Raw genomic sequence first — 64,730 nt, 5'->3', positions numbered from 1 at the left:
AGGGAGGCCTGGTATGCTTCAGTCCATAGGGTCACAAAGAGTCGGACACGACTGAAGCGACAGCAGCAGCAGCAGAGCAACTGAACTGAATTGAACCCGTGTTTACTGAAGGGATGAACGAATGAGTGTAAATTTCACTTGCCTGATGAAAGTGCAGTCCCAGAAATGCTATGTTGGTCACAGTAGAGACCTCAGATGCTTCCACTTTGCCTGCCTCTGTCTCAGTTTCTTCGCTTGACAAGGGGACCCCTGTACCTGACCCCTGGCAACATCTGACCCCAACCCAGCCCTTTCTCTACAAAGCTGAGGTGGTGCCCGAGGTGCTTACTTGAGTTCCCTTCCACTCCAACTTGCACTTGTCCTTTGGATAATGTCCCACCCCCCCCAGGCAGGTGCTCCCAAGTTTTCTTAGGGAAGAGAATCTTTCCAGTTCCTTCCAGCATGGCAATTGTCTGAGTTCGTGGTTTCAGATAGCATTTTTAAATGACTGCCTATGCATCTGTTACCTTTCCAATAAAGACTCTGGTCACTGGCTCTAACCCACAGCCTGGACTTTAGGGTTAGAGCAGTGTTGTTCAGTTGTTAAGTCATGTCTGATTCTTTGCAACCCCTTGGACTGCAGCACGCCAGGCTTCCCTGTCCTTTGCAGTCTCCCAGAGCTTGTTCAAATTCATTTCCATTGAGTCAGTGATGCTACCCAACAATCTTATCCTCTGTCACCCCCTTCTCTTCTTGCCCTCAATCTTTCCCAGCATCAGGGTCTTTTCCAATGAGCTGGCTCTTTGCATCAGGTGGCCAAAGGATTGGAGCTTCAACTTCAGCATCAGTCCTTCCAATGAATATTCAGGGCTGATTTCCTTTAGGATTGACTGGTTTGATCTCTTGCAGTCCAAGGGACTCTCAAGAGTCATCAACACCATAATTCAAAAGCTGCAGTTCTTTAGCCCTCAGCCCTTGTTATGGGCCAACTGTCACATCCATACCTGACTACAGAAAAAACTATAGCTTTGACTATATGGAACTTTGTGGGCAAAGTGATGTCTCTGCTTTTTAATATGCTGTCTAGGATTGTCATAGATTTGAGCAGTACCAGCTTCAAAGTTCCCCCTCTGCCTGTTATAAGCTGCGAGACCTAGGACAAGTCACTTATCTGAGTCTGCATCTTCTGGGCGCAGCACAGAACCAAGACTTACAACACGATGACCAGGGTCATTATCATCATTTCTGTTACCTCTCACATCAGGATGAAGTAGATGCTAGGCAGCCTAGGTTTCTCTTTTTTCACCTAGAATCCCAGGGCCTCGTGTGGGTGAGGGATTGCCTGTTACTTTTTAATACAAAGCCACCAATACCTATCTCACAACTGGAGTGGCAACCTCTGCCTCAACCCTCTTTTCCTTCTCAGCTGGAGAGAGAGCTTCAGGGCACCCTCTTCTGGTCGACAGCTCAATTCACCTGACCCTTGAGGGCAAAGAGACCGCAAAGAGGGTTGGTTTGTTTTTGGTGGGAAAACCAGGCTTCTCCTCGCTTGCTCCTGGCTTGAATCCCTGTGTTTCTAAAACAGGATTTCTGCCATCAGCCACTTGTCCTGAGATACCAAGGGAGAATGTTGGGAAACTGGGATGGGAAGCCAAGCTCCAGCCTCGTCTGCCTTGAGAAGATACTTCACCCGGTTGAGGACAAGCCACTACTAGAATACTTTCTATGGCAACGTCTGACTTCCAGTCCTAAGTCTGGCTTCTTCCCACCTCCTCCCAGGTAGGCACCTGCCTCCATCTCTGGCTTCGGGATGATGCTGAGGGCCCTGCCAGGGGCTACCTGTGCTGGCTCTCCTGTAGGAGACGAGGGATGGGTGCAGGGGGCAGTTCTCCAAGGCTGGTACCAAGAAAAGCCCCATCCCCTAAATCCATCCACAGCCACATCCTATGGCTCTACTCTTGCCAAACATCTGCCCAGGTTTGGAGAGGGAACAGTTGCTAGGGTTCTGAGCTCTTGAAATGGTGTTGCTTCCAGTTGACTCTAAAAAATAGAAACTCTTGGGTGGAAAAATCACCACCGGCTCCATTAGCAATTAAGCAAATGAGAAGAGTATGACTCAGTGCCTCAGGTAACATCACATGCTGTCTGGAAGAGCAAATGGCTGTCAGGAAACCTGGCCCAGGGCAGGGAAGGCAGGTACCCGGTCACGTGGGTTTAGTTCATTTTACACATGAAACTGGAGGCCAAGGATACACATGAGAACTCTTAATTATCAAATCACAAAACATTAAATCTTGAAGAGTGATCATTTTGTCCAAATTTATTTTATAGATGCGGGCATAAGCCCAGAGGCAAGTGACTTACCCAGAGCCATGAAGGTGGCAGTGACAGAGACCAGCTGGGTTGCCCAGTTCCTAAATGCAGTGCCCTAAACTTGAGTTATTTCATAGGCTGGAGCAGAGTTTGTTATTTAAGGTGGTTCAGTGGAAAGCCCAGTATAAAATCATTCCTAAACTCTTCTTGCCTCTTCCATTTTTATTTTTGGTAGATCCAGATTCTCAAATCTTAGTTTTGGACTTCAGAGGCCATTTGGGTTCAATCCCTGGGTTGGGAAGATTCCCTGGAGAAAGAAATGGCAACCCACTCCAGTATTCTTGCCTGGAAAATTCCATGGACAGAGGAGACTGGGGGGCTACAATCCATGGGGTTGCAAAGAGTCAGACAGGACTGAGCGACTGCGCACATCAGGGACCACATTCACAGTTACCTGTGAGACACAGTCTACACAATATTTGGCTGCATGGGATAAGAGCCACTTTTCCTATTTTAATATGGAAATAAAAATCCTGGCTGTCATTAAAATATAACAAATATATATAATACAAAATAAGGAATTACATGTACAGACTTGGAAAGTGAAGCCTTTCTTTATGGCTCATTTATCCTTTTTAAGACGGCTTCCCAGGAGGCGCTAGTGGTAAAGAATATGCCTGCCAATGCCGGAGGTGCAAGAGACGTGGATTCCATCCCTGGGCCAGGAAGATCCCCTGGAGTAGAAAGTGGCAACCTGCTTTAGTACTCTTGCCTGGAAAATTCCATGGTCGGAGGAGCCTGGCAGGCTACAGTCTATGGGGCCACAGAGAGTCGGACACAACCGAGTGATTAAGCAGCAGCATCCTTTTTCAGAGCCTTTGGTTTTAATTCCACGTAACCCACCTGATTTCCCACTGACCTGAAAATTCAGGCTCTTCCCCTGCCTTAATGCCTGAGCCTGTTCCTCCTGAAGGCAGGGCTGCAGCAGCCACGAGGAGGCCCTGAGATGACAGGACTCTGTAAGTTCCCTTGTCCCTGCCCGCCACCTGGAGCACAGGTGAGCGCTCTGCCACTGCCCTGACTCTTCAGTGATGGGGGTATTTCTTTGGGGTTATGTTAGAGAAACAGTTTCCATCTTTCCTTCTCAAGAATAAAGTTCAAGCCCCAAGAGGCCTTGCCTGAGAACGTCCACAGCAGCAGCTCCTCCAACATAAAAAAAAAAGAGAGAAATATCTAAACATATGTCAGTAGGGGAATGGGATTGTGGCATATCCATGCAATGGAAAATAACAGAGCAGCAAAAAATAAAGGAGCTAGAGCTACATAAATCTGCATGGATAAAACTCAAAATTTTAACGTGGAGCAAAACTAATGTGATACAATTTAAAATTAAAAACACAAAATACTCTATGAGGTTTGCACATACATGTAGTAAAAAGAGAAAGAAACCCCAAGTTCAGGATGGTGGTGTCCTGAATGAGAGGCTAAGGGGATTTCAACTGTACTTGTCAAGTTTTATAAAACTTGGCAGGAGTTCACGTGTGTTTATCAGATTATTTTTCTGCATTGCATATGTCTAAAATTTTTTTTTATATTTATTTTTTTTTAATTTTTATTTTTTTTTCCATTTATTTTTATTAGTTGGAGGCTAATTACTTTACATCATTACAGTAGTTTTTGTCATACATTGAAATGAATTAGCCATGGATTTACATGTATTCCCCATCCCGGTCCCCCCTCCCACCTCCCTCTCCACCCGATCCCTCTGGGTTTTTTTTGTTTGTTTTTTATGCTTCATCGTTTAAAAAACATTTGTTTGTTCACTTATGGCTGCACTGGGTCTTCACTGCTATGCAGAGGCTTTCTCTAGTTGCGTGGATTCTCATTGCTCTGCAGGGCTTCTCACTGTGCTGACTTCTCTTGTTGTGGAGCACGGGTTCTAGGTGTTCAGGCTTCAGTAGTTGTGGTGCGTGGGGTCATTAGGAAGTAGATTCATAACCACTGGACTACCAGGGAAATCCATGTCCAAAGTATTAAGAAACAGGAACTTAAACACACACACACACACACACACACACACACACACACACGCACTAGGCAGCTGACCCTGTTAGAAGTTATTTATTTACCACTGCAAGGTTTTTGCTCCAAAGTATGACACCAGACATATGAGTACAATATCCCATGCGTCTTTTTGTGCTTCGGTTCATGACTGCAAAATAGACACAGCATTGACAACAGGAAACACAGGCAGCAAAAACAAATCACAAGGACTAGGTCTTTTTTTTTTATGGTTCTCACCTCCGTTTGGCGTAGGCTGCAGTCTCCTGCTGCCCAGGACTTCTTTATATCCCAAAGGAGCTGCCCCAAAGGACTGCTCTCCCATCTAACTCTCTCTACACAGTATCGACTGGGGGAGATTCATCACTCAATCTACACCAAGAGTCATATCTCAGATTGAAATGTGCAGACGTGTGTAAGGTCTTGATCAGTAGGAACTCAACAAACATATTCTGACTTGATGTAAGAAGTGAGTCGCAAGATGAACGAGATTAGACTCCCAGTTTTCCATCCCCATCACCGTATCTGTGACAAAGCCAGGTCACCTCGTGGGCAACAGCCCAATTGGAGATGGTTTCTCCCTTTATTTTCACCTCTGCTTCATGCACTTAGAAAACGCTCCCTAGCAAAGGACAAAGCGTTTCTTTTAAAGAAAAGATCAGATGTATTCACACAGACCCAATTACTCTAATCTGGTAGTCAATTGCAAAAGTATCTGGTACAAGGTAAGTGGATGCAAAGATTACTGAAGTTTTTTCATCTGCCAGTCTGATATCTCTGGGTAATTTAAAATTCACTGAGATGGTGTTTTGGTGGGAAACACAGCTTTTATGTTCTCATCTATATATCCTCATCCTTATAGCTCACTGTGTTAATTATTTACATGAAGTAAAAGTAAAGGGAAAATTACTCAGCCGTGTCTTTGGTGGGAAACACAGCTTTTATGTTCTCATCTATATATCCTCATCCTTATAGCTCACTGTGTTAATTATTTACATGAAGTAAAAGCAAAGGGAAAATCACTCAGCCGTGTCTGACTCTTTGCAACCCCATGGACTGCAGTCCACCAGGTTCCACTGTCCATGGGATTCTCCAGTCAAGAATACTGGAGTGGATTGCCATTCCCTTCTCCAGGGGATCTTCCCAACCCAGGGATTGAACCTGGTCTCCGTCACTGCAGTCAGATTCTTTACCATCTGAGCCACCAGGGAAGCCCAATTATTTACATAGTGAGCTATAAGTTGTCATTAGGTGAATGGTAATACTCAACATTATGAATTTCTAGGCCAGCTGCTGAGGTTTCTGATGAACTTACCTTTAAGAACTCAACTAGGACTCTGATGTGCATTCAAGTTAGATAAAAATGTATATTCTACTTCCTACTCCCCTACCCATCCTTCATTCACTAATTCATTCAACACATTTTTATTAAGGGTCGATGAGTCAACTCTATTCTAGGTGCTTGGAATACACCAGTGCACACAACAGGCAAAACCACCTGCAAAAGCTGTCTTATTTCTGTTCAGTGAGATGAAGGCTGACACCTAAGATGTCAAGCAGAGACATTTGACTCCTTTTAAGGGCACCCTTTTCATTTGGATTCTGGAAAATGAAACCTTTGACGCCAAAGAAATTCATGCCTCATGACAGATGGCCGTGGGTGGGGCTGATATTCTGGCATCAGGGGCCCCGAGAGCTCACTGCAAACATCCTTTGGTGTGACTGTACAGCAGGCGCATGGACTTGGAAGGAAGTGGAACCCACCTTTCCTGATTTTAAGTCTAGGATCCAGACTCCTCTGGATTAGAGCAGCAGTTGGCACCAAGAACTGAGTACTGGTCAGCTAGCGCAGGGGATGCTTTGCTGTTTTGGAATGCCAACCAAAAAAGGGAGACCAGGGTGGTGAGAGGGCTCTTAAGGATGTGCTGTGGGAAGTCAGTGACCCGTGACTTGCCTAAAAAAAACTTGGCAGGAGGTGGCCAGACTTAATGGGAGAAATGTCCAATTATGTGAAAGATCTTCTCATTAATGAGGGATGAGATGTTGTTTCTGTTTTATCGGGGGATCGGCAGAAGTTATCTCTAAATGCTTTCCTACTGCTGTCCAGAAAGGAAAAATGATGACAAAAGATGACACGTCTCTGCTCAAATTCTCAGGCAGAGACCAAGAATGACTTGACTTGTTACAGGACTGAAGGAAAGGAATTCTTTTCTAGATCAGGGACCCAGTGTGACCTCTAAAGGCCCAGAGTTTAGCTGTCAGTATTAAAAAGTCCAGAAGCAGAGTCCGTGGTCCTAGAAATGTCTGGCACTTGCCGGGGATGGTCAGCTGCCAACATGAAACTTAAAAATGATCTGCTGGTGGCCTCGGAGTTTGTTACTAGCGAGGGGTGCCTATGGCATGGGAGCACAATTGCATCTATTGCATCATTCACAGAGACCAAGCTGCCACATCATTAGGCTGCTTTTACAGATGGTCAGCAACAGAACCCAGAAATACTGGTACTCAGGCAAATATTACATCCACTCGAGCAAGGATTGTAATATTATAATTAAATGTGGACAGCTATTTGGAATAATCAGGTAGCGATGTGAAACCTAGCTGCTGATTATTTACTAATTAAAGTGATAGATCCTAAACACAGCGACAGAGGCACACTTGAAAAGATCTCATAGCCTCCTCCCCTTCCACAGACCTGGACTAAATTAATGTGTGCCCCAGATGGAATTCATCCTCACGTGGCTGGTAGGCTGAGAAGGAAGGAGTCTGACTCAGAGGGTCACTTTGGTGACGCTGGTGGACATGACAACTAATGCCCAATAACTAATGGGGGAATCCCACCTACTCCTGGTCAGGGAAGGGCTCCCCAAGTATAATATACACTGATTTTGAGATGAAACAATACAGTTATTCAATAGAAAGCACAAAATTCAGTCCAAAAGCAAGATCCAAAAAAGCACAAACGAGAACATTAAGAATTCAAATGACTAAAATTAAAAACGGAGGCTCCTAAATTTCACACCGTGGTTGAAATGTCCAGCCATGGCACTGGCTGCCCCAGGGAGTTGGGGGCCCGATGAGGACTGTGGAACTGAGTTGGGGATTTTGTGAAAGGGATTTCTCCAAGTGCAGTGCTCCAGCCTCTTCATCCAAACCACTGTGTGCTTGTTAAAAACGCAGGCTGCTGGGGTCCAGCCAGGATGATGGATTTGGAATGTCTAAAGCAGGGTTCGGGAATCTGCTGGTGATTCTTCACACACTGTTTGGGAACTGCTGGGTTAGTGTCTTGGGTCAGTAGAACGATTTCATGCTGGCTGAGTTTCCATCCCACCCTGATCATCTCTAATTCTTTTGAGATGATCCAGGATACAGCATTTCCGTCATCCTTTTTTGATACACTTATTTTTAAAAAGCCACATTCTTTGCATCCGTGATTTCCCCAATTCAGCTTTCTCTGCATCTGGCCTGACACCCACTGCAAAACCTGCACACAGACCGCATTTGATAAGCGTCTCTTTCAATAACACAGATCAGCAAAACGCGTTCCTTCTGACCCACATGTCCTGTCTCCATCCTTGCTCATTCTTAAGAAACAGGAGTGTGATGGGAGAGGAAGAGGGTCCTGGTCTCTGCACACACGTCTGTCTTCTGGTGTCAGAATACGGATGGGGCACAAGAGGAGGGGGCAGAGGGCAGTGGGGTGGGGGAGGGAGACTATGCCCCCAGAGGGCAGCGGCTCGAGTGGCTGCCTAGAGGTGCAGCTGATGCCACATGGCGATCTGCCGGCGCGGGTTCTTCAGCATCTCCTCCCAGTGGCTGCGCTCGGAGCCCGAGGCGTGCAGGCCCAGGCTGCAGTGGCCGAGCATGCAGCTCTGACCCTCGGCGCCCAGGCCCAGCACGTCCAGCTCCACGCTGGAGGCCCGCAGCAGGTCATCCGGCAGCTCGAACATGATCATCTCGTTCCACACAGGGTTGATCTTGTGCTTGGCTCGTTTTGTCTGCTTCTTCTTCAGCTTCCGAGCTTGGTGCTTTAAGGTCACCTTGACAGAGACATCTGGGGAGGGACGGGGGACAGAGACAGAGGAAGGGACCCGGAGTGAGCTTCTGGGGTCTGGGGTGGGGGGAGCTGGGGTGATGCTGCCTCTTGGGGATGGAGAGACAGGGTCTCTGGCTCTAGATCCTCACTGAGGCTTCTGCTCCACCATCCCTTCCCCCACCTCACGGGCCATGTATTTCTTCAACAGTAATTCAATGCCCACCTTATGGCAGGTGTCGGTCTGAACATGGGGATACAGCAAAAGCTCCTGCCTGGAGTATGGAAAACAGATCAGAGCACAGTACATGGGTCACATGGCCCATGACAGGGTCACACTTGATGTCCCATATCAAACCAGGCCCAGCATGAGGTTCAGATGTCTTGCAGCTTGATTTTAAACTCAGACCAGGAACACTACGCCATCCCTATGTCTTCATCCCCTCAAGTTCTCCATCTAAGCATTTTTGTCTCTTCCTAAGATAGCAGGTCTCCTGTTGGTTGACTGAGTTTTTCTCTTCTGTTCTTTTGCAAGTTTTACGGGAGGATCTCACCCCACATGGAGGGTGAGGGCAGCCTGCCTGGACCCCAATAGAGCTGCCTGGCTCCCAACCCCCGACCCCGGAAATCAGGCAGCAGGTCACTAGACAAGCTTTCATATAGCATCTCGAGCTCTGGACTGGGATTGTGTTTTCATCAGTCAAGGTTTCCAAAGCTAATGTGAAAATAATTGTTACTCTGTATTTATTGCTATAATTATCACCCCCAGGTGGTTAGTTTGTTATTTCAACAGAGATATTTGAGAGATAAAGTGTTGAGCTGTAATTGTCCTGACAGGAGCTATAAAAATTAAAAAAAAAAAAAAAAGAGCAGGAGGCAAAGAACTATCTAGAGGGGATGAGGCAAAGGCATTGAGTTCTGACCTCTGGCTCAGGGATCTGTCAGCCAGACCAACTTGGGTGATTTTTCATTCGTCAAAAATCTCTTGCCCAAAGGTCCTGACTGCAGAGGCAGTTCTTTATTTGCTTCCTGCTATAAATATCGATGTATTTATATCCTGCTCTGAGCACTTGGCTCCAGGTCCAGGTGTCTCACGGCTGACCAATGCTGCTTTCTTTCCTGCTCTGACCAGAGAGGCTGTTTGGTCCTTAAGCTTGGGGTCTGTGCTGGGGTATCCCGAGGGAATAGCCAAGGCTTTCAGGGCATTGAGGAGATGTTTATTTGGGTATATGGGACAGAGACACCTCCTCAGCCTGAGAGCCCACACGCCTTCTGCCGTCACCCACACCCAGCTGGTGTGGAGATGGCAGGTCGACAAAGGCTGGGAAGAGACAGGAGTCTAGGGTGGGTGTGGGGAGCAGAGTGGTGGCTAGCTGAGACTGGAGAAGGGAAAACCCACCACCTGCCCAGAAGATGCGTCCAGCCAGGTCTGGGTGACAAAGGTGGGGCCAAGCTTCCCCTACTGCCCAGATTCTCCACTCCCTGGCTACAGTCTGATCCTAGGCTTCCTGTGACCCAGGGATCAGGCTGTTCTTCTCACGATAGATCTGCAAGGTGGGAGCCCTAGGAAGTTGACACCTGGGCCCTAATGGGTAGGAATGGCCCAGGAGTTAATGGACAAGACTTTAGGGAAGAGAGTGTGTCCTTCAGAACTGGTTTGTGAGCTTGGGGTGGAGGACACAGCTGAGGCTGACTCTACAAATGTACTCATGTTCCAGGTCCCTGCTCACCCGTCCCCACTGCCTCCCAGGTGCCACATCGTCTGTGCACACACCTAGAGGGGTCCTGGCTCCCCTCTCACACCCCACTCACCCTTCCCCAGGAGCTCCTTGGACTGGTTAGAGTGGAGGTTCTTGGCCTTAATCAGCACGACTAGTAGGCGGTTGGCAGCCGGGAGGTAGCTGATGGAGAGAAGAACCTCTCCAGTCCCCGCAGACGGCTCCTGAAACAGAAGAAGGGATGCAGGAGGGAAGCCTCATTTAGGGATGCCCTCTGGCCCCGTCACTATCACTGAGGCTAGGGTCGCCCTGGAGCTGTATCCAGGAGGCATCCTAGAAATCACTTACCCATCAGGGCTGCTTTCTCCAGGCTTGCAGAAAGGAGGAGGGCACAGAGGGCTCCTATGCCAGCATGTGTTTCAATATGAGTTTGTTTCATTTGCCACAAACGTTATTTTCCAAACAGCTCATATTCAAACCCAACATACCAAACAGATCAAAGAGATGCCATTCAAGATGCGGCCAGGACAGAGGGCCAGGACTTCCTTTCACTTTATCACCGGTGCCCCGCTCAGGCATCTTCGCACAGAACCCGAGGGTTCTAGTTTGAAAACCACTGCATTGACTGATCAGGTTCCTGGAGCAGCGGGATGTTGCAAGGCATTACTCTGCTTGGAAAAAGAATCCCTTCCAGCCCCTGCAGGGCTGAGAGAGTCGATAATGTGATGCACTAATGCTGAGCAGGTCCTGGCTTGGCCTACAGAATGACCAACCATGTCAACAAAGGCCAGGCATACGATGGGAGCTAACGCACCACAGACACTCACAGGAACTGCATTTTGCTGATGCCTTCAAGAAGCATCCAGCATGTCTATCCCCCCGTCTGCGGCTTTACAGAGTCTCTCCATTGAGATTCCTGCAAGAGTTTGTTTGGAATTTCAACAAATCCAATGAGGGACAAAGATGAGCGAGAGACCCCAGAGGAGGCAGGTCGCAGTCTAAGGGTAGAGAGAAGCGTATGGACTCTAGAATCTGACCATCTGGATCTCAACTCCGATCTCACCATTTACTAGCCACATGATCTTGGGCAAGTTATTTCACTTTCTGAAACCTTCATTTCCTCATCTGTAAGATGGGAACCATAATATCTCCACCCAGTAGGGTGGTAAACATTAAATGAGGAATTATTTAATGGCTTAGAACTGCACCTGCTGCACATGACAGCATCTTTACCCTTGCTTTGATGATTATCATTAGTTATCAAGAAAGGATAATCACTACTTCTTGAGAATATTAATTGAGAACATTGTTTCTGGGTGAAAGGGAGACAGGGTTTGGGGAGTAAAGCTGGATGGAGGAGCTGGCCAGCCCTCTGATTGGGTCACACCTTTCATTCAGGAAACATGTCTTCAATACGACCGCAACAATTCAACTAGCCCTAAGTGGCTAGTCGTGTGATGGAATGTTTCCGGGAGCTGCCAGGAACTTTGGTGATGGCATTAAGGGTAGCAGCTAACAAAACACACTCTGTGCTAGGTGCATTTATAATATCTATCCACTGAGGCTGTCATCCTCACAAAGCTATTCCCAGCACCCAGTACACAGCTGACACGTAATACATATTGTGAGAAGGAAGGGTGAGACATCCTGTTTAATCTTGACGACAAGGGTAAGAGGGATACTGACCTGGCTCCCGTTTAAGCCTGAGTCCCTGATGCTCAGAGCGTGAACTTCACTGCCTGAGCTCATGTAACCAGTGTGTGTGGGGGGGTGCGTTTTAGTCACTCAGTGGTATCCTACTCTTTAGGACCCCATGGACTGTGGCCCACCAGCCTCCCCTGTCCATGGAATTCTCCAGGCAAGAATACTGGAGTGGGTAGCCATAGCCTTCTCCAGGGGATCTTCCCGACCCACAGAATGAACCCACATCTCCTGCACTGCAGGCAGATTCTTAATGGTCTAAGCCACCAGGAAGCCCTATGTAGCCTGTTCAGTAGTGAAACTGAGCCTCGAATGGGGGGCCTGGTCTGATAGCGAAGCCCAAGTCCTAAACCTGTGGCCCTCCAGCATCCTCGACAGACAGACCTATCCTTTCACGGTGAATTCAACAGCACTTCTTGGAGGTCCACCCACAGGTGTTGGCCTGGGCTGTGGCCACATGGTGCCCAAGTGAGAGGGGCCTGGACCCGGCAGCCTGTGAAGGGCTCCGCAGCTCTGTGCAGGGTGCCCAAAGCCCCAGACCAGCCCAGCTGGCGACACCACAGCCATCTGCCCCATCAGCTCTCTTTCTTTGGCCATCATCTCCCTGTCTTTTCCTGCTCCCTGTCTTTCTCTCGGGCTCTCAGGGAATCACTCCAGCTGTCCTTGGAGTGGGTCACTCTGTGGTCCCCGGGGATGCACATGCCGCTTTTGGCTGACCATCTTCCGGTGAGAACTGGGGCATGGCCAGCGCTTCCTTTAACCCATTCCAACCAAGAGAAGACAAACACGTGGACTACAGCAGCTGATGGCTCCACCCGCTTTGTTCAAATCAGCCCGCAGGATCTGCTCTGGCGGGTCAGGCAGAGGGCTCGCTAGCCTGGCCATGGGGCTCTCCCTTAGCACTTACACAGAGAGCACTGCCTCTGACTTCTGACTCCACGCTGCCCTCTGACATTGCGCTTATCCGTAGCAAACAGGCCAGGGGTCCAAGTGGAGGCGGGGGTGTGCTTGTGGGACAGTGACGGCTACAATGAGTGCAATGATTAGGAGTCACGAGGGCAGGACTGTGTCCTCATCTCCTGCGCCCTCGGCTTCGGGCACACCGCCCCGCACATGGTGGAAGCCGGACAAGACCTTTGTGGAATGAATGAGTAAGTTTTCTTCTAGGGGAGAGGGTAGAAGCAGGTTAGGTGCCTGAGACTTCTACCTGTTGGACTGCCACCCTTTGTGGGCAGCGCCAAACACTCCAAAGACCTGGAGGGGGAGCCCCTCCATCTCCCGAGGAAGCTGGATTACCAGCTGAATAAACCCACGTGTTGGGCACCTCTCCCCAGGGGCCTCGGCTGTAATTCCAAACAAGTCCCAAATTGCACAGTAGAGAACGTACTGGGAAACAGCCTGGCTCCAGCTGAGAGTGGCTGTCAATGTTTATCAATTTTCTGAGCCAGGGAAAGAGAGGAAAATGAGGCCAAGAAGAGATTGTAGTAGGTGGGGAGCGAAAGTGTACTCTCTCCTTCCGCGGTGCCCATCAGGAAAGGCGCCTGCTGACCACGGCTTCTGTACTACCCGGCACTTATGTCCCACGGCGCCGGCAGGACAACGCGGGCTTTACAAGCAGACTGACCTGGCCTCAAGGCCGAGCGTGCCAGCTCCCAGCTGGCAACCCCACGCTGGTTACTGAGCTTCTCCAACCCACACTTCTCTTGCCTATCAATGCTTACTCCTGTCATCAGTCCTGCTTTGTTCATTAGGGCCAGAACTTAGGTAAAGTTCCAAGCATAGCAACTGATAGATGGTAAGTGCTCAAAAATTACTACTTTTCTTCCTATTTTTATTACTCATGGGAGTCGGCAAACTTTTTCTATAAAGGGCCAGATTGTAACTATTTTAGGCTATGCAGGCTATATAGCCTCCAGAGGAGGCACTGGCCAGCTGGTTGAGAGACTGGCCATCCAGAAGGGTCCCTCAAGGCACCATCATAGCAGGCCCTTGGATGAGGGCCTAAATAACCACACACTGTCCCACAGCCCTGACCCTCCTTGACCCACTCGCTGCCCTGGCTTGTGGGGATTGGTGGCTGGCTCTCCAAGGAACCTCTCTGAACAGCGCGACATCTCAGCAGACGCTTGTTTTCCACTCACAGCTTCGGTAGCTGGGGGGGGTGGGGAGACCCAACCTGGGCCTCCAGCAGTGGTCACTCCTTCAAAGGTCAGCACAAACACCACTGCACACCAGGCCTTCTAGAACTCTCTGTCCCAGAGCACTGCAGTTAGGCCCCTCTTAGATGTCTTAAGTCAGATATCATCAGCATCACAGCCACCACCATCATCATCGTCATTTGTTCCGGTTTCTCCCTCCGGCTTGTACTCTCTGCGAGCTGAGGTGCCCCTCTCCCCTGCAGTGCCTGGCACACAGTGGACGCAACAGGGAGGATGAATGGTTCTAGATGGGGATAAACATCGTCAGCACCAGGGTCAGGGCGCTCACATGATGCACCCTGATGGTGAGGCCAGGGGTAGAGGTGTCTGTGCCTGGCAAGCTAGAAGCAAGACTAGACCCCAGGAGTCCCCAAAGCCTGGGCCATTGGTCTCCTCTAACCAACCCCCTCCCACCCTATTCAAGACTCCACCTTACTTTTACACCCCGCCTCCCTTCCCAGACTCCCATCCCCAGGCTGGGAAGGTCTCCAAGCTCGTTTCATGAGCACTGGCCCAGTCCTGCCCTGCCACCCCCGGGAGAGGCAACCTTACCTTCACTGAAGTCTTCAGCTCACCCCACTGGGCGGTCCCCAGGGGCACGGACACCCCATCCAGGCCGAGGCACAGCTCCCCGACCACGCTGTGGCGGGAGAAGCGGTCGCAGGTCCTCAGGGTCAGAGTCAGGGTGGCTGCAGGGAGCTCCTCCTCCGCCAAGGGGAGCGCCAGGCCTTCCTCCCACGCGGTGCGCAGCTCGCGCTTCTTGAGGGCCGTCTGGGCCTCCACGGAGCCCATGCTGTTGGCCACGCTGCCCTGGACGTAGCAGTCACAGCCTCCATCATGGTCGCTGGTCACAGCTGCAGCCAGGGAGAAACCGGCACAGACGCGGGGGGCTCGTCAGCGACAAGGGGAGGCAAGAAGAATGGCCCTGCTGTGAGCTGCAGGATCTGCCTTAGCGGCCGTGACCCTGGGGGTCTGAAAGAGACCCCAATGGGGCTGGCTGACCACCCTGGCTTTGTGAGATCGCCTTTCAGGAAGTCGTTTGGAAATAGGAGATCCTTCTCATTATTCCGAGGCCTCCCCAAGGCACCAGGGCCCACAAATCGCTGATGATTTTTATTAGGGTTGCTGTGGATACCGTAATTCATTTGTTCTCTATTTTAAATATTTATCACATAACCACTTATGATGTGAATCGCTGGGCCACAACCTCATGAGTGTTGCTTTGTGTTCTGAACCTCGGTGTTCTTAATGCTTTCCCACTGGATCTTTCCAGTTTGCACCTGGGGAGCTTTCATGACTGGTTCCTCAATGACAATGTGCAAAGTGGTATCTCGTGTTACTCAGAAGGAGAAGATAAAGAACGGAGGCCATGTGTCCTAAAAGAAAGAAACCTGAACTGAGCTTCAGGGGAACTGGCCTCGTCCCGACTCTGGCACCAAATAGCCGGAGTGATCTTAGACAAGTCACTTGATGTTGCTAGACTTTAGTTTTCAAACCTGTAAAATGGGACTATTGTTAAGACCAAATGTAAGAAAGTCTATGAAACACTTAAAAAAAAAAATCATAAAAGAAAGCTAAAAGGATAAATACTCCCTCAAAAAAGCAAAATTAAACACAAAACTCCAGCTTTTCCTTCCCAGCTTCTAGTTTCCAGGCAACACAGAGGAGCCCATTTTTAGCCCCATGTCCTTTGCAAAGTCTTAACTTTGTTTGCCGATGGTAAAATGAATTATCAGAGTAGGGAGACCAGGCACAATCTGATCCCATAGGAAAGACTGCTTGGTTCTAGGACTACAGAAGCTTTGCTGACCATTCAGAACACCCTCTGTGTCCAGCACAAAGCCCTGTTCAATGTTAAAAACATCTATAACAGAGATGATTACCATTCACCAAAACAAAAAAAACCCCATTCTTTTAACTGGGGACCTGGTAAGCCACATTTCCCAGCCTTCTTTATAGTCAGTGGTCCTGCTACTTAGTTTCAGCCAATGGGAAGTAAGCGTGTGTAGGTCACAGTTTCTAAGGGACAGTTGCGCCCTCTCCCTATTCTCCCCATCTTTCCACCTGCTATGCACAGGCCACAAGGAGGCCTCAGAGAGGAGGGGTCTGGTCCCTGAATCACTATTTGGAGGAAGGATGGCCGCCAAGCAGGAATCCCCAGTTTGGACTGGTATACGAGAGAGAGGAAAAACCCCCGTGTATCTGAGGATCACACGTCTCAGGGTCTTGTTTGTTGTAGAGTGCTCATATAGCCCCCAGTGTTCCCCCAATCACAGATGCTCAGGCAGGCAGACACACAGAAGGCCGTGAAAGTCAGCTAAGAGCATACCTTCCAGACGAGTCACAAATAGTTCAGCCTTCTGCCTGTCATAGTCCAGGCAGTAGTGAAGTTTGGGAGCCTGATTCCAACTGGCGGCCTTCTCTGGGTTCCAGGTCTCCATTACACAGACATCCTCCACCACACCTGTCAAGAAGGTAAAGTCATTACTGCTACCTGCACTGGGATCCTGTTTTCCAGCCCATGACTTTTCCATCTCTGCCAGCTAGGCCACGAACCCAAACCAAAAGCTTCCTAACTGGGTGCAAAAGCATGGTGGCACCCCCTGTGGTCCTGGGCATCACCTTTCAAGAGACCATCACAGCCCAGTGGGCAAGACCTGGGCTCTGGGGTCAGACCTGAGCTGCTACATAACAGTTATGTGACCCTGGACAAGTTACTTGACTTCTTTGAACCTCAGTTTCCTCATCTTTAGAATGGGAGTGACAGTGGTTCCTTCTTCCTGGAAGTACTGTGAGCATTAAAAGAAATAAAGTGAGAAAAGCACTTAGCCCAGGGCCTGACCCCTGGTGAGTTTTCAGCAGGGGAAACTGTCACCTCGTATGTGGCTCTAGTCACCCTGTGTCAGGCAAACTTTCCCCGAGCCCATCTCCAGCTCCAACTCTTTACAGAGTCTAATCCATGCTCCCCAGGAGTTCATGGCTGAAAATAAATGTCAAACAATGAGTCAAGGTTAGGGAGAGTAGAGTGGACTTTAGTGCGTGTTCAGTGATTCCTTGCTGAATAAATGAATGACCTTATCTTTAATTCAGTTACTAAAACTACAGTTATCACTCACTCTTCCCCTCACTTGGATTGCAGCCAAACATCTGGAAGATTCTCATTCGTCAGGCATAATTCAAGAATAAAAGGATTCAGCTGCAAACTTCACTTGAAATAAATTGAAATTAATTTTTTTTTAATTTTCAGAATTCATTTAAAGGGTAGAAACACAGAGGAGTATTTAATTTCCAAAATGGTTCATTATCGGGTTCCTGCAAGTAGTGAAGAATCTCCCTGGTGTGTCTAAGCAAGGAATAGATTGACCAGGATGTGAACAGTCAAGTGGAAAGCCAGACATACAAGCACTTGAGACCCAGGTGGCTTAGACAACTGCAGCGGGGTCAGTGCCAGATGGGGCTTGCCTGGCACCCTGAGCTGTCAGCTCTCAGACTGCCTCAGCCTTCAAAATCCAAACCAAACCAAGACCAAACCAAAGCCAGCACCCTGGGAAATGTGGGAGTGGATGCAACTTCAAGAATCAGGACCCTGAGCCCGACAAAGGGCCAGTGAGGATTTTTGCTTGTGGGAGCGGACTGATCTCGGCACATCATGGGGACATGATCCAGCGAATGCAGGGCATGATCCAGTGAACGCTGGACTGATCCAGCGTTCTCCTCCCTTGCACCGCCTCGCTACTGGTCGGTACTTGCTGAGCCAACTGGCTCTTGCTAGATTGGAATCAGAATTGGAATCGGAATTCTACTGACTGGAATCAGTGGAGTCAGAACTTGGTTGTTGCCTTCTGCAGTGGAGAAAGGAATGAGGAACCGGGAAGGGAAGACAAATGTGCTCTGAATCCTTTAGTTTCAGACTCTGAAGAGCTCGGCTGCTGTCCTTGGCGGGCAGTGCCCACGCCTGGCTTCATCCCAGTTTTGAGAAATCTGGTTTGTGTGTGTTAGTCGCTCAGCACATCCGACTCTTTGCGAGCCCATGGACTGCAGCCCGCCAGGTCCCCTGTCCATGGGACTCTCCAGGCAGGAACCCTGGGGCTCCCAAGACAACGGAGCCATCCTGAGTCTGATTCTGATAACCACTCCCGAGGGTCCTCCTGCAAATTGTTCCCCACCCACTTTGAGAGCTCAGCTTAGCTCTCAAGTCCTCAGTGGGTCTATTTTAATTTAAAATGTGGGCTGGCAAACCTGGAGGCTAAAAGCCAACCAGGATTCCTTCCTGCCTCAGGTTCCACCTGAATTTGTTCTTGAAGAAATGCGGGGGTAATCACTGTGGTCCTGGGCCAGGTCGGAGGAGGGGCCACCTGTCCACTGGCTGGCACGTGGGTGCTGGCCCCGGACCAAGAGCTGCCTTAGCAGTCGGGTCAGCGTCAGAGCCGGTTATGCTGCTCTGTGCCCACCATCTCCCTCTCTAACCACACAGAACAAAACCCCAAACCACATAACAATCCATTCTCCTGGCTCGATTTTTTTTTTGTCTCCTTATAAAAGTCTGTGAGCTCTGCTCCTTTGGGTTAGGGACTGTCTCTGTTTCCATATCTCCCCCCAGGGCCCAGCAAAGTGCCTTACATGAAAAGGTGTTCTATTCTTGATGTTGATGAGAAGGAGAATAGAAATAATAACGATGCTTTGATTAGATCCTTGTGCCAGGCTCTTATCTAAACACTTCATATGCATTGTTATATTTACATTTTACAACAACCTTACTGGGCAGGTGATCGTGTCATCTTATTTTATACCCAGGGAAACTGAGGCCCAGAGAGATGATCGATATGACCAGGGTCACACAATGCATACATAAAAGCAGAGAGAATGAAATCCATGACTCTGAATGAAGCCCATAGTTTAACCACGACTCTTTCTCCCCTCTCTATAGTTGTATACACAGCTTGGAAGGGACTCTCCATTTCCCAGTGGAAAGCTGGAGGCCTCGGGAAGACACAATGTGGGAACACGCGGGGAATATGGAGTGTAATTCCAAAGCCTGGTGCCCACTGCTTGACCAGTGTCCCATGCCGTGGACACGGGCTGGCCACGCCCATCAGCTAGAGATGCTTTCAAACCCTACTGGGTATCGTCCACAGAAGGGTGAGGGGCAGGAGAGCCCTACCGTTCTGGGGAAGGACGAACAGCTCCTCCGTGACCTGCCTCTTGAGGCGGCTGTCATTGGGGGCCTGGGGGCTGGCCGGTGGAGCGGGCTCTGATGTGGTCTTGAGCGTGTAGTCGGCATAGTTGATGACCTCCGGGGCCGTCACGGCTGGCCTGGGTCCATAGATGTCTGGGAACTTCAGAAGGGCTCGGGGCTGGACGGGCTCTGTGGACTTTTTGACATTAAACTGCAAACACAAATCACTCCGATTAGTCCACAAGAGGTCCTCCTGCCTGTTTCCACCCACAGAAGGGAGAAAAGATGACCTGAGCTTTCAGGGGAGGCAGAGGAAGGAGTTCCTTTCTGCTCCAAGGAACATGACCTGGGTAGGCAAAATATCATTGCCAAGTGCAGCAGAATCTCTACCATCATGAATCACACTGGGGCCCGCCGAAAATGTCAGCCCTGTCAATCCAGCCCCTGGGCATCCGTGGCCCGGGCGCCCCACTGCTGTGTCCACAGGCGTTCCCCAGGCCTGTCGTGGCTACCCTCCCCCCACCGCTCTCATCTGTACACCTGCCTTTGTTTTCTCTTCTCCTTGCCTTCCTCTCTTATTCCTTCTCCCCTTCCCCTTCAGAAATGAAATGAATGTGGTCCCATCACACTTAGAACCAAATCTAAACTCCCTGAAGTGACCCGTAAGTGCTTCCCCAGCCTGGCTGTGTTCACCTTTCTGACATTACCCCCAAACCCCTCTCTAGCCACTGAGCAACCTGCTTGTCAAACAGGCTGAACTCTTTCTGGGTCTGGCTTCTGGCCCCCAACTCTTCCCCCCAAAACCACCCACCTCCACCTCCACAGGCTCTCAATTAAGTCCCTCCTCCAAGTCTGTCCCCTCCTACCGCCTCATCCTGCACTTTGCTTTAGAGCATGGCTTTCACACTGTACTGTTTCCGTACTTGCCTGGCCTGTTTGGTCAGTCTCTCCCATTAGTGTACAGTCTCCATAAGCACAGGGATTTTGTCTTGTCCCGCTCCTGCAGCGTCTGCTCACGGGGAGCACGCAATACATACCTGTGGCTAGGATTCCCGTGTTCAGCTATGTGGTTTGTGCACTGTGCAAAGATGCCCAGATAAGGACCAAAATGCGGTTTGTGCTCCACTTGCCTGGCTATGAGCCCTGGGGTAGGGCTTAGTTCCACCTGGAGGAAAGGGCATCTTTCCTTTACCCACCTGCTTGTCAAGCCTTAAGGAAGCAAAGCTCCCTCATACAGGAGTGGAATCTTCTACCTTTGCCTCCACTGGGGACTGAGATTTCTCTTATTTGACAGATTCAAAGTTATATAACATGCAGCAATACTGGGGACCTGCCCAGTGCCCAGGAAACAGGAAATGATAACCAGATCTAGAGCTTGAAATGCTGGCACAGTGGGTGGGCTGCCCACAGAACAACCCTCACACTGGGGCGGGTACTAACCCCCCGCAGAACCCCCAAGCAGCTGCCTGCCCTCCAGGCGGGTCCTCCTGCCCCTCCGCTCTCTGTGGCTGTTGGAAGTGCTGGCCAGGGGTCAAGGTGGCTCTGCCCAGCGGCAGGAGTGACTCAGAGATTGGGAATCTGTGCAGTCCTGGAGGGGCGCGGAGGTTACGCTGTTTCAAAGCTCAGGTTTAGTGTTTGCCCTCCGGACATTTCATTACCCCAGGACGACTCCTGGGCACTCTGACCTGGTTGGAAGTCTGTCCCCAGATATTCCTGGGGGAGGCTGGAACTTGATGATGGGAGGCATTCCTAGCTATCCACATTGATTGGCCAATGGACGGAGTCCAGGAGAAGGTGCTAGAGAGACAAGAGGCCAACACCCACTTCCTGCAGATGCCTGAGGGCTGCTGTCCCCACACTGCATCACACATCCATCAGAACTCCCAAGGGGCTCAGAGGGGATAAAACTCCTCATCCTCCCTTGGGAACACTGCCCAATAGGCTGTAATACAGCCCAAACACATCTACCCTGATTTCCGCTAAGTGCATCTAACACACGTGAGCTGAGGAAGCACTTCCTGACTTCCATGGACCAAGGTCGCCCAGGGCCAGATAGTGGGGGCAGTGACAGAATCGAACCTAGACCAACCTGGACCCAAAGCCCACTGCCCCAGTGGCTCCCAACCTTTTTTTCTGCCTTCAAGCCTTTACCAGGCAGCCATGAAATTAAAAGACACTTATGACCAACCTAGACAGAATATTAAAAAGCAGAGACATTGCTTTGCCAACAAAGGTCCGTCTAGTCAAGGCTATGGTTTTTCCAGTAGTCATGTATGGATGTGAGAGTTGGACTATAAAGAAAGCTGAGTGCCGAAGAATTGATGCTTTTGAACTGCAGTGTTGGAGAAGACTCTTGAGCGTCCCTTGGACTGCAAGGAGATGCAACCAGTCCATCCTAAAGGAGATCAGTCCTGGGTGTTCATTGGAAGGTCTGATGTTGAAGCTGAAACTCCAATACTTTGGCCACCTGATGTGAAGAGCTGACTCATTTGGAAAGACCCTGATGCTGGGAAAGGCTGAAGGCAGGAGGAGAAAGGGATGATAGAAGATGAGATGGTGATCAAGAAAAGGGGACTGTGTCATCAAAGATGACAGAGGATGAGATGGCATCACCAACTCAATGGACATGAGTTTGGGTAAGCTCCAGGAGTTGATGATGGACAGGGAGGCCTGGCATGCTGCAGCTCATGGGGTCGCATAGAGTCAGACACAACTGAGCAACTGAACTGACTGACTGACCCACCATCAGAGACGCTTGTCATGATCACACATTTTGATGAATCACCCTGGGAAGAGTTGTATGCTTTGCAAAGTCAGGGTTGCACCTTCATCCCATTGAGAGTGCCACTGGGCATCCAGGGACCTGGCTTCTAGTGCTGACCTAACTGTCTGAGTTGAGCAACTTTTGGCAGATCATTTCACCTCTCAGTTATCACTCAAGGAAGAGGTGATTCAAGGCTTATTTCACTCCTACATGTGGAGCAACAAAGAGGTGAGAGACACGGTTCTTTATTAGCAGATGAGTTGGGGAGACCATCAGAAACAGGAGAGTAAGTAACTGTGTTTGGCAAGCAGGACAGAGGCAGGCAGCAGGCAGTCTGTGTAAGTAACAGATGGGGAGAGCAGGTGACACCTGCGGAGGGGCAAGGAGAGCCGTCCTGGGAGCCAGGGCGTGGGCTAGACCTGAAAGGAGAGGGTGTCAGGAAGGTGGAAGGAGGAGTGGGGAGGAAGGCCAGGCCCCGGGAGGAGACACGCAGAGCAATGACTGATGTCCCCACGTTTTTCTGTCCTCCACAAAGTCGTTCCCACCTCTCATATTGCATCCAAGTCTGAGTTACACTAATTATTCTATTTCACAATAAGGAAAGGGAGGACGGAGGAAATTCAAGGTCATACAACTGAAGAGTGGTATGCCATCAAGCCTCCAGATATTTTCACTTCAAGTTTGCGTCATTTCCACTGCCTCACAGCTGCTTCTCAAAAAAAAAAAAAAAAAAAGTCCCTGTTTGTTCTGGATGCTGGGTTCTCAGTGGCAACTGCAGCATCAGGGGTTCGGGCTGTAGGACTCCCTCCTTGCAGCAGCCTCCCATAGCTGCCCGTAGGGGCTGGACCACATCCTCTTCTCAGAATCGTCCTTGTCCGTCACTTGCTGGGGCCAGAACTGAGGCTGTTGGGCTAGTCTAGGGAACACGTTCACATTTTATACTTTGTTTCACTTTAGTTCAGTCATTTTAGAAAAGGGTTGTGTGCATGCAAGCCAAGTGGCTTTGGTCGTGTCTGACTCTTTGAGATCCTGTGGACTGTAGCCCGCCAGGCTCCTCTGTCCACGGGATTCTCCAGGCAAGAATACTGGAGTGGGTTGCCATGCCCCCCTGAGAAAAGGGTCATGTTGATTAATTCCCAACTTGATCAAATCAGGCTGACTCTGCATTTTTAAGAGGGAAATAATCACTGGGCTCAGTTCGGAGTGAGGGTCAGTCTGTCACTTCAAGTCCCTGCAGAGCCTGGGCTTGCATCCCTCCCCACTGAGTGGGTCTCACTTTGTGTGGCCCCTGAGAACCTCAGGAGCCTGTATCTGGCTGGGCTTTTCTTGGGTGCCCGTCAACACTGATCCCCTCTTCCCTCCCACTTCCCTCCAGGTCACCAGGCTTTTTTGGGTCCCACCCCAGTTCCAGGGCAAGGGTGGGGAGGGGTCACTGTTTGGTCTGGTTCTGTTTGTTCTCGGCATCACCTTGGGGACTGTCCCGGGGAAACCACCCAGACGGAATGAAAGGACTTGCTTTCCATGGCAACAGAAGAGATGCTCTCCCCTGCTGGACAGGAAGCACGTGGCCTGGACTTGCAACCGCAAGGTGAGCCAGTCTTAGGACAGAGCCGCCAAGGTGGACCGCAGGGTGGACAGACAGTAGGAAGCTGCGTCTCTGATGACAGTGTCACTAAGCCACCAACTCAACCAAGCCTGGAAGCTGTCTTACCGCTGCACTTCCGGTTACATGAACTTCCGCTTACATGAACGATATTCCGGTTCTTATTGTTGAAGCCCCTTTGGATTGAGGTCTTTGTGAACTGTGGCCAAAAGCATCCTGAGCAGATGCCATGCATTTTTATCAAGCAACACAGGAGATCATGACCTTGATGTAGAGAAACTGCCTAAACTCAAACCTCTCCCCAAGCCCCTGTGCATCCAGCCAAAGGCATCCTAACTGCTGCTTCTAGCCTAACACTGGTAAGATCCTGCATAGCCATGGCTGCCTTTAGTGAAGAATGATTATTGCTCTTGACCTCACAGAGAGCAGAGCCTGCCGACCACTCCACGCGCCTCTCCAAGTGGTGAAAGCAACCGCTGATGACCTATCTCCTTCCCTTGTACGATCTTATTTGTTGCATTTCAAAACCCTGGTTCCACCAAAACCCTGGTTCCACCGCATCTTTCAAATGCATCTGTTTCCACTTAAATAGCTTAAACATCAATGCCCAGGAAGCAGAAAAGAGGTTTGGGCGCTGAGGGAGGGAGCCTGGGAAAGGATTAGAGGTGGAGGGCAAGAATGTCTGGGAGGAAGGAGGTGCTCCGGGGAACAGACGCCAAGGAAGGACGTGAGCTCAAGCCTTATGCTGTGGATATTGGCGGGGCAGTCTTTCAAAGTGGGGTTCTCTTTCTAAGCATCCCTTGAACCCAGAAAACAGGGCTTGGAAATAGAGAGGCAGGATGAATCAGAAAGGTTTCTAGTGGAGGCAGGCGTTCAACAACTAGGGAATGCCCAGCTGTGCTCAGCATTGCAGGTAGAGATGGGAGAGACACCCTCATTGGAGCAGCAGCCCCTTTTGATGTGTCTCCTTGGCTTCTCCCTCCTCGCCTGTCTCTGGAGCTGTGGGCCACTAACTCCTCCCCAGGTGGCCAGATCTGCATGGTCACTGACCAGCTCCACGTGGGCATAGCCCCAAACTGCCTCATGTCACATCCATGCCACACCCCTCTTGCCACCTGCCTTGGACTTCTCTGTGGCGTCTGAGGTCTGAGACACCCAGGGATACGCTGGGTGCACCCAAAGGCAACCCTGATGTGTCAAGGATTAAAGCTCCATGGGGGAACTCGACCACCAAGGGCTCCCGGCTTCCTCCTCGCTACTCTTCCCAGCGGTGTCCAGTGGCCTTTCGGAAGGTGACACCGGGAGACCCAGCAGTCGCCCCTGGGACTGGCTGGTGGCCGGCTCTGTAACACTCCCACCACCCTCCTATATCCCTGGACGGCACTTGGGACTGGCTGGTGGCCGGCTCTGTAACACTCCCACCACCCTCCTATATCCCTGGACGGCACTTGGGACTGGCTGGTGGCCGGCTCTGTAACACTCCCAGTGTGTGCCCCTCCCCACCTCCCTCCTATATCCCTGGACGGCACTTGCTAATTAACAGAGGCCTCCAGCAGGCTCAGCTCTCCCGTCATCCAGGCTAAGACAGATGGCATGGCGAGGAGGGGCAAACCTGCATTTAATGAACAAATATTTATTGATCCCCTGTGACAGGGCAGGTCCTCCGCTAAGTGGTAGGAACACAAAAGTGAACAAGACAGATGCTGTCATTTCCTATGGGGCTTATGTTGAAAAAAAAATAAAAAGGAAATTAATGATGAAGTTAATGATCTGTAAACAAACATTTAACCTTACTAGAGATGTTAGGTGACCCCTTTCGTGACATGATTAATTCTTTTCACCTAAAGACTGTTTATTAATTCGGGTTTTCGCACTGGGACATCCATCTTAACGCATCACAGCGTTCAGGAAGTTACTGGTGGGGGAAACAGACCCAGATGGAAATGGAGGCAGATGGCTTCGCCCTTTATATTTGAACTTTTAAAGAAAGACACAGCAGAGAGGAGAGAGTTGAACATAGCGTGTTCAGATGAGGCCAAGCATGGGCCACTGTGGCTGGGGTCTGCATCTCAGCACAGCAAAGCCCCCCTCAGTGGGGAACCGGGTCAGAGGCCAGGGACCTGAGAGTCTCTGTCATGCCGGGCTCTAATACTGATAGTGATGCATACTAACGTGTGTAAAAGAGTTTGGAATATAGCTTGGTCATCAGACTTCATGCTCTAAAACAAGATGGTTGGGCTCCAGGCTCAGCCAGTTACTCACTGTGTGATCTTGGATCTGATGAATTAGCCTGTCTGTGCCCCTGGTTTCTTATCTGTAAAGTGGGGGTGTCAGCAGCAACATCTGTCTCCGAGGTTGTATTGAGGAGTAGAAAAAGGACAGCCGGGTGTAGAGCTCTTAGCACATGAGCAGGCATGGCAAGCCCTTGGAAACTCTGGAGATACTTATTTGACTCTGGCATCTCTGCAGCGTGGAGTCATGCCTTGGGACCAGTTCATCAGCGTTTTTTTAACTCCATTTGTGATGAGATATGCGTGTGTTAGTTGCTCGGTTGTGTACGACACTTTGCAAGCCCAGGGACTGTAGCTCACCAGGCTCCTCTGTCCATGGAATTCTCCAGGCAAGGATACCAGAGTGGGTAGCTATTCCCTTTTCCAAGGATCTTCCTGACCCAAGGATCAAACCCAGGTCTCTCGCATTGCAGGCAGACTCTTTACTGTCTGAGCCATCAAGAAAGCCCTTGTGATGAGACAAGCAGGTGTAAAAACAAAACAGGTCCCTCCCCCAGATGGCTTGAGAAGCTGTGGTCCACATGAAGCTTCTCACACCAGGGCTGCTGGAGCAAGTGTGACAGTGGCTCCCAGGGACCCTCCCCTCCCAGGGTTCTCACCTTTATTGGCTGAACCTTGTGAATTGCTTCTGATGAATAAAATCTGCAAACAGGATGGAATATCTCTTCTGAGACTAGGTTACAAAAAGTCCGATGTTACTAGTTGTTCAGTTTTTTTAATTGAATTCAGTATAGTTGATTTGTAAGATTGTGTTAGTTTCCTGTACTGTACAGTAGAAGCTTATTTTTTTAATTAATTAATTAATTATAATTGGAGGATAACTACTTTACAATATCGTGATGGGTTTTGCCATACATCAACATGAATCAGATATACATGTGTCCCTCCCATCCTGAACTCCCTCCCATCTCCCTCCCCACCCCACCCCTCTGGGTTGTCACAGAGCACTGGCTTTGGATGCCCTGCTTCATGGATCAGACTTGCCCTGGTCATCTATTCTACATACAGTAATATGCATGTTTCGGTGCTATTCTCCCAAATCATCCCACCCTCACCTTCTTCCACAGAGTCCAAAAGTCTGTTCTTTACACCTGTGTCTCTTTCGCTGCCCTGCATGTTTTATATACACTAGTTTGTACCTGCTAACCCCAAACTCTCAATTCATCCCTCCCCCAACCCTTTCCCCTTTGATAACCATAAATTTGTCTTCGATGTCTGTGAGTCTATTTCTGCTTTATAAAAATGTTCATTTCTATCATATTTTAGATTTTGCATATAAGTGATATCATATAGTATTTGTCTTTCTCTTTCTGACTTACTTCACTTAGTATGATAATCTCTAGGTCCATCCATCTTGCTGCAAATGGCATTATTTCATTCTTTTTATGGAGGAGTAGTACCACATCCTCTTTATCCATCCGTCGCTGGACGTTTAGGTTGCTTCCATGTCTTGGCTATTATGAACACAACTAGTGGTTTCTTAAATTAAACATATATGCACCCTCTGACCCAACAGTTCCACTCCTAGATATTTTTCCAAGGGAGATAAAAATATTTGTTGACAAAAAGACTTACACATGAATACTGATAGTAACTTGAATCATACAGAAATCAGGCAAGTGGCCATCAACAGGACAATGGGTAGGTGCCTTATGGCATGTTCTTACAATGGAATATTCCTCAAAAGTAAAGAAATGAATTGTCAGTACACTCAACAACAGGGAGAAATCACAAAAACATGATGAACAAAAGAAGTCATAATACATATTCATCTATACTACGTGATTTCATTTGTATCAGTGGTTCACAACTCAGGGAACATCTGCAATGTTTGGAGACATTTTTTGTTTGTCACAGCTGGGGGTGGAGATTGTTACCAGTTAAGAGGCCAGAAAGCTGCTAGCTATCATCCTACATTTCCCAAGACAGCTCCCACAACAAAGAATTATCTCACCCCAATGTAAATAGTGCCAAGGTTGAGAAACATTGATGGAAATGAAGCTCTAGAACAGGTGAAACTAATCCAGGATGATAGAACTTAGAACAGTGGATCTGATTGCTTCTAGGAAAAATTGAGTGGTAAGAAGCATGGCAGACATGTGGGTTACAGCCTAGAGGATATATATTTGTCAAAATTGATCTTCATAAACTAGTGACTTGGGATGCATGCATTTCACTGTATGACAACTGCATCTCAATAAAATTTAGGGATACAAACACAGACACACAGACACACACACCTCTAGCCCACCTGCTGAATTAGGCTTTCTGGTGTCTGGATCAGTGTTTCTCAAACTTCACTTCCAAAGCAAAACCAAAGGCAGACAAAGGTAACACATGCTCAAGGGAATGGGAAGTCTTCTAGAACAATTGAAACTCTTTATTGAAATCTCTAGTTCTATCTTAAAGTTCGTGTGACTTTTTGTATTTGACTCCATATAAATGTCTCAGTATTAAAGTATTTTGAATTACCACCAGAAAGGACAGAAAAAATTTTCTTGTTTATTTTGTGATGTAGAATATTTTCCATAACACTGGCTAGTACCACATTCCCTCTGCTCCTCAAGACACACACACACACGCACATACACACGCACACACACGCACACACGCACACACACACAGGCCCTAGAGGAGAAGCAGGACTCCTCTCTCTCTATGTTGGACTGCTGCTGCTGCTAAGTTGCTTCAGTCGTGTCTGGCTCTGTGCGACCCCATAGATTGCAGCCTACCAGGCTCCTCCATCCATGGGATTTTCCAGGCAAGAGTACTGGAGTGGGGTACTATTGCCTTCTCCTTTATGTTGGACAACATGCAATAAATCAAGCTGAAAGTTAACTGAGAGAAACAGTCATTTTGTCTCCAGGGAAGGAACAACTCCTAGAAGCTCAATCTGTGTGAATGGCCCTCTATCCAAGTTTTCCTTCCAACCATATAGATAACTTCCCTAGAGAGAATTTGGGGTACGGCTGTAGAAGCTCTTAACCAACCCAGAGGTTTGATCCCTTTTGCCCATGCCCTCTGTAAAGCATCCTTACACACACTTACAACTGATTGTATCTTCTGGGCCACTTGTTCATGACCTTGTATTAGTCAAGGACGACCAACTGCTTTGTAACAAACAACACCCAACCTCACCTCAGTGGCTGAACACAATGAAAGCTGATTTCTCTAGTCTTCAAGAATCTGTTCGGTCTTGTCCAAACTCAGAATCCTCCAAGTCCCTTCCATCTTGTGGTTCTGCCCACCTGTGCCCTGTGCCATTCAGATATGAACTCAACAAATCCTCACAATAACCCTATTAGGAAGTGCTGCTATGACCAATCCCATCTTACATATGAGGACGCACAGCCCACTAGTGAGCAGTAAAAGTGAGATTCAAACCCAGGCTGGCTCCCCCCAGAGCCCTCTGTTTACCTGTTCTGCTGTGCCTCCAACCCTTTCCACCTCGCCATATTTGGAATCACCCTTTGTTCACCCACGTTCTTGTGCCCCTTAGACTGATGCGTGGGCCACTGCCTGGCCCCACCACCCTTTGCTCTGCCCCTGCACGCCTTAAGTCAGAGGCAGAGAGCTGAAGCACCGTTCCACACTTCAACGTGCAGAAATGTCACCTGGGGGAATGTAAAATTCAGATGCCCAGGTTCCTTCCCCACTTCGTCTCAGAAGTCCCAGGTGGATCCTAAAGAATCTGTGTGTCTAAGAATCCCCCTAAGGTGACTCTGATGCAGGTGGTCCTTCAAGCTCACACGGGAACCCTCTGGTCTGGGGGAGGTCTGAGGATTCCCGGCAAGGCCGAGAGATAAGGTGAGCTGCTCACAGGCACTACCTCCCCCTCAGTCGAGTCCTCTAGGCTTCCAACCAACAGTTCTTTGCCTGGTTGATCTCCAGCTCCTGGGGAGCTGCTTGTACCAGGATCTCCAGTTCTTGGCTGCTTATGGGTGAATCCCCAGGGTCAGGTCCTGGCGGAAGGGTTTATTTCAACCCGCAAATTTGAAATTCTCTTTGAAGAAGCAGCTTGTCTTCCGGCCCAGGCGCCTTGCAGTGTTTCCATGGTAACCCAGCCACCACACATCTTTGTTATCCCTTCCAACGCCTCTTCTTCTGTTTATTATAGATCTGGGCCTTCTTAAATCCCCTTCCCTTGAGACTCACCCCCTGCTGGTCTCTTTCCCTCCCGTGATTATTTTAAATTCTAAAAAAGCCAGTCTGTGATTGACTTAGCACACTCCATGCCCCATAGCTGGCATCTAAGGCAACACAGTGGGGGGTTTATTGGTGGGGTAGACTTGCCAGCTAGGCTTATCTAGAGCAGGGTAAATGCACCTTGCCCAAACCAGCAAGAATGAACCACAACTGGGAATAACAGAATACCTTTTCTCTGCTGCTAGTGATTTTCCAGGGACTCCTTGACAGCTCAGGTGGTAAAAAAAAATATGCCTGCAATGCAGGACACCTGGGTTCAATCCTTGGGATGGGAAGATCCCCTGGAGAAGGGAATGGCTACTTACTCCAGTATTCTCCATGGAGAGTTCCATGGACAGAAGAGCCTGATGGGCTACAGTCCGTGCGGTAGCACAAGAGTCGGACACGACTGAGTGGCCAACACTTTCACTTTGTACTTCCAGTCATTCATTCGTTCGTTCAACATTTACTAAATCCCCAGATACTTATCAGCTTCAGGAATAACACTGTCCAATCTTCTCTCATGGCTTGGGCATTTCCAGTGGAGTGGGAACAAGAAACCAGTAGACACAAGAAAGCAATCTCAGGTAAGAGAAAGTCCTTTCAAGACAGGGACAGATGGTGATGAGGTTGTGTCCACTAGGAATCTGAAATCAAGCAAGGCTTCCTGAGCTAAAATTTGAGGGGAGGAGACTAGCTAAATATGAGATTGGGTGCATAGGAGCCCATCAAACATTACCTGGGGGAAGAGTTACAGGGTGGGTTGGGGGGGTGAAAACAATTTCACGGCGATTCAGAGACTCTGACTTTTGGTTTCTGCACCCCCGCCCCCCAGCCCCAAATCCAAGGTAGCATTCTGACAAGTGGAGAAGTGGTAAAAGGGCTTTTTGGGTCAAGGCAGCAGCTTGAAAGTCTGCAGTGTGTTCAGAGAGCCACGGGTACCACCAAAGCTTAAAGCCCCATGAGAAGAGGAGGGACAATGAGTGTTGTCATTATCCCCACGCTTCCGGAGGACACAGAATTCAAACTGATTTTTAAAATAATAATTCCACCGGGTTACCACACAATGGCAAGATCCCGCCCAGAGAACCTTGTAGGTGGTGTCTGCATTGATTCCATCGTCACATCACAAAACTGGACAGGACAATATAGCTGCCACCTCTCACCACTTCCTCTGCACCAAATGCTCTGCAAAACGCAACCGACTTTACTGCATTTGATCCTCACACAACCCTAGAGATGAATGCCTACTGTTTTCTCTTTTTCTATACGGGCTTCCCTGGTGGCTCAGTGGTAAAGCATCATACTAGATGCTGGATCAAACCAGAAAATGAAAGTGGTTTCTAAACAATCAAGCCGTGGGCAAACAGAGGGCTCAACATGTGGGCCCTGACCTTTGCCAATTTGTATACACTCTTCCTGACTTCTTATTATTTATTAAGGTTGGTAACAGATCCACAGGGTTGTGGCAGGAGCAGATGGCACATTCAAAGTGAGTAATTGAGGGGAATTTCATAAAGCAGATGTTGACAAAGGTGTGGAAGGTTAAGGAAATTAACAAGTCATTGGAAATATCCTGGGGCCAGGAGCAACTGGGCAATGTTCACATGCCTAAAACTGGCCTCTGGGATGAGGGTCAGGGAGTAGAAAACGGGGTAGATTTGGGTGGGATTGGGTGCAGGGGTGCAGGGAGAAGGATCTGGAAAGTGGTTCTGAATGCTTTCCAGCGCAGCACTAATGTTTTGGGCTCTGCCGTATCTGAATTAGCTGACTGAATCCTCATGATAATCCAGTGTCAATGACATAGTTAACAGATGGTCACATCGAGGAACAGAAAGGTTAAGTCACTAACCCACCATCACACAGCAAGTGAGGGGCAGATTGGAACCAAAACCCAAAGCCTTAGTGCTTCATCCCCTCCACACATCTTGTATGTGAAGTCCAGTCATTTAAAAGAATCATTATAAGGACAACTTAATTATTCATACTGTTTATTCATGCATTAACCATTCCATGTGCTGTTGCAGTTGGTGCATCCTCCCAAGGCCGCCCGCGGGAGTCACAGGAGCCCCATTTCTTTCCAAGGGTGGTGTCAGCCAGAGCCAGCCCTTCTCCTCTGCTCCCGAGGAGCCAAGGCCCTAATGTGCCTCCCTGGGGCAGTCCATGCAGTTGACATTGCCCGGACCTCAGGCTGCAGCCAGGGGAAGGAAAGCACACGAGTGGTGCTAAATCTGCTTTCCAGACTCTAAGCCACTGGGACAGCCAGGCTCGCAGCTCAGGGGAGCCAGGCCCCTGCCTGGTCCTCCTGTGGGCTACAGAGGCTACAGGTTCAAGGCACTCCTTCTTTTAGAACCTCTTGTTTTCCTAAAATAAAGAATTACAGAAACACCACATGACATGTGACTGCTAGAACGGACATGCTACAATGGACTGGCTCAAAATTGGGAAAAGAGTACGTCAAGGCTGTATATTGTCACCCTGCTTATTCAACTTATATGCTCAGTACATCATGTGAAATTCTGGGCTGGATGAAGCACAAGCTGGAATCAAGATTGCCGGGAGAAATATCAATAACCTCAGATATGCAGATGACAAACCACCCTTATGGCAGAAAGCAAAGAAGAACTAAAGAGCCTCTTGATAAAAGTTAAAGAGAAGAGTGAAAAAGCTGGCTTAAAACTCAACATTCAAAAAACTAATATCATGGCATCCAGTCCCATCACTTCATGGCAAATAGATGGGGAAACAGTGGAAACAGTGACAGACTTTACTTTTTTGGGCTCCAAAATCACTGCAGATGGTGACTGCAGCCATGGAATTAAAAGACACCTGCTCCTTGGAAGAAAAGCTATGGCCAACCTAGACAGCATATTAAAAAGCAGAGACATGACTTTGCCAACAAATGTCTGTCTAGTCAAAGCTATGGTTTTTTCAGTAGTCATGTATGGATGTGAGAGTTGGACCATAAAGAAAGCTGAGTGCTGAAGAATTGATGCTTTTGAACTGCGATGTTGGATAAGACTCTTGAGAGTCCCTTGGACTGCAAGGAGATCACACCAGTCCATCTTAACAGAAATCGGTCCTGAATATTCATTGGAAGGTCTGATGTTGAAGCTGAAACTCCAATACTTTGGCCACCTGATGCAAAGAACTGACTCCTTAGAAAAGACCCTGATGCTGGGAAAAATTGAAGGCAGTAGGAGAAGGGGATGACAGAGGATGAGATGGTTGGATGGCAACACCAACTCATGGACAAGAGTTTGAGCAATCTCCGGGAGTTGGTGATGGACAGGGAGGCCTGGCCTGCTGCAGTCCATGGGGTCACAAAGAGTTGGACATGACTGAGTGACTGAACTGAACTGATGTGACCCCAGCTTCTGACCCATCTGGCCTTCTGAACATAGCCGTCCCTGAGGATTTCTGGTGGATTGGTTCCAGAAACCCTTCAGACACCAAACCCACAGATGCGCAAGTCCCTCATCTAAAATGCCATAGAAGAGTCAGCTTTTCAGATCCATGGATGTAGAGAGCCAGTTGAAACAACTTTAAGTCCATCGATTACTTACTCGAACTCTGTGCCCTGACCCTGCCCCCGATAGGCCTTGTGAAGGAAGGAAGAGATGGTTCTGGCACCTTTGACCCTGGTGGGCATATTGCTCTCAGGGTGCACATGGTCAGCTGTGGGACTAGCCCTTCTCAGCTGTTCTTCCAAACCCAAGGAATCTTCAGACCTCAGAGGCCTCTATTCTTTCTCCTCTTTCTGCACTTTGCAACTTTCCTGATTCAGTTACCCAGGCCATGATGTCAACAGCACCCTTTCAAAGTCTAAAGAGTTCCCTCACCTCCCCATTCTTTCTCTGATCTCACGAGGGGAAGCACTGGATGAGCTTTGCTGCACCTTGATGCCTGTATCCAATAGCTGGGCAGCAAGGGAGAGTCACTCAAAGGGCAGATGGTTCCCTGATAGAGTCATGGTCACCAACCTTAAACTTAGTACTTCCCAGAAATCTTGCTGTTTCCTTAACTATTCCCTCAAGCTCACATTTTGGAATTTCTCTGTCTCCTCTGACTGCCTTCACAAGGGAAAAAGGAAACCAAGAGAACAAAAGACCTTTCAATTCAGTTCAGTTCAGTTGCTCAGTCATGTCCGACTCTTTGCCACCCCACAGACCGCAGCACGCCAGGCTTCCCTGTCCATCACCAACTCTCAGAGCTTACTCAAACTCGTGTCCATCAAGTCAGTGACACCATCCAACTATCTCATCCTCTGTCATCCCCTTCTCCTCCTGCCCTCAATCTTTCCCAGCATCAGGAGCTTTTCCAATGAGTCAGTCCTTTGCATCAGGTGGCCAAAGTATTGGAGCTTCAGTTTCAGCATCAGTCCTTCCAATGAATACTCAGGATTGATTTCCTTTAGGATGGGCTGGTTGGACCCTTAGTGCCCTGTTAACAGACACATGGAAATGCCCTCTTCTCCGGACTGATGATGTGGCCCATCCAGTGTCTTGTGATACTGCAGGAGGTGTCTCCTCTCTCCCTCCCTCCAGGACCAGTCCTTCCATCCCAGCCTTGCGCTCCATCCCCATGCATGAGAGCCTTACCCTACCTAGCTATTTTCAGTCTGTTTCTCTCCCTCTCTCTTTAACATTCATTGTACTCTTTCAACTGGCTCCTTCCAATCAGCTTTCAATGGTGTGCAATAATTTTTTGACCTCTGTCTTCCGCTCAGCCAGGCCCTAGCCCTCTCCACCACTTGGCAGCCACACAACTCAGAAGAACTATCTATATTTGGTACTGTCCTCCTTTGTCACCTTCCGCCCCCACACACCCTTTCCCAGAGGCCCCATCAGCCACTGAAGGTCACTTTTGACCTCCAAGGTCACTGAGGATCTTCATTGTTTCATTCTATATTTTCAGCCTTATCTTACTTGACTTTTCAGTGACTCCCTTCTTCTTCAAAAGTTTTTCTCTTGTCATTATTCACATTTTGATATCACACTCTCCGGGTTTTCTCCTTCCTCTCTGGCCACCCCTCCTTGTTTCATGAAACATTGGCATCCCCCAGGACTTGTTCCCAGGGCCCTTTCCCCTCTCATTCTGTTTTCCAACCAGGTGGTCTCAGCCATGCTCATGGCTGGGCTTTCTACTCCCCAATATACATCCCAGACAGGTGGTGAGCTCCAGACCTGCAGAACCACCTCATGGAGATAGCTCAAAGGTTCCTCACACTCCCCCTGCACAAAAGTGAACTCATGACTTAAAATCCATGGCCTCATCCTTGTTTCACTAGGTGGTGCCACCACCCTAATTGAAACCCTTAGCTCCCATCCCCAACTCCTCCCTCTTCCTGAAGCCTACAGCCAACTCAGAGGCAAAGCCAGTCAATTTATTTCCTAAACACCTTTCCAAGCTATTGCCACAATGACGGTGGTCCAAGTCATCATGGTCTCTCTCCAGAGCTTCCCTGGTCTCCCCACATCTAGTCTTCTCCCACCCAAGATGATGTTCTTGCAGCTTAAATCCAACTATGTGACGTCTCACTTAAGACCTTTCAGTAGCTTCCATTGCTCTTGGGAAAACATCCCAACACTCTTGTTGGCCCAGCGGTCCTGTGTGGTGCCCTCTGGCCAGACTTGCCCTGCTCACTTGCAGTTATTCTCTCCTATACCCTTGGCGTTCTACCCACTTTGGCCTTCTCTCAGTCCCTCCTTAGTGATATTTCTTCTCACCACAGGGCCTTTGCACATACCCTGTACCGAGAATCCTTCAAGTCCTCACCTCTAGGACTTAGTAAATGACACTAACTTTATGCCACAGCAGTGTGCCAGACCGTTCATTTGGGGTATGGGAAGAAAATGACAGAATTTCATTTTATAATTTATTTTTACATTACTGCTTTAAAAGGTTCATTTTGTGCACGTTTTATTATGTACATAATATAACAGTAGAGCAATATGTACATATAACATATAAACATACATACACTTTGCAAAGAATTGAGTATATATGCGTAATGGGTACATGCTCAAAACTCTTTACTAAGTCTCCAAACGTGTTAAGGTCAGAGCACTAATGAGTTATCACTTCTTGAGAGAACTCTTACCTACCTTACCACACCTAATACCATTAGATTTCTATCCATCTGTACGACCGTGCAGTGAAGCTCTACCCCGAGGACAGGAGCTTCAGGAAGTCAAGGGTGTGGTCTGCCTGGTCACTTTGGTGTCCCTAGTGTTAAACCAGTGTCTTGCACGTAATAGGTGATCAAGAAATCTTTTCTTTGTTTTGTTTTGATTTGTTGTGCTTGATTTTCACTGATATGTTGGAGCACAGGTGATTAGGGCTTCCCCGTTGGCTCTGTGGTAAAGAATCCACCTGCCAATCAGGAGACACACGTTTGATCTCTGGGTTGTGAAGATCCCCTGGAGAAAGAAATGGCAACCCATTTCAGTATTCTTGCCTGAGAAATCCCATGGACAGGGGAACCTGGCGGGCTTCAGTGAATGGGGTCACAAAGAGTCAGACATGACTTAGCGACTAACCAACAACAGGTGACTAACAATGTCGTGTTAGTTTTAGGCATACAGCAAAGTAATTCAGTTATACACATTCATGTATCTATTCTTTTTCAAATTCTCTTCCCATTTACATTATTACAGGGTAAGGAAGTATTTTTTGAATGAATGAATATCCCAGGATTCAGTTATATATAAAGGATTCAGATATACCTAAACAAACATCCTCAAGGATTCAGAGATATCTAAAATATACTGAATAGAGAGACCAGGCGCTGAATGTGTTGGGTGTGTTCAAAAGTATCGTCTCATTTAGTCTTTAATATTACCATGGAGAGCCTTATTGCTATCACCTATGATTTGTTGGGGAAGAAAGCAGGATTCAGAATGGCCAAGGTCATTTAGCTGGAAAACACTGGAGATTGAATTCAAATTCAGGTTTGGGGGCTTTCCTGATGGTCCAGTGGTTAAAAGTCTGCCTTGCAATGCAGGGACACTGGTTTGATCCGGGAAGATCCCATATGCCACAAAGCAGCTAAGCCTGGGCGCCACAACTATGGAGCCTGTGTGCCTAGAGCCCATGCGATGTGCCCTGAAACAGGAGAAACCATCGCAAGGAGAAGCCCATGCACCACAGCTAGAGAGTGGCCCCCGCTTGCCGCAACTAGAGAAAGCCCACGTGCAGCAATGAAGATTCAGTGCAGCTATAAAATAAATAAAATCGTAAAAAGAAAAGAAATTCAGGTTTAGAGTCTAAGTCTAATTTGCTTCCTACTACATCTCAGTGATTTGATCATGAAATGAACATTTTGTTCTAAGAGGCAATTTCCTCTTTTGCGTAGTCTCAAAGACTAGATTGTTCTTACTTAAACTCATTCTGGTGAATATCCAAATACACACAAGTCTACCATGTAGTGGTTACCAACGAGATACCTAAGCTCTTGTTCACTCTTTTCCATCCTCTGATCCTTTGTCTCTCTGAGTCTGGCAATGAGGCTGTTACACAAAGAGCAATAGTCATGTTGCTACTTAAAAGATCCAGCCCACTCGCAAGGTAAGCAACTTATTAGATGACGCATTTGCAGGGAATATGCCCCAAAGCCCTGAGACCATGTTGATGTTTTCCCACGGAGTTTCGTCTCTTCTTGTGCCATTGCTGCCTTCACTATATGTCTCTCTGGGAGTCTCGCCCTCTCTTTGTGAATTGATTGTGCCAGAAACAAAATCACAATCTAAGGTGCTTGGGGGGTGCACTGAGAAAGGATGGGGGGTCGGATACGCAACACAGAAGGAGTTTAGAGTTCACTGCAGTTATTCTCAGCTTCATGCTGCAACTGTTTCCCAGTAAGTCGTCTAGTTGCCCAACCAAACCACTCTTCCCCAACATTCTCTTCATCTTCAGATGCAGTTCTCTTGAAAACATCACTCTTTTTTTCTTTTTGGGCCGCACCTTGTGGGAAGGATCTCAGTTCCCCCGCCAGGGACTGAACTCAGGCACAGCAGTAAAATCACCAAATCCTATCCACTAGACCACCAGGGAACTCACGAAAGCATCATTCTTAATTCTGTTTGAAAAGCAAAGTCTTCACTATCCTGCCTCAGTAACTCACATCCCTTTCATCAGGCTACTTTTAGCAAGTTCAAAACTGTGTGGTTTATAATGATTTTCCAAGTAAAACGTGCTCTCCCAGAGCATTGTCTCATTGGTCTTTGCAATGGGAGATTTTTTTAAACTGTTTCCAATGTCAGCTGTGTGAAGGGTGCTTGAAGGGCAGGAAACCAATAGAAAGTGAAGACTCCAGGCCCTCCAGGCTTGTCTTGATTCCCTGCCTTGTCACTGGAGGTGAACACAGAGATTCTTCCACAAGCTCAGCACCTTCTTCTGCATTTCTGGGCTTGTGATTTTTGTGTTGGCTGCAAGCAGAGGCAGTGGCCCCATGAGTCTCCTTCCCATTCATCTATCCATCCATGCAATGACTCACTCACGCAGTCAGTCAATATTTCTCCTCACTTCTCTTGCTCTCTGCCATTTGGCTCAGTTTTTCCCCCAAGAAAGAAAAGTCTGTGTTGGATTGATGAGAGGAGGGTGGACAGACTCAATGAAATATGTCAAAGTACACTAGGATCTCCGCCAGATGGGTTAGGGCTCAGTTTCACAGATTTTCCATGGGATGTTCTTCCCCTTTTCTGGTATTCGTATATGCATGTATACATATTCACATCCATGTGTGCACATATTCATATATGCAACCACCCCTCATTATTTGACTCTAATTTGTTCATGGAAACAAGCCTGCCAGGCTAGTCAATTTCAGAGAGCAGTCACTTGCATTCTACTGTTTTAAATGGGAAAAATTAAAATGCATTCCGAGTCTACCCCAAACATCAGTCAAGTTCCCAAAATATCACTGTAAATCATTGCAACACCCTTAAACACCATGTAAAACTCTCCTAGGAATGTTCTATAATATGAATCAATTAAAACAGCCTTTTCTTAATTAGCACTTAGGGAACTCCTCAGTGGGAAGGTCTATTTTTGTGCAGTGAACAGACATGGTAAGCGATCAAGTCTCCTCCTCCTGGCATCACATTGGCCCAGTGATGCCAACGTGAAGAAATGTCGGTGAGAAGTAGTAAATACCACCTCAACTGGACTTGAGTTTGTAGAACCCCCAGGAGCCTAGGTGAAGCAGACTGGGACCCTTGCTGGGGGGAAGGATAAGGAAGGTGACGATGATAACACGCACGGGGATCATCCACACAGACTCTGATTTCTCCCTCTGATTCTGGGGTGGTCGGTCACTTTTCAGCTTGTCTCCTTTCTTGGTCTTCTGGGTCTGCTGCTTCCCCATCCTGCTGGTCTCTCCCCTTCCTCCTGCCTTCCCCTTAAGCCCCTCTGATTTCTAGTTCGGGTGTTTCTCTCATTGTGCTCTGACGGTCTCTCTCTTTCTCTTCCTGTACTCCAGGCACATGAGAGTAATCTGGGCCAGGATCTGGAAATCTAAAAATGTCGAAAGATGTAGCAGCATTTTCTGCTGGAGTGAACAAAAGGTGCTAGTGAGCTGTCAATCACATGAAGAGAGGAGCTATGAACCTGAATGATCTACCTGATGAACCAGACGAGAAACTAGAGACGGAATAAGATGGGACAGGTCTGGGACCTGTCACTGAGAAGGACTAATGGACACAGACCAAAGGTCCGCAGTATGTTTCAAAGAGCCTAGTGCTTCCAGTGGGCATATGCTCATCTCCCTGAAATAATCCATGCTGATTTCTTGATGCAAAATTCATACTGTCTTCCCTGTTACTAAGCAACCAGCCCAAACATGTTTACTGTGTAAATTTCTCTGGAGGGCCTGGGGCTGTACCCAGTGCTCAAAGCGTGAAGGATGCAAGAGGCAAAGAAGCCAGCCAAAGCTTTGGGCAAGGTTTCCGAAGCTGACCTGCAAAGATCCATTACACTGTAGACACTTTTAGGCCATACCTGGGGAAATGCAGTGGCTCAAGTAAAATTTTGACTATTTCCTTCCTGCTAAATTCCAGCCTACTGGTCAAAGATGTGGACTCTGGAGCCCGACTTCCTAAATTTGATTCCCAGTTCTGCTACGGAATAAGTTGCCACAGAGTAAGTTCCATGTGTAAAATGGATGCAATAATTATGCATATTTCATAGGGCTATTGTGGGGATAAAATTAATACGATTAAAGAGCTTAGAACAGTGCCTGGCACACAGGAAGAACTCAATAAACATTAGCTATACTATCACTATTCTTTATTACTCTACGGAAACGGATATACTTTTTGTTCGTTTATATCAATAGGAGAGTTTACCAGCTGGGAGATCAGCTGAGAAATCAATTCTTTAAAAGGATTGAGAATCCAAGGAGTTCAGGCCTTCAAGCAGTCCAGGGTCAAATCAGTTCCAGGAGTGGGGTTAGCAATTCATGTTGGCCTCCTGTGATCACTGAAGTACCGGGAGACCTTGTCAGGGGAGTCGACAAGAACTGGAGACAAGCCCTACTTTGGAGCAAGGTTGGAGGTGCCTATCCTAAGGGTTTCCCGTGGCCCCTTGTACCTCACCTGTAATATGTTTAATGACAACTGCTGGCTTCATTGTCTGCTTCCTCACTTACAGGGAAGAGCATACACCTGTCATTTTACTGCTATGTCCCAGTGCCTAGAATATGTTCATTAACCTTTAATGAGTGAATTTACTAGCTGCTGAAATGTAGCACTGGGGCTCTGACCCATCCTCTCTGCCAAGTCCACATTCAGACAAGTGCTCTGAGACGACATTGCTCCTGTGGTCTAAGGAAAAGGAAAACAGGCAGGAGCGTTAATCAGGACACATTGATGTTCCCCAGGCCCTAGTCTGAGGGAGGAGGCAGCCACGGGAGCAGAAGCAGAAAGCAGACAGGGCCAGGGGGCTGGTGAATAACAGACCACAAAAAGGACGGCCATATCTTGATGACAGTCCCCAAATCCTCCTATTAAAAAACACTGGCTTGATACTAAAACAATATTCATAAGCATTATATCACAACTTGACAGAGAAAAACTTTACTGAATTGTAACTACATTCAGAAAAGTATACAAATCATAAATGCAGAGCTGTATATGCTTTCTTTCATAAAGTGGACACAGCTGTGTAATCAGTACCATGTCAAGAGGCAGAGCTTATAAACAAAAGCTCTATAAACAGAAGCTTCTCCACTCTGCCCCAGGCGTTACCTGTCCCCAGTGGAAACCTCAGACATAAATGGGCTCGATTTCAAATCTAGTGGAAATGGAATCTTAACCATGTGCATTCCTTTGTACCTTTACTTTCTTCTTCAGTGTCATGTTCCGATACAATGATTTAACTCAAAATATACATTGACTATCATGTGCCCATTTATCTACTGGATATTGTCAGGGGTACAAAGAAAATGAAATACACTTCTTAATTTCAGAGCGGGGGAAAGACTCTACTATACATATGTTGCTTGATAAAAATATAGCACATATTTATTTCTTAAAAACTTCGAATCTATTAGGTGTTTGCTCTGGTCAAAATGTTTATGCCCCCCTAAAAATTTATACGTTAAAACCTAACCTATAAGGTGATGCTATTAAGAGGTGGGGCTTTGGGGTGAGCAGCTGTGAGGGTGAAGCCTTCATAAGAGGGATTAGTGCCCCCATAGAAGTGACAGAAGAGAGCTTCCTGCCCCCTTCTGCCCCGTGAAAAGTGAAAGTGAAAGTCACTTAGTCGTGTCTGACTCATTGCGACCCCATGGACTATACAGTCCATGGAGTTCTCCAGGCCAGAATTCTGGAGTGGGTAGCAGTTCTCCCTTCTCCAGGGGGTCTTCCCAACCCAAGGATCAAACCCAGGTCTTCTGCATTGCAGGTGGATTCTTTATCAGCTGAGCCATCAGGAAAGCCCAAGAATACTGGAGTGGGCAGCAGTTCCCTTCTCCAGCAGATCCTCCCGACCCAGGAATCGAACCAATCGGGGTGTCCTGCATTGCAGATGGATTCTTTACCAGCTGAGCTACCGGGGAATCAGGTGAGGTTACAGCCAAAAGTCTAGGAAGCAGGTCCTCACCAGATACTGGGTTGGCCAGAGCTTTGATCTTGGACTTCCCAGCTTCTAGCTCCATGAGAAATAAATTTTTGTTTATAAGCTACCCACTCTGTGGTATTTTGTTACAATAACCTGAATGAACTAACACAGTGTTCCATCAAAAGTCACTTTGCTTCTCAACTCTGCTGGAAGGAAGGTAGGATTTTAGAATTTGGTAGTAAGTAGCAGTGGGAGCTGGCAGATGTGGATAGAAGAGACCCGGAGACCACTGCTGGGGGGCCCTCGGAGGAAGCCTTTGACCACATGTTAGCTTTAAGGGGACAGCAGCAGGGTTACTCTGGGAACCTCTGAGATGCATCTGAGAAGATTCACATAAGGGGACAACAAAGCGCCAGATGGGAAGGAAAATCAGACACTGAAACTAAAGCTTTCTGAAAACAGGACCCAAGTGACACTGAGGGTCAGGGGCACCGAGCCTTGGGGAAGGACAGCTCCCCCGCTCACTCAGTAGTTATTTAGGGTCACCAAAAGGAGGGCTTCCTCTGCAAGGACCCAGAAATGCAGTGAGTGGCAGCCTGTGCAGAAAAGCATGAAAAGGAAACTCTGGCGGATGGAACCAACGGGTCTTGCTGCCTGTCACTAATGGGTTCAGCAGCAGCAGTGGGTTAAAAATGATCACACACACACACACACGCCATGTCTGACCCTCCGCTCTGTCTCCTGGCTCAAGCTTTCAGCCATCACTGCATAATAACCAAGCTTTGAAAGCTGGGCTGATAACAGAGAGTGAGGTCCCAGGTGATGGTACCAGGTCACAAGGATGGCGTAGTGAGACTGAATCCCTCTCCCCCTCCATAAAGGACTGCATGCACATAAGGGGGCGGAGGGGGTGAGGGATTGTGTAAGGAGGCAGGATGAAAGGGTCCACAATGTACATTTCGGAAAAACCAAGAAAAAGAATGAATTGAAGCCAGCTGGAGGCATGAACAGCAGTGAGGGTTTGCACCTCGGCCACCTCCTACTTGGCAGAGACATTGGATGAATTCCTACGGTCGTCTAGAGAAGCCTATGGTACCTCCTCTGAGTGCTTGAAAAAGCAGCGAATAAAAGACATAGGACTACAACAGCCCACCTAATAAAATCAATCGGGGAAATAGCTACACATATGCCTCTTTATTCTTTTCATTAAATAAAAGGATCTCACGGGAGATTTAATAAGTACATAATTTAGAATTAGGGATGAGCATAAACACTCTCGTAAAGCATCTGCCGCAGCTGTGAGGTACTCTGAAACTACCTGTGATTTCCCTTGAGGACCAAGTCACAGACATTGTTCATACTCCGGTGATGTGTTGTTTATACTCCTATTTACAGAAAATGCTAAGTTTCACATAGAGGTTCATGAAAATAAGAGAGAGTTTTTTCCTTTCCAAGACCATGAACCTCTTCCATTTTAGCTACAGACTCCTTGTTGGGATCTGTGGATCTCAGGTGAAGAACCCTCAAGGAAAACTTCAAGTTCTTTTCAAAATCACTATAAACTTTAATTTCAGCTGGCCAGAAATTAGATTCCCCAGGCACAGCTAACAAATCCAAGGAATTTTTCCAGCAACCACAATCAGCAACTTACAGAGACATGAGCAGTCACTCTGTCTCCCACAGACACCCCAGTTCTCCTGGTTACAGGAATGTAGAACCCTCTTCCCCAGCCCCAACGCCCTCTCTGTTTAAGAAGCATCTTCCGAGAACCTTCCTTACCAGACTCTTCTCCTCTTTGTCAATGTGCCAAGCCCATCGCCCTGCTGCCATCTGCCCTAACACCACCTCCCTTGACTTTTTTTGAAATGTCAACACATTGTCTTTTTTCTCTGCATACTTTATCTGGGTCAGCGGCTGAATCAGTCTGAGCACAATGGCAGCCAAACTAACACTGTGAGAGCTCAACTTCATCAAGTTAACACCTACAGATTCACATCCAGGTGCCCAAATCCTTGTCACTGAGGGAACCAAGTGAGGGATGTGAATGGATGAGTCTCACGTATCAACAGGGGTTTCCCTGTTGGCTCAGCATCAAAGAATCTGCCTGCAAGGCAGGAAAAGAATCTGCCTGCAAGGCAGGAGACGCCGTTTCCATCCCTGGGTCGGGAAGATGCCCTGGAGAAAGAAATGGCAACCCACTCTAGTATTCTTCCCTAAACCATCCCACGGACAGAATTCGCCTGGCAGGCTACAGTCCATGGGGTCACAAAGAATCAGACATGGTGGAGTGACTGAGCATGCACATATCAACAAGCATTTATTGTGACCCTATGAGCCAGTTCTGGGTTGCAAAGTGGTTGCAAAATACATCTACATTTGAGGAAATAACTCAGACAATAATCCCCAACGGCTGGGCCTGGGGATGCCTTAATATTAGTCAATAATTTCTCCTTGGGCACCTACTAGGTTTCAGACACTGAGAAGGTGCTGGGAATGAATATTATAAGTCAGCAGATACGAAAAATCACATCCAACTGTCACAAATGATACAAACAGAAATAAGAAGGAATAGTGTGGAGGGTATAATGGGGGAAAGGGGCTTTGTTATATGTGGCCCTGGACAAAATCCTCTCCCTGAAGAGGCAAACTGCAAACAGAAAGAGACCCACAGGATGAGGAGGAGCCATCTCTGAAAAGCCAGAGGAAAATGGGAGGGGTTGGTGCCTTCAAGGATAAAAACCCAGGGGAGCTGAGAGCACCCGTGATGCAGGGCACTCACATGAGCTTGGCTGGAGAGGTAAGCACTGGCCACATCAGACAGGCAAGGCCATGCGGCGGAGAGGCTCACAGCACGGACTCCAGAACCAGACCAGCTTGGAATCAGGCTCGGAAACTTCTCGGGCTGTGTGGCCCTGGGCAAAATCACTCACCTTCTCTGAACCTTAGCTGCCTCATCTTTAGGTTGGGATCATCGCCTATGTCTGTCACTGAGTGGCTAAATGCATTGAGTGTAAAGCATTTAGGGCAGAGCCCGGGCACGTGCCAGGCTACGGTGTGCTGTGGTCTGCTCCAAAGCTCGGTGAGAAGCTGGGGAGGATTTTAAGCCCGGGAGATGCAGGATCTGGTTTGTCTTTAACAGATCATTGGCTGCTGCTTGGGCTACTGGTCCTCAAGAAGACAAAGAGCTGGAAGTGGTCCCTGAGGTCATTTGCACCCACAGGGGCCCCAGTGATTCTTTCTGGGAAGGGGAGAGGGGACAATGCCTGAAGAGCTGCCCCGGTGAAAGGCAGAAGAATGGCTGTCCCTCAGGCGTGCCGAGTGGGAGAGGAGGTTGAGGCCTCCGTGTTTGGAGAAGAGCTTGTACAACAGCCCCCCGCCCTGGCCTCCCGCCCAGGCCCCGTGGGCAGCCCGCTGCTCCCATTTCAGACGGCTCTGGATCCCACATGCCCCTGCCCAGCTGACCCCGGATCCTGCCGGCATCAATGTCACTTTGCTGGGATCCTAAGTGCCTCAAGGACAGCAGCCATTTCCTTCCCCTCTCACAGTGACGGACACAGGGCCCCGCAGCTGGGCCTGGGCTTTTGAATAATTGATTGGCAAAAGGAAGGTGGAGGCACGGCTCTGTAGGGCCACTCCTGGAACTCTCAGCCCGGGAAGGAACCGAGGGGGCCCAGGGAAGTCGTTAAGTCACCTCCCTCTTCCCCGGGGTGCCTGCCTTCCTCCAGTCTCTCCGGCCAGACCCTTCCTCCCAGGTCTCCAGAGGACATTTCACCTCTGCCACTTCGGGGATGCGTCCTGGAGTTCACAGCCCACCTAGGGCAGTCCTCCCAAACCCTTCTCAGACCCCCTTCAGCTGCACTGTACAATGGGGACTCCACCCATTTTCTGCCCAGAGAGCCCCGGGGGGACCAGCTCTTGTGGCCATAAAAGCCCTGCTGTCTCCAGAGACATCTGCAGCCACATCGTTGGGGAGTGGGGGGTGGGAGGGCGGCTCAGAGCTCCTCCCTCAGGCTGGCTGGAGCTGCGGGCTGCTGGGAGGGGGTGAGGGTCGCCCAGGACCTCCATATTCACCGGCCTCTCCAGACCCCAGCACCCCCAGCCCAACTGCCCCCTCCCCCGCGCCCACTGCAGCCCCCAGCTGCCGCCTCTGTCCATTTCCATTCTCCCCTCTCAGCTCGGTCAGTGAGTTCCCCTGCGCCAGCGGCACAGCGGCCCCACTCTGTTCCCGGTCACCCTTTCTCTTCTCCCCCGTTCCTGGGGCTTCTCCTTCTCGGTCACCCCTCTTCTTCTCCCCTAAGCCTCGCAGCCCCCTGCCCCAAGCCCTCACAGCCCCCCTGTCTTATTACTCCCCCGCTGCCCCCAACTCTCCTCCCAGCTCCAATTCCTATCCAAGCCCCCTTTCCCACTCACTCCCTTGCCCGCACCTTTAGGCTTGCAGTCCCCTTACCTTCTGTACCCTAGCCGCGGCCACCCACCCCCCCCCCAGGGTCTCTGAACGCATCCGCTGTCCAAACACATCCGCTGTCCCCACTCCCAGACGGGCTCTGTCGCGCAAAGAAGAACGCCAACCATTCCTTCCCACCCACTCCCCGGCGCCGCAGCCGCCCGGGAGACCCCCACCCGAGGCCCGCGGAGGCCGAGGCCCGCCGCCGCTCACCTGTTGGGCGGACCGGAGCACGCTGGGCTTCGCCTTCTCCGGGTCGGGCTCCAGGTCTCTCTGCAACACTCCCTTCTTGGGGTGCATGTGCCGGCATAGGCAGGTGACCCCGCACAGCGCGAGGATGCTGGTGGCCGTGCCCAGCGTGGCGCCCAGCGCTATCACCGGCACCGACAGCACCATGGTGCCCGTTTCCCGGCACCGGGCTCGGTCCCGCCGCCGCGCGCCTCCCCGGCCTGGGATCCAGGCGCTCCAGCCGCTCTCCCGCCGCCGCCGCCGCCGCCGGAGGGGCGGAGGGGCGGGGAGGGAGGGCGGCTCGAGGACGTCAGAGCGGGAGGCTGGACCCGGAGCTGGCCGGTGCGCCCGCACTCGGCACCGCGTCAGCCCAGCACGTGACCCGACCCCCCACCCCGGCCCAAGGCAGATCCGCTCAGGTGGAAGGAACCTGAGCGCATCATCCTCTCGTCTCAAGCCATCCTTCACGCTTTACGTAGGACACTTGGGTTCAAGAAAAGCAGGAGCTCGCCAAGGTCACGCTGTGCGTTAGGTTAGCCGGCAAACCAGGACTCAAACCTTGGCCTGCGGCTCTGTCTGGATAGGGGGTCGTTTACCAGACTACTAACTCTGGTGCAGAGAGCGCTCTCCTTGGAAAAGACCCCGATGTTGCTGGGAAAGATTGAAGGCAAAAGGAGCAGGGGGCAGCAGCGGATGACACGGTTAGATAGCATCGTCAACTCAATGGACATGAATTTGAGCAAAATCTGGGAGATAGGGAAGGACAGGGAAACCTGGTATGCTGCAGTCCATGGGTTTGCAGAGTCTGATACGACTTAAGGACTGAACAAAAAAGCTTTGTTCACCCTCTGGCCAAGGAGGCTGGAAAATTGAGGCCTGCAACAGCTTTTTCAAACACAAAAAGCTGGAGATTTCCCATCTCCCGAAATTGCCATGTGTTTACTACTAGGGAGAGGGACTGGCAGCCAGGGAGAGGGCATTGATGCCATGTCTGGGGTTGAGACTATACCTATCTTGACCTGGAGAGGATGATTGCAATGATTCTTTTCACATCTGCACTTCCTTAGCGGTGAGATTGGCATGTATTCTCATCTCCATTTACAGATGAGGAAGCCTAGACTCAGAGGGGACGTGGGGCAGGTTGAAAAATCCAAACTCAAGTTTGCAGGTTTCAAGTCCACATGCCCAAAGGAAAGGACTTACATTAGAGGGATAAAGAGTATCAAATGCAGCAGCTAGGAATCCACACTTTGATCCAGAGAGAGAGAAAGAAATTTAGTGTGCTTAGAGTGAGGGAAAATTAGAATTCCAGGCCTGAGGAGGGTTGTCTCAGATCGCAAACAGGGCTTTCCAGTGATTTTCATTATGTGGAATGTTTCATTTAATTCAGTAAGCATTTGCTGTGAGTTGGCGGTGCTCTAAGCACACTGGACACATGTGAGGAGTGGAGGTGATTTCGTTCCCAGGGCTCTAAACGTCCCATAAGGCTGATGACTCCCAAATCTATGATCATTCTAGCCAGACCTTTACTGTCGAGATGCAGGCGTGACCAACATCTGATACCTCCCAGTGTTTGTTATCCATTTCTGCATAATAAACCTGTAACTTGGTGTATTAGAGGGCTTCCCAGGTGGCTCAGTGGGTAAAGAATCTGCCTGCAATGCAGGAGACGTGGGAGACATAGGTTCAACTTCTGGATTGGGAAGATCCCCTGGAGAAGGAAATGGCAACCCACTCCATTATTCTTGCTTGGAGAATCCCATGATTCTTGTGAGCTACAGACCATGGGGTCGCAAACAGTCAGACATGACTGAAGCCACTCAGCATGTAGTGGCTTAGAACAATTCTTTTGTGACTTCTCATGTGGTTTGTGGGTTGACTGGGCTCAGCTGGGCAGTTTTCCTGCTCAACATGGTATCTCCTGGGACAATGGTCGGCTGGGCTGGAACATCCAAGATGGCATACCTCATGGCAAGTGGTTGGTGCTGGCTATTGCTCAGAGCACACCTGGGCTGAGTACAGAGGACTTGGATCCTTCCTCATGGGACCAGAGCTTCTCACAGCATCACAGCCAGGTTCCAAGGAAAGAAGCTGAAGCTGCCAGTTCTCCTAAGGCCTGCGTTCATCAGTCCTAGAACATCATTTCTTTGGTCAAAGCAATCGTCTCCTTCTAATCCTTTCTCTCAGTTCAGTTCAGTCACTCAGTCATGTCCAACTCTTTGTGACCCCATGGACTGCAGCATGCCAGGCCACCCTATCCATCACCAACTCCTGGAGTTCACTCAAACTCATGTCCATTAAGTCGGTGGTGCCATCCAACCATCTCATTTCTCTGCAGGGCATCAAAGGGATGTTTCTGAAATGCAAAGCTGATCTTGTCACTCACACATATAAAAGCTTTCACAGTTTCTCCAGTAATAAACCCGAGAGACTCCAGTTGAATCCAGAGCCCTTTGTGATGTGATCCCAACCCTCTACACACTTCCCAACCTTCCCTCGAGCCCCAGACACTCCCGGGGACAACTGGATTCAGTCAGCAAGTGCGTATCTTTAGGGCTTCCATACTGTCAGCCCTGAGTATGTACAGCAGGCACTCAATAACTATTGAAAGGGTGAATGGTTCGCCACCTCATGTAGAACTTCCAGTGGCTTGAAAGGAATCCCATTTGCTAAATGAGCTCCATTTGATTAAATGGACTCTTCTGTAAGTATTTATTTTGTGCCTGCTGTATGCCTGGGCGCATTTTCCCACAGAGCTTCATTTGCTGCCATCTGTGGAGCTGAAGTGCCTTAGTCCCTGGTGATAGACTTAGCATTCTCTCTCATAAGAGCTTCCCTGGGAGGCTTTCTTGGCTCCCGAGCCTGGCAATGCAAAATGTCCTGGGGAAATAAGAGGTTTAATTAATGCTGTCAGTCTGGATTTCCCATGCCTGAGCTGCTCCCCTGGGAGACCCTCAATGCCACCTAACAAGACCTGGGGTGGGGGTGAGGAAAAGGATGAAGAACACTTACTATCAGACATTTTCTGATGGGGATCAGACATCTGTCATGTGGTCCCTTGTTACTATGGTTACTGAGATGTTAGCAGCTGCAGTGACCTTCATTTTTAACAAGAAGAGGGACTCCAGTCCAAGAAGAACAGAGTGCCTTTTGCCTCTTTCACACACAGTGAACCCATCGCCGAGCTCGGCTAGACCTCCGGAGATTTGAAACCCAGTTAAGTCATTAGGGCCCTGGGTCACCTTGGCTACATCTCATCAAAGATGTGACTTTTGCTTCTTGGTTACTGATACCCAGGCAGCAGCCTTTAATGACAACTGTCTAAGAAAAGGCATTAGTGTGATCCTTTGAAAAATGAGATCATCTATTGAGAAAGGCAGTTGACAGCGTGGAACACTAAGACAGTCTGAGGATGAGGTTTGCAAATAATTGGAATGCTGGGGCCACCAGAATGCCAAGGGCAGACAGACCAGGATGTTCGGGTTTGGAAGCGGTGCTGGGGGCGGGGGACTTCTGGAAGGCTGAGTAGATCTCTGAAGATTCCCCAGCCTCTTGATGAAATGCCATTGTTGCTATTCTGATGCATATTTTACAAGCCGGATGTTGAATTTTTTTAAGTATTCTGAGTAACTGCTTTGAATTTTTAAGATATTAAAATGCTTTTAACTTGGGGGAAGGATTTCAAATATAGGAGGTACTCTTATTTAGCAAACATTTATGATGTCTGCCTATAGTGGTTGGCAGGAGGGAGGAAACTTACAAGCAGAACAACTGAATTTTAGCATCAGAAGGATTTCAGAGATGGCTGTGTGGAATTCCTTTATTTTACCAAGAGGAAGCCTGGAGACTGGAGAGATTGTGGCTGGTTTCAGGGTAGAAGGAGTGAACGGCAGAGATGGGAAGGTGTTTTCCATCAGAGTAGATTAGGTTTTGCTGCAGTAACAAGTAACTTCAAACCTCTGAGATTAACTCAATAAAAGTATATCTTGCTTCTATTATAGTTCAAGGAGGGTCAGAGAACCTGGGTGGGCAGCTCATCTCTAATCAGGAATCTGGGCTTTTTCTGTCTTGAGACTCCTTTGCTTTCAGCCATGGAGACAGAGGAAAGAGAGGGGATTGAAGACCATTTGTGACATTTCTGAGGCCATGGATGAAAACAGTACATACCTTTCGCCCCACTGATCAGTCAGAATTTGATTACATGACATCTCATAATATGATAGAGGAGATTGGGAAATACAGAGGAGAAGCATTAACTAAAGTAGTCTTTGCCACAGGAGCCAGAGCTTAGGACTTCCTCTCTAGTGCTTTCATTCTCTCAAGAAAGTTTTTGAGTTTCTACCACGTGCCAGGCACTGTGCTCAGTGAAAGAGCTATTTTTGCTGTTTAGTTGCTAAGTTGTGTCCAACTCTTTGCAACCCCATGAACTGCAGCACGCCAGGCTTCCCTGACATTCACTATCTCCCAGAGTTTGCTCAAACTCATGTCCATTGAGTTGGTGATGCAATTTAACCATCTCATCCTCCACCACCCCCTTCTCCTTTTGCCTTCAATCTTTTCCAGCATCAGAGTTTTTTTTCCAATAAACTGGCTCTTCGCATCAGGTGGCCAAAGTTTGGAGCTTCAGTTTTAGCATCAGTCCTTCCAATGAATATTCAGGACTGATTTCCTCTAGGATTGACTGGTTTGATTTCCTTTCAGTTCAAGGAACTCTCAAGAGTCTTAACCAGTGCCATAATTCAAAAGTATTCAATTTTTTGGCACTCAGCCTTCTTTATAGTCCAAATCTCATATCCTTACATGACTACTGGAAAAACCATAGCTTTGACTATATGGACCTTTGTCGACAAAATGATGTCTCTGCTTCTTAACATGATGTCTAGATTTGTCGTTGCTTTCCTTCCAAGGAACAAGTGTCTTTTAATTTCATGGCTGCAATCACCATCCACGGTGATTTTGGAGCCGAAGGAAATAAAACGTGTCACTGTTCATGCTTTTTCCTCTTCTATTTGCCATGAAGTGATGGGACTGGATGTCATGATGTTAGTTTTTTAAGTATTGAGTTTCAAGCCAGCTTGAAGATTCAGGGGATCTTCCCAGCCCAGGTATCAGACCCATGTCTCTTGCATCTCCTGTACTGGCAGGCAGATTCTTTGCCACTAGCACCACCTGGGAAGGCCATGAAAGAGCAAAGTTAGGGGGGAAAAACCTAATTTTGGCATGGTCCCTCTCACCATGGTGTTTACATTCCCCCAGGGAAGACAGACAGTAATCATTCCTCACACAAGCACATGTGAAATGACAACTGTGATACAAGCTAAGAAGGAAAGGTTCAAGGTCTAGATCTGACTTATTCTGAGATACCAGTGACAACTTCCCAGAGGAAGCAGTGGGCTTTCCTGGTGGCTTGGCCAGTAAAGAATCCGCCTGCAATGCGGGAGGCCTCGGTTCCATCCCTGAGTTGGGAAGGTCCCTTAAAGGAGGGCAACCCCCTCCAGTATTCTTGCCTGGAGAATCCCCATGGCCAGAGGAGCCTGGTGGGCTACAGTCCATGGGGTTGCAGAGAGTCGGACACGACTGAGCGACTGAGCACAGAGGAAGCCGTGGTCTAAAAGACTAAAGCTGATGCAGCAAAGGAGGAAGAAGAGTGTTCTGGGCAGAAAAAGAGCTTGTTTAAGGACCCTGTGATGGAGCTACACGCTGGGTGAGAGTCAGCAGTGTGCTGGTCAACCAACTCTGGGGGAGGGTGGAACTGATTTTTCGCGTTTGTTGATTTCTCTGGTGTAAATACTCCTATCATGGTCAGTCTCCAGCTGCCAACAAACTCCTGAGCATTCACCAGTAGGAGCGGTTCCAGCACACCACTGGCCGAAGCTCTGTGTGAGGTGAGACTGAAGGGAGAGCCGGGGGCTGGCCCACGGGCTGTGGGCCATGACGGAGGGGTACTCCATGTTCCCAGGGAGGGGCAGCAGGATATGGTCCACTCTATGCTTGAAGAAAGCTCCTCTGGCTGCCGTATTGCAAACAGACTGGCGGGGGACAAAGTGGACGCTGGCGGACTGGAGACGGGGCCACAGCAGGCACGCAGGCAAGAGCTGCCAAGCTTCCATCATGACACATATACTCATGTGATGGGCTGGCACTGTTAATCGCATAAGGAGGGGGCGGGGATAGGGCACTTCCATTTTCCCTCTGTGCCAGCCCCCATTTTTCAGTTCTGTGTTGTTAGCTCACTCATTGGGTGACCTTGTGGTTCTCCAAGCTGGACCACTGCTAACTGGAGGTTCCCTAAGCCCTGGGCCCCACTGAAGGCAGGACGTGCAGGAGGAAGCTGATGAGAGAGTGGGGACCCTGGGTCCTCAACTGAGTGATGCATACATATCCCAGAGGCCAGACGTGGGCAGAGGGGCCAGGAGGTGAGGCGCTCCATCTAGGCCCACTCCCAGGACTCCTGTTGCAGGATCTGAGCAATTCTGGGGCCAGGTCATAAAGCAGGAAGGAGAAAGGGGCTGGCTATGGGGGCCTCTGATACAGAGATCCAAGTCAGCAAAAGGGGACGACAGAGGATGAGACAGTTGGATGGCATCACCGACTCGATGGACATGAGTTTGAGCAAGTTCTGGGAGCTGGTGATAGACAGGGAGGCCTGGCGTGCGGCAGTCCTGGGGTCGCAAAGAGTCGGACATGACTGAGCGACTGAACTGAACTGAAGTGATGCCACCTGCCTTGGCAGGTCACCTTCAACACCCCTGTGCGCTTCTAAACCTCTGATTCTATCTCGGCAGAAGATGAGGCAGCATAATTCCAGTTCGCAGAGGTAGAGGTCCTCAATTCCACGCTATTTCTCAAGCTGGCCTAATGGCTTCTCTTCTCCCTAGGCTTCTGGAATATATGAAGATTACAGGGCTTTGTCTAGAGGGCTTTTCCTGCCTGGTTGGGAGGAAGATCAGCACTTACACAGAAACGTGGTGCTTTAGCTTGTGCGGGGGACATAGATCTCGTTCAGAATTGAACAAAAGCTGTTTTGTTCTTCAGAAAAGTGATTGAGTGCAGTGCATACGAATTTTGTTTGTAACACCAAATGGTTCAAAGCCATGTGACACCTTCTGGAAGTTTATGGACCCCAGAACCCCAGAGGAATCTTTAGCATGACTGAAAAAATAGTGGACTTGAAATCAGCATAAATAGGTTCTAATCCTTTGTCTTTATAGACACTAGACAGCAGTGATCCAATGGCGGATAGTTTTTAAAACTTCAAGCTTTCTGAGCCTTGATTTCCATATCTGTAGAATGGGCACAATCCTCTCCACTTCATGAAGATGTTGTGAGGATCTAAAGCATAGTGCTGTATAAATAGTAGAGGGTACTCAATGAATATTAAGAATTAAAATGATTCTATTTGCTCTAAACCCTTTAATTTATCAATAAAGCAGCTTAGCTTAGTGAAAGGGTAGCTATTGAAGTCACACAGGTATGTATTGTTCTATCTTGGTTGCTTATGAGCTGAGAGACCCTGGATAGATTAGTGAGCTTAGCTTGCTTGAACTTTACTTTTTTTCATTTATATAATGAATGTGGTATATTTGCAAAGGTGGCTGCAATTATTCCCTTTCCTGTGCTCATCATTCTTTGCAATGTTATGGCTTTCCAAAAACTGGAGGTCTCTTGGTTCACTTCTTCATCTGGGCTGGCCTTGTGACTTAATTTGGCTTACAGACTGGTGGAAACGTGTGCCGATTCTGAGCCTAGGCCTAAGGAGACCTTGCATGCTTCTGCTCTTTGTCATGGGATCCTGACCAGCCAGCATGTGAAGACGCCCAGGCTGACCTGTTGGAGGATGAGAGACCAAGTGGCCCAGGTGTCTTCATGACCACAGCCCACCCGGAAGCTGAGCTGTGCCGCTGACTGGCAGCTCATCACAGACACATGATGGAGCCCAGCTAATGCTGGAAGAACCAGCCAACTGAGCCCAGTCAAAGTGCCAGCCCACAGAATTAAGAGCTGAAGGGAGATTCTGAGTCCGTTCAAGCCACTGACTTTTAGAGTGTTTGCTACACACCCAGAGCCTCAAGTGTAAATGATCTTCTATACTCACAGAATGACCGGGAGGGCATGGACAGCAGCTGGTGCAGGGCCTGGCGCACAGAAGTCACAGGAGTGGTTTCCATCATTATTCCTCCTCCCCAAGACATCCTCACCGAGAACTTTCAGTAATGCCTGGTGAGTGTGCTGGCCGTTAAAATCATGTAAGAATCAATCCTGGGGACCTTAACACTTAAAATGGTAATAGCATCCTGACCCAGCCTCCACAGAACCAGCTTTCCAGATTAGTCCAGTGTCTCCAGTCCAACTGCTGTGCTCATCTCCAAATCCTTTTATGCCAGTTGTTCTCCTATGTATATATATAATGTGCCAGCTAACGAGATAGAGGGGCTTCCGGGTGGCTCACTGGTAAAGAATCTGCCTGCCAATGCAGGAGACACAGGAGATGCAGGTTCAATCCCTGGGTCTGGAAGATCCCCTGGAGAAGAAAATGGCAACCCACTCCAGTGTTCTTACCTGGAAAAATCCCATGGACAGAGGAGCCTGACGGGCTACAGTCCATGGGGTCACAAAGAGTTGGAAATGACTTAGCGACTAAACAACAGTGAGATAGAAGCATGAAGAGAGTCCTATAACAACAGAAGTGAGTACTTTGAAAAGACCCATAAAGATAAGTTGCTTTCAGGACGTCCATTAAAATAAGTACTAGCAAATTACCTGCAAAGAGCTGAGGGAAATTATAAAATTCTAGGATTCTGCCATCAAATTGTTAGGCAAGTGTATTTAAGCTCTTCCTCTGCTGTAAGGAAAGTGAGCCTAGATGTCACAGGCGATGCATTGTGTTATGTACAAAAGGAAACAGTGTGAACGTTTATAAAGTACTTCCTGTATGTCAGGCAGGGCTCTGAGCATTTTTTCTGTACTAACACATTTCAGAAACTTTAAAAAAAGATGGCACAAAGCTCTAATCAGTAAGATATGGGGAAAAATAATGAAAACTATGATTTACATTAAAACAGAATCCTTAAGGAATGTGTGTCATTTTTAACTTTTTATTGAAGTATAACCTATGGGCTTGGAATGAAAACTGACCTTTTCCAGTCCTGTGGCCACTGCTGAGTTTTCCAGATTTGCTGGCATATTGAGTGTAGCACTTTCACAGCATCATCTTTTAGGATTTGGAACAGCTCAACTGGAATTTCATCACCTCCACTAGCTTTCTTCATAGTGATCAGATCACTACAGATCCAGAATCACTGCAGATGGTGACTGTAGCTATGAAATTAAAAGATGTTTGCACCTTGGAAGAAAAGGTATGACCAACCTAGACCTAGACAGAGACATTATTTACCAACAAAGGTCCGTCTAGTCAAAGCTATGGTTTTTCCAGTAGTCATGTATGGATGTGAGAGTTGGACTATAAAGAAAGCTGAGCGCCGAAGAATTGATGCTTTTGAACTGTGGTGTTGGAGAAGGCTCTTGAGAGTCCCTTGGACAGCAAGGAAATCCAACCAGTCAATCCTAGAGGAAATCAGTCCTAAATTCATTGGAAGGACTAATGCTGAAGCTGAAACTCCAATACTTTGGCCACCTGATGCGAAGAACCGACTCTTCGGAAAAGACCCTGATGCTGGGATATATTGAAGGCAGAAGGAGAAGGGGACGACAGAGGATTAGACGGTTTGATGGCATCGTGACGTGATGGACATGAGTTTGAGTTAGCTCCAGGAGTTGTTGATGGACAAGGAAGGCTGGCATGCTGCAGTCCATGGGCTCACAAAGAGTCAGATGCGACTGAGCGACTGAACTGAACGGAACCTATGGGCAAGAAGTGCACAGATTATAATTATAATTTAGTTCATTTTGCAAAACAGACACATGCGTTCTATCTAGTTCCCAGATCAAAAAACAGAACAATATTCACCTCCCAGGAATTCTTTATGCATTGTTGTCTAAAATTTCCCATTTTTAACCAGCATTTTTAGATGGACATAGCAGTCCGGGTTTCCATAGTCTGAGAACAAGTTTCCAGGGGAATACCACGCTGGACCTAGGAAGAGGGCGTGTCTGTGCTGTCCACCGATGGGAGGATGCTGCCACCTAGAGGAGACAGGAGGAAATGGACTCTTCCCTCCAGGTCTTCACTGCCTGTGGGAGGAGCTGTGGCCAGACAGCCCTCTGTGATGGTCTGGATCAGTGGTCAGACTAGAAGGTAGTACTGTGTGGCGGTCAAGTCAGAGGGTGGTACCAGCTACCCTAGATTGATTCTGGTCCCACCAGGGAACCAGCTGAGTGGGCTGTGGCAAAGCACTTTATCTTGTGTGTGCCAAATCGCTTCAGTCCTATCTGACTCTGCGACCGTATCACCAGGCTCCTCTGTCCATGGGATTCTCCAGGCAAGAACAGTGGAGTGGGTTACCATTTCCTCCTCCAGGGAGACCTTCCCAAACCAAGGATCGAACTTCTGTCTCTTGTGTCTCCTGCATTGGTAAGTGGGTTCTTTACCCCTCAAGCCATATCTTGGTGAGTCTCTGTTTTTGACATCTATACATGGAGAGAATTAGGTAATATAATGGATAGGAAGTGCTTGGCCCCAAGCCTGGTTCATGGTTAGCATAAGACTTGGATATTATGACTCTCATACTGAGATAGGAGAAGGCAATGGCACCCTACTCCAGCACTCTTGCCTGGAAAATCCCATGGGCGGAGGAGCCTGGTAGGCTACAGTCCATGGGGTCGGGAAGAGCCGGGCATGACTGATGCGACTTAGCAGCAGCAACATGCTGAGATGCCAGGGCCAAAAGGAAAACTAGAGGTCATATGGTCCAGGAGAAGCACTGCTTATTGTTACTGAAAAACATTTCCTGGATTTACCCAATGGTTAAAAATCTACCTGCCAATGCAGGGGACACGGGTTCGATCCCTACTGCAGGAAGATTCCACATGCCTCAGGGCACCTGAGCCCGGCACCGCAACTACTAAGCCTGCACTCTGGAGCCGGTGTTCCTCAACAAGAGAAGCCACAACAGTGAGAAGCCTGCACTCCACAACTAGGGAGCAGCCCTCGCTTCCTGCCACTAGAGAAGGCCCGCATGCAGCCACAAAGCCCCAGCATGGCACCAAACAAATACATTTTTAAAAAGAAAGAAAAACATTTCCCCGCACGAAGCTTTATGTAGAAATTCAACTTGTACACAAAACACAAGATGCTCTGGAAGAAGAAGGAGCAGAGAGAAGAATCGTGTGGGTTCCCCCATCCCCACATCACACAGCAGCACCTCTGAGGAGCTTCAAAGTGGCTCAAAGGCACCCATGAAGCCACTGATGGTGGTTGACACCCTCATTTCACAGCTGGGGACACCAAGGTCCAGAGAAGAGAAGGGACTCATTCGAGTCACCAGACTTTGTAACTGAGGTGGGCTGAGCCTCCAGACCTTGTGACTCCACATCCAGTGTCCCCCTCAGGCTCTCTGCTGACCCCACAGACCATTCACAGATTTGTTTCTTGGCTGATGGGTGAATGGCCTAAGGGGCCCTATCAAAGAATTGTCTCCTTTCTCCTCATTCAAATCTTGGTGGGCTTCCAGGTGGAGGTGTTTTGGAGAAGACTTCACGCTGTATTGGAGAAGAAATCTCAGAGGCAAAGTCAAGTGAATTTGAGGAGCTCTGTATGCAAAGCCAGGGTCAATCTGGTGTCAAAGAGGAAAAACCTCGAGGAGGTTTAGGGAATTATTGTGAAACAAAATCAAATCATCAGTGAAAAGTATTTTGAAGGTGGCTAAGTGCTAAACAAACAAGATACTTATTATCATCAATGTTATCATGACACTTTATATTAATCAATAGGCCTGGAAGGGATCCTAATTAGGTGAGGAATTGATGCTGTGAGTAAAACACCACAAATGAAAATAACAAGATGAGAATTTCCGGGCCCCATTTCTACCAGGGAGGCTGATCCAGGGTCACTGGTGTCTCCCTGTGTTAAAGATGAATGAGCTCTCTACCTTCCATCACTGCTCATAAAGAAAATCCCTCATCCTCTTCTCCTCACAGAATTGAGAGTTATTTATTGATTGCTTATAACACTAATTACATTCGAGGCCTTACCTTCAAAATTTGAAGTGTTCATAATTAGCAAATATATCTCAGGAATGAATGAAGGTGACATTCACTCTTTTCTATAAGTACAATGAGAATGGCATCTCTTTCTTTTGTAAATAATCTCACTTGATACAATGTAAAATTAAGATCATTCTTGAAAGTATCAACCTTGGTTTCTGTGTACTATGGCAACTGGTGGATGTGACTGATAATCTCCAAAGATAACCATCAATTTCTTCCCTCTCTGTAACTCCTTGCTTCCCTGTATAGAGCTGGAGAAGCTGCTTCCCTCACCTTTGATGTGGGCTGACCTTGGTGATTTTCTGAACAACGGAATCCACAGAAGTGATGCTCTGAGACTTCTAAGACTAAGCCACAGGAAACCTCCCGGCTTCTGCCGGGGCCTCTTGGATGCTCACTAGAGATGCTCCCTCTAGGAGCCCAGCTTCCAAATTCTGGGAAGGCCAAGTACATGGAAAAACCAAGTACATAGGAGCTCCAGTCAACAGCCTAGCTGAGCTCCCAGCCCGCAGTCCATACAGGCTGTGATGAGTGAGCCCCGTGGGACGGGCAGCTCAGTTGGGCCTTCGGATGACAGCAGCCCCGGCCACGATCTGAATGAACGCAACTGTCTGAAAGACCCTAAGTGAGATCTGCTCATCTGAGTCCAATCAACCGCTGAGACATGAGAGATAATTACAAAGGACCGTTTCAGGCCACTGAAGTCTGGGACTCTTTGTCACATCACAATAGATAATCTGAACATGTCAATATTCGTGAACCTACCGCCAGTGTATTCTGTCTCCTGTTGACATAAATCTTTCTGCAGAAGTATAATTCAAACAAAATGATTAAAAAAAAAACACCTCCTGAGACTTCAGAGCTTTTTCCCCCATGTCCTGTGAAAATAATCTTCAAAGAGAAACCGGTAATTTGGCACAACCATTCTCCTGATGATAATGCTGCAATGGACATCTCTGTATTCATAAAGAGCAGAAATGCTTGTAAGATGCTCTGTCAAATCAGGACAGGACTCTTGGACTTTCTTCTCCCACTTATATAATGGGACAGAAATACAAGCCCGTGACTGTTAGATTTCTTATTTCAATAAATAAATGGTCTGTCATTTAAATTAACACGGGAGATGCGTGTTTTCCAGTGAACTCCTCAGGGGGCGTTGGTGGGGGTGGTCCACGGACCACAGCTGGAGAAACATCAGAGCGCTGGCTGCGCCTGGGGAGGGGAGCAGAGCAGGGCCCTGGTTTCTTCTTCTTTTCCTGCACACACTCAACCAGCTCTCTAGCTCCATCAGTGCACGCTGCCTCTATCCCTGCCTGCGTCTGTCTCCAGCCGTTTTCTACCTGCCCTGAAGGAAAGTCACCCGTTTTCAGGAATCGAGAACCAGATTCTCTCTGCTCTCCTGGGGGCCCCAACTCACACACTCTGGCCAGAAACTTCACCCTTGCCCACTCCCCTGCCTGCTGCTGCTACTGCCCTTGGCTTGGTTCTGAGCATCTCACTGTGCCCTCCACCCATAGCCACCTGCCCCTCGGGAGCTCCATCCGCTGACCTCAGAGGCTGAGAGGTACCCAGCCTGGGTGAGCTGGCACCCTCTCTGTGGCTGTCACAGCAGGAAATGGCAGCAAAGTCACTTCCCTCGCTCAGCCCCTAATTGCCTTAATCAAACCCACAGGGCTTTATTTTTAAAAAAGAAAAGTGATATTTATAGTTAAATAAATAGGATTACTCAGTAATGACAAATGTGTATCTGCTCACAGTGCCCTCATTTTCTTTCTTTCAAATTGTTTTTTAGGATATAATTGGTATTTAAAAACCACACATACTTAATGGGCCTTTGTAAAGTTAAATGAATTAACGCAAGCAAAGGGCTTAAAACAGCAGTCATTGCATTTGAAGCATCTGGGGAATACCAGTTACTTGTATTGTTGTTGTCATTATTATTAATCAGAGCTTCTCTTAAGATAGCAGTAAACGTGGATGTTCTTGGAAGTCTCTATAGTTTTAACCTAAGAAATTATGTGATTTTGCATTCTTATCCACCATAGATTTTTTACTGGCCTTGAAATAATGTGTTTTAAATGAGCCCAGGAGGTGAAACAAAAATCAGTCCCAGATTTCTTCTATGGCTCTGGTCATTGCTGGCCAGCACAGGGATGGGGAACACACACCTTTAAATTGCTCATCGCTCCCTCTAGTTTGCCCTGTGCTTTCCTGTCATGATCTGGCGACAGCTCCTTGACAACCTGAGCTGCAGTTTGGGCCAGTGACTGCTGTTTACAGAGTGTATATGGTTAGCAGGGCCACGCCCGGAGTCAGATGGCTTGGGCTCACATCTCAGCTACTCTACTAATAGCTGTGGTGAGTTGCTTCCTTCTTTTAAGCCTCAGTTTTCTCATCTGTAATATGGGGTGAGGGTGGTTCATATTGGAAATGTCGTGTTGTAAGGAATGAGTCAGGCAACTGCACCACAGTGCCTGGCCACAAAACAGTGTTAGCTCTGGTTAGTTGGTGTCCTGAAGGCAAATCCTGGGATTTAGAGGCTGTTTTAGATCCTTTCTGTGGCGAACCTTGTGTTAGATGCATTGTTAGGGGTGTGTGTTTGTGTGTGTTTGTGTGCATGTGTGTCTGTGTTATGTGTATGCCTCTCCAATTCAGTGGTTCCCAACTGGGAGCAATTTTGCCTTCCGGGAGACACTTGGCAAAGTCTGGAGACATTTTTGGTGGTCACTGTTGGGAGAAGGGGAGTGGCAACTGCGTAAAGGATAAGAATGTTGCGAAACATCTCACAAGGCATAGGACTGTCTCCATTCCCCGACGAAAAATCATCTGGTAAAATGTCAGTGCACATATGTCCTAGCGTGGATGGTAAAGAATCTGCCTGCAATGCGGGAGACCCAAGTTTGACCCCTGGGTTGGGAAGATCCCCTGGAGACGGGCATGGCAACCCACTCCAGCATTCTTGCCTGGAGAATTCCATCAGTAGAGGAGCCTGGCGGGCTACAGTCCATGGGGTCGCAAAGAGGCAGGCGTGACTGAACGACTAACTACTTTCAAATGTCATTAGTGCTGAGGTTGGAAATCCCTGTTCTGGTTAAAATATAAGCTTCGTAAGGACAGGGGCAGCCTCTCTGCCCACTGGTGTAGCCCTAGACTGCAGCAAAGCCCTTGGTCGTCAATAAGTCTCTGCTTAGTGGATGATTGGCATGAATGAATGATGATCAAGGCTCTCAGTGGGTAGAGGCGTATATGGAGCTGGTGAGCACATGGTTTGGCTGCAGCCTGTCTCCCTGCCTGAGGAGTCATCAAACCTGGCAGAAAGTGTCCCAAGCCCAGAGGGCAGTAGAAGAGTGGGTTAGGGTGAGCCCTGGGATGCGGGTCTCTCTGGGAGCTGGCTGGTGGATCATGGGTTCATGCAGTCTACACCAAGCATGGCATTCCAGGAAAGTCATCAGAAAGCTCTCACACAACAGCCATCAGAGCAGACTCACCTCGGAGTCTCCTGGAGGCAGGGTCCGTGGTTTGCAGGCCCCCGGGACGCCTCAGTCAGTCGGGTTATTTCGCCATCAGCAGTGTTGAGTGGTCCTGATGGGGGCTGGAGGTGGCGCTAGTGTTGCTTGCGAAGCACTTAGCACAAATCCTCTAGGATCTGCTGATTCCAGCAATCTCCCCGTTCCTTTTTTTCTTTAGTGATCACTTCCTGCCCTGGAAAGTGCTACCTCCCAGCATTTCTGCAAGTTTGAGAAGGGAGTCCACATCAGAAATTCCAGCAACCCTCTCTCTCTAGGCCCAGCATCCCTTGCACAGAAACAAGCAGGTGGGGCCCTGATCCTCCCGGCCCCAACCTGTCCCTGTCACGTCCCCTGCTCCTTCCCGCAGAGCAGTGAACCCCAGTGCGTGGTGCGGGTGCAAGACAGAGATGAGGGGTGCTGTCCTTAGAAACTGTATCTTCTTGAACCTCCTTTCACATCCACACGACAATGGCTGACAGAGAGACCTTGGAAGTGAGTCCAGAGCCTCATCCAGCCAAGTAGTGACTGAAGGCTTTTCATGCCTGAGCAGGATCTCGCTTGAACTTTTCCAGGAGTGCAGATCTGAACTGGTAAATACTTCCAGGCTTCGGGAATTGCCAAGTAAGCTTTGCGATCGAGATGTGCATGTATTTAAAAAATGTAGGTACTAAATTTGATTTTACTTAAATTTAACAGAAGAACCTGAGGTTATGTGAAATGAGTTTCTGATAACTGCTCTTCCCTACAAGGTATTAATTTAAGAGACTCATTTAAGGTGAAAAAGCAGAGCATGGAAAAATTAGGAGATTAGAGCTATTATAGTGTTATTTTAAAGTCTAGGTTTTAATTTGAAGCAGAAGAGGTTGGTACCCACGAGGCTCTGTGACAGATGTTGTTCACCAAATCCTTCGTTCTTTCTGTGCTGGACGACTCTTCCCAGCGTCCTTTGTGATAAAATTGCACCTGCGCTTTAGATGACGACCTGCGAACAGCAGTGCTGTGGGTCAACTTCATGGCCCGTGAAAACTGCAGTGGGTGATCCTCCATGCTCCTTCCCATCCCACTCACTGGATGCATGCAAGCCCAAGACACCGATGCCCATGCTGACTACGGGGGGGCAGACACCTGGAGCCCTGAATCACCAATTAAGGCAGAGCTGCTGCCAATCAGGAAACAACTATTTGAGCCTTTATATATTTTGGATGTGTTTGTTAAGGTAATTAACATGACCTTAACCAGTCTCCTTGTTCTATAATTAAATTGGCACAATAATCACTATAGTTTTTCCAATCTGTGGTTTGTTTGTTTTTTATATTGACTGTTGGTTTTATTCACAAATTGGAGAAGGAAATGGCAACTCACTCCAGTGTTCTTGCTTGGAGAGCCCCATGAACAGAGGAGCCTGGCAGGCTGCAGTCCATGGGGTCTCAAACAGTCAGACATGACTGAGTGACTAATGCTTTATTCACAAATAAATCCTTTCAGAAAAATCCATAATAATAATGGCTAAAGTTTACTGGGCTCTTAACAGACACTGTGCTAATTACTTACATGTACTAATCCATGTAATTTTCAAAACAGTTGTATTATGTATGAATGCCATCCCCATTATATAGATGAATAAACTGAGGCGCAGCAAGGTTATGTAAAACAACACAACTGAAAATTCCAGAGCTCGATTTCACCAGTTTAGGCACTTTGGCTCTGAGTTCATTCTCTTCCCCTCAGTATCAAACATTTTAGGGAGTTGGATTCCTTAAGTTCTTGTGTGGCTCATTGCCTTATTTATTTATCAAGCTGCTTGTAATACGCTTTTATGTGGTACCAAATTCCATGAGTATATAAAGTCTCAACTCTGTGTTTTTCTAGATGCCTTCCTCTTAGAATCATCCAGCTCTTTTTCTAACAAGATTAATTGCTCTCTAGGCCTGCTCTGTTAGCTGGAATTCTGGAACTTCTCTCTGTTACGCTCCTAGGTTGTATGCCACATTTTTCTCTTTTCTTTGGTGCAAGAAAGAGGACTCCATTTGCTGGAGCATATCCTCAAGAACTTTCTCAGAAAATGACTATGAGAGACAAATGTTCTTAGTATTGATAAATCCGAAAATGTCTTTTTCCTTAACTTCAAACTTTAATAAGTGCTACTGACATAGAATTCTAGATTGGAACTTGTTTTGTCTCACATTTTAAGACGCACGCTCCATACTTTTTCTACTGCCCAGTTTCCAGCACCAAGCTGAGTTTCACTCCTTTGCTAGCAATCTTTGTTCTTGTTGTTTGTCTTTAAAAAGTTCTACCATTT

At 48.3% G+C, this 64,730-nt stretch overlaps 1 protein-coding gene across 1 annotated transcript; it reads right to left on the bottom strand.

Moving 5' to 3' along the window:
* Positions 1-4,397: 4,397 nt before the first annotated feature.
* On the bottom strand, positions 4,398-47,186 carry SYT13 (synaptotagmin 13). The gene is made up of 6 exons (XM_020870185.2): positions 46,740-47,186; positions 19,165-19,390; positions 16,333-16,467; positions 14,556-14,857; positions 10,199-10,328; positions 4,398-8,407 (listed from the first exon to the last, which is right to left on the bottom strand). The coding sequence occupies exons 1-6, from the start codon at positions 46,920-46,922 to the stop codon at positions 8,103-8,105; spliced, it is 1,281 nt and encodes a 426-aa protein (XP_020725844.2). The 5' UTR covers positions 46,923-47,186; the 3' UTR covers positions 4,398-8,102.
* Between the last annotated feature and the right edge of the window lie 17,544 nt (positions 47,187-64,730).

This window comes from Odocoileus virginianus, chromosome 10, assembly GCF_023699985.2.
Source record: "Odocoileus virginianus isolate 20LAN1187 ecotype Illinois chromosome 10, Ovbor_1.2, whole genome shotgun sequence".
NCBI lineage: Eukaryota > Metazoa > Chordata > Mammalia > Artiodactyla > Cervidae > Odocoileus > Odocoileus virginianus.
Note: the sequence above shows the minus strand (reverse complement) of the source record. Positions and strands in the feature narration are given on the sequence as shown.

Coding starts and splice junctions, on each gene's coding strand:
- SYT13 (XM_020870185.2), bottom strand. CDS start 46,922: ATGGTGCTGTCGGTGCCGGTGATAGCGCTGGGCGCCACGCTGGGCACG. Junction 16,468..19,164: donor GTTCGTCCTTCCCCAGAACG/GTAGGGCTCTCC, acceptor CCTTCTTGACAG/GTGTGGTGGAGGATGTCTGT. Junction 8,408..10,198: donor CAAGGAGCTCCTGGGGAAGG/GTGAGTGGGGTG, acceptor GTCCCTCCCCAG/ATGTCTCTGTCAAGGTGACC.